Source organism: Macaca mulatta, chromosome 3, assembly GCF_049350105.2.
Source record: "Macaca mulatta isolate MMU2019108-1 chromosome 3, T2T-MMU8v2.0, whole genome shotgun sequence".
Classification (NCBI taxonomy): Eukaryota; Metazoa; Chordata; class Mammalia; order Primates; family Cercopithecidae; genus Macaca; species Macaca mulatta.
Window position 1 is genome coordinate 116,271,982 of NC_133408.1, and position 72,089 is coordinate 116,344,070.

The 72,089-nt window shown below is 37.0% G+C and overlaps 1 long non-coding RNA gene across 1 annotated transcript; it reads left to right on the top strand.

The window, feature by feature from the left end:
- The first annotated feature begins 12,726 nt into the window (after window positions 1-12,726).
- LOC144339887 (uncharacterized) lies at window positions 12,727-40,502 on the top strand. Its single transcript, XR_013415439.1, has 2 exons — window positions 12,727-13,101; window positions 36,154-40,502. It is a non-coding gene; the product is annotated as an uncharacterized LOC144339887 (long non-coding RNA).
- Window positions 40,503-72,089: the final 31,587 nt, after the last annotated feature.

Consider the following 72,089-nt stretch of genomic DNA (forward strand, 5'->3'; position numbering starts at 1 on the left):
AAAAAGAATATGATCTGATGTTAACAGATGGAATGGGGAAACACAGCAAGGCCTGTTTGTCTAAATTCTTCTTTTCCTCTCTTGTGTCTGTATTTTTTCCTTCTGAGTATGGGTCAGGACCCTCTCTGGAATGGGGGTTTTATGACCTATATGCAAACAAAGTTGGTCAGATAATTTCTTTATGGCCAGCTTTTATACAGAAAGGGGGGTAGGGAGTTAGAGCAATATTTTTAGTATTTATGGCTGACTTTGGCGAAAAGGGATTCTAGTTTCTATTTTGACTTATCCTGGGGAAGAGGTATTTTAATTTTTATGGCTAATCTTGGGGGAGAATGGGACTGAGAGATAGGAGGGCAGGTAAAGGTCAGAAAAAACTTACTTTTCAGGCTGTTTCTGAGGCTCTTATTTTGGAATATTTTCTGAGTCTCAACAGATTCATGTGAAATGCTCTTAGATAGTCTATGTCTTAATACCCAAGCCTTGGTGTCAGAATCAACTGGAGTGTTTATGTAAAAAGCAGATGCATTTGCTTAACCATACACCTGATTCTGAATCACTAGGTGACTCTGATATAATACACACTTTAGAAATCAGCTAGTTGTGGATCCAGGACTCTCAAGCTAACTTAACTCCCTGAATCACCTGCCCCTTGGACTAGTCATCACCCCTAGGATCTTCTGCACCTTATGCCTGTAACAGTTCATTTGATATTTGGCAAACACGTGTTGATTGCTTCGTGTGCACTGGGGATTCTCCTAGGTACCAGTGATTTAAAATTAACAATACATAAATCTTCCCTAGGCAATACCATTCAGGATATAGGCATAGGCAAAGACTTCATGACTAAAATAACAAAAAGCAATGACAACAAAAGCCAAAATTGACAAATGGAGTCTAATTAAACTAAAGAACTTCTGCACAGCAAAAGAAACTACCATCAGAGTGAACAGGCAACCTACATAATGGTAGAAAAGTTTTGCAATCTATCCATCTGAAAGAGGGCTAATATCCAGAATCTACAAGGAACTTAAACAAATTTACAAGAAGAAAACAACCCCTTCAAAAAGTGGGCGAAGGATATGAACAGACATTTCTCAAAAGAAGATATTTATGTGGCCAACAGACATGAAAAAAAAAAAAAACTCATCATCACTAGTCATTAGAGAAATGTAAATCAAAACCAAAATGAGATACCATCTCATGCCAGTTAGAATGGCAATCATTAAAAAGCCGGGAAAAAACAGATGCTGGAGAGGATGTGGAGAAATAGGAATACTTTTACACTGTTGGTGGGACTGTAAACTAGTTCAACCATTATGGAAGATAGTGTGGCGATTTCTCAAGGATCTAGAACCAGAAATACCATTTGACCCAACAATCCCATTACTGGGTATATACCCAAAGGATTATAAATCATTCTACTATAAAGATACATCCACATGTGTGTTTATTGCAGCACTATTCACAATAGCAAAGACTTGGAACCAACCCAAAAGTCCATCAATGATATACTGGATAGAGAAAATGTGGCACATATACACCATCGAATACCATGCAGTCATAAAAACAGATGACTTTATGTCCTTTGCAGGGACATGGATGAAGCTGGAAACCATCATTCTCAGCAAACTAACACAGGAACAGATAACCAAACACTGCATGTTCTCACTCATAAGTGGAAGGTGAACAACGAGAACACATGGACACAGGGAGGGGATCATCACACACCAGGGCCTGTCAGGGTGGGTGGCTGGGGTGGGGGTCTAGGGGAGGGATAGCATTAGGAGAAATACCTAATGTAGATGTTGGGTTGATGGGTGCAGCAAATCACCATGGCACGTGTATACCCTGTGTAACAAACCTGCATTTTCTGTACATGTGCTTAAAGTATAATAAAAAATAAAAAAAATTTAATAAAAGACATAAATCTGACTTCAAGAAGTATATCATACATGGAAGATAGAGTTCTAAAACACATCACAGTGTGCTTAATGATCGATGTTATATTAGATAAATGCAAAGTGCTATAGGAGCAGAGATAAAATTGGTCGCCTTCCTTAGGAGAGAAGAAGAGGGCATACTATTTCACAGAAGATGTTACATGTGAGCTGGGCTAAGGCAGGTTTTCAGAAAAGGAGAAAGATGCCCTAGAGAGACAAAAATAAATGCAATGTAGTGCTGTATGTTCAGAGATAATGAGAAATTCTGGTGGCAGGAGCCTAGTTTGCATATATGCAGAAATCTAGCGACTTAACTGAGAGAGTCCCTATGATTTACAGTGAGGAGACCCTACTAGTCTGTAGGTGATAAGAAACATTGAAAAATTTCAAAGAAAATAGTGATATGACTAGATGGAGGACTGTATCTGCTAATCATTAAAAGGAAAATGGTTTCTTTAAAGGAAGATTGTGCCCTAAGATCGATCTCTGCTGCAACAGAACAGCAAAATAATATTGGTTGTTTTGAATTAATATACAACATAAAATAATCCATTTGATTTTTAAAAACAAATCAGTTGGATTACTGTCATCCAAAATATAGAATCAGAGATTCCAGTTATCTCATGATGGGCAGTGTTTCCAATGACATAAATTCTGTATTTTTCACAAAAAGAAAAATGCAGTTATCAAGTTTATAAACATCTGAATTGATAAAATATTGTTTTAAAATTCCTTTTTCTCAGTGAAACATTGTTTGTATGTATAATTCTTAAATGCAATTTAGCTATGACAACCATGTGTGCTGTGGAATTTCCCATGCACACATCACTAAAGCGGTCTATCTCCAGGTATGTCCTTCATCAGCTCAGAGAGTTTGTATTCAATCTTCAGGGACAGAGGAGAGAGAACAAATGCCTAAGGACAGGCCAAGGAGATTCACTGACTATTTATAGAATAACCTTGTTGGAGAAAATCAGCTCTTCAGAGAGAGGGAACTAAAGCTTTTTGTGTATGTTTAATGGAAACAGCAGCAATGCGAAATATAAAGCAACAACTCCTAATCAAAGGAATACTTTGTAACTCTAAAAGAATGTCAGGAATAAACGTAAAACGAACAATTAACTGGAATGATTCGTTAGTGTCATCTTTTCTTTTCTTCCATTGTTCTATTGGGATATTAAATCTTGAAATCATTTTCTGAGATAAGTTACCTGCCTCCCTACTACCCTTCAAAATAGTAAAATATTACACATTTAAAATCACTTCTGTACCTTGAATATAAGTTATATATAACTGTTGAATTTTTCTAAGTATAAAAATTGATAAATATTATTTAACAGTGACTTTAAAATTATATTATTTAAATAACATTTTGAATAATTTAAAAAATATTCTACTCTTGTGGATCATAAGTACTGCCTGATTTATGCATTTGAAGTGTGAGAGATACTTTGTTCCTTTTTGTTTGGAAGCAATTTGATGTAGCTGTAGTTTTTTGCAACACTTTTATTATATAATCCCGCCAACAGATCCCCATCCCCCATCTGTTCACTATGATGTTTCCTTCCCATTTTATTCCAGAAGATGCCAAGACAGCCTCCTGGTGGGTTACCTTGGCAACCTCTGTGTCATGTTTTAGAATGTCCCAGGGCTGCCGTTTTATTTCGATTTGCATGCACTTCAGTCAGCTCACTGTAAATTTAAAAGGTTATAGAATCAACCTTTCTTTTCTTGCAGAATAAAAAAAACAGATAATTAGGATTACTGTGTAGTAAATAGTAAAATCTACTTATATTTAGTACTCTATATAGGAAAAACTTTGGTTACTCTTACCTAAAGTCATGGTATTCTTCACATGGCACTTCATAAAATGACACTGCAATGCTGCTGTAATATAAGACTCAATGGGACTGCTTGATCTCATCTTTGAAAAGCATATCACTTTACAGTCTTTTGATGACCGTCATACAAGGCTTTTCTCAATGGAACTTTTGACATGTCTGTCAGTGTAAGATGGCAGTGACTCAAGGTTATTTGGTTATATCAAGCTGCAAATTTCACATAGTCTCCAATCTAATGTTGAAAACATTTCTTTTTAGTATTTTACATCTAGAGTCACATTCTTTATTTATATTTTTTAAAGTTAGTGACATAATTTCTTTTTGTCTAAGCTTAAAACATTTAATACATATTTTTGACAAAAATAACTTACAATTTGTGTTAATCTTCAAAGATAGACTTTTGCAGTTTTATTAAAAGCAAGAATTATAGAAGGCTTGATATTTGAGCAAAGTTGTATGTAAAGTTAGTAGCAAAGCTAAGATCAAAAGTAATTATCTCTGAGACTCCCGTGTTTCTTAGGTATCAGAGTGAGAGTGATGGATCGCTGTTTTCTCCTTAGGAAGAAAATTACCTTCATGCTTACTCCAGTTTGTGAGATGTTTTCTGCTTCTCTGTAAAGAGCTTAGATGTTTCTCTGACGGCCAGTGATGATGAGCATTTTTTCATGTGTCAGAGAAATGCAAATCAAAACCACAATGAGATACCATCTCACACCAGTTAGAATGGCGAGCATTAAAAAGTCAGGAAACAACAGGTGCTGGAGAGGATGTGGAGAAATAGGAACACTTTTACACTGTTGGTGGGATTGTAAACTAGTTCAACCGTTATGGAAAACAGTATGGCGATTCCTCAAGGATCTAGAACTAGAAGTACCATATGAGCCAGCCATCCCATTACTGGGTATATACCCAAAGGATTATAAATCATGCTGCTATAAAGACACATGCACACGTATGTTTATTGTGGCACTATTCACAATAGCAAAGACTTGGAATCAACCCAAATGTCCATCAGTGACAGATTGGATTAAGAAAATGTGGCACATATACACCATGGAATACTATGCAGCCATAAAAAAGGATGAGTGTGTCCTTTGTAGGGACATGGATGCAGCTGGAAACCATCATGCTCAGCAAACTATCGCAAGAACAGAAAACCAAACACCGCATGTTCTCACTCATAGGTGGGAACTGAACAATGAGATCACTTGGACTAGGGAAGGGGAACATCATACACCGAGGCCTATCATGGGGAGGGGGGAGGGGGGAGGGATTGCATTGGGAGTTATACCTGATGTAAATGACGAGTTGATGGGTGCTGATGAGTTGATGGGTGCAGCACGCCAACATGGCACAAGTATACATATGTAACAAACCCACACATTAACCACATGTACTCTAGACTTAAAGTATAATAAAAAAAAGAAAAAAAAAAGAGCTTAGGTGTTCTATAATAGCAACATTCTGAGGAAGATATTCTGCTATGTATTAGTGACTTTCTTCTGTTTGACCCAGAGTTAATATTACCTTGAAATTAATAACTTTGTCTTTCTAAGGAAGGGTCTCTGAAGAGCTTTTTCTAAGTGGTTTTGAGTACTATCATAAACTGGCTCTATTGCTCCCTTTCATTCCTTAGGGGCACTAGCTAAACACACTTTAACCATGGGGTAACTCAGTTACTACTTTCTTTTACTGTGTTTCTTTCTAGGCTTGATTATGCTTTGTCATATTTCAGCTTTGAGTTTGAGAAAAATGATCATGAATTTTCTATTTTCCAAAGTCTTCTCCATCCTAAGAGTAGTAGATGAGTCTTCTGAGACAGTACATTCACTAAGAATGTTTGCATCTGAATATCATTCTTTTTTCAAAATTCTCAGCGTCATAAGTTTTCTTTAGATACGAGTTTGTAATGAAAAATTTAATGTATAATAAGAGCCTGTAGTAAAAGATGATTATTTTTTAATTCCAAAGGGGAGTAAAGCTAGCTTGATATCTTACTTACTGGTGTAAAAATCATTTGAAGCAGATCACAAGGAAAGAGAAGAACTGGTGCCCAGACTGATTCACTTTGACAGACTTGTTCAGATTGTTCATGGTAGATAAAGTATCAAATGCAAGTATGCCTAATAAGTCTTATTCTGAAAACACTATTAACTCTAGCTTTTCATGACACTGGTGGTTGCCTTTACTTTTTTTTTTTTTTTTTTTTTAGTTTAGTAGTTTTAATGTTTGCTTAACAAAGGCAGCTAGTTTCTTCTATTACCATAGTAAGTTTAACTAACCCTGAATTACAGATGCAATAGACTAGCTCTGGTTATAAAGAGTTATAATTGAGTGCATTTAGTACATCTAGTCAAGCATGATTTTTCTTTTGAAATATTTGGATAACCTTAGGCACAGATGGGTAGGTGAGTTAAAATTATCTTTCCCTTGTTTACATTCTTTCTTGTTTCAGTCTTTTTAAATTTTCATACAACTTTTTTGCAGCACAATTTACATCCTATAAACTTTACATCTTCAAAGTGTATGACTTGATGAGTTTTGACATTTGAATATATCAATAAAATCATCACCACACTCAAGATAAGGAGCATATCCATTAGCCACAAAGGTTTTCTTGTGCCTCTTTGTAATCGCACGCTCCCACCACTTTCCCAACCAAAAATTTGTTTTCTGTCACTATAGATTAGTTTGCTATTTCTAGAGCTTTCTATAAATGTCATTATATAGTATGCACTAATTTTTGTCTGGCTTCTTTTACACAGAGTGTTTTGAGATTCATCTACATTGTACCGTATATCAGTAATTCTTCCTCTTTATTGCCTAGTAGTATTCCATTGTATGAAATATTTTAATCCATTCACTTGTTAATGGACATTTGGTCATTTCCAGACTTTGGCTATTACATATATAGCTGTTATGAACAATCATGTATGTTTTTGTGTGGGCATATGTTTCATTTATCTTAGATATATACCTAAGTGTAGGTATATATCTCTTTATCTAAGTGTCGGTATATATCTGTATACCTAAGTGTAGGTATATATGAATTTTAAAATATTCCCCTCTTGTGGATCATAAGTACTGCCTAATTTAAGCATTTGAAGTGTGAGAGATACTTTATTCCTTTTTGTTTGGAAGCAATTTGATGGTGCTGTAGTTTTTTGCAACACTTTTATTACATAATCCCTCCAACAGACTCTGGGTCACAGAACAGGTGAATGTTTACCTTTTTAAGAGACTGTTGAAATGCTTCACAAAGCCAGTGTGCCATTTTATATTTTCACCGGTTTTATGTGAGTGTTCCAGCTTCACCACATCATCACCAACACTTGGCCCTGTCAATGTTTTTATTCTCATCATTCTAATACATGGTTTGTTGTTTCATAGTATTCAACAGTCAGCATGTATCATATTTTGCTCATACATTCCTAGAAGAAAGGGTAACTAATATTCATATGCCTTCAACTTTCTGGTGCTGTACACTGACCAATTGCTTCCCAGTACAACCGCAACAATTTACACTTCTACCACCTGTACGTGAGGATTTCTATTTCTTTATATAGTTGACAATGCATGGTATTGTACCACACCCAAATTGGTCCTGTTCAGTAGGGACATAATTATAACTTAAACTTGTGTTTCTTGCATTATAAGTAAATTTAAGCAATTCTTGTATATGTAAACTACATGGCTTTCTCTGTCTTTCATTTGTCTTTTATGTCCTTAATTTTTTTTTTTTTTTTTGCCAATTTTTAAATTGTTTTTCCAGTTTATTTTTAGAAGCTCCTCCTACATTCTAGGCCAATGTTGTTCAATACATTGAACTTTCTGCAGCGAGGGAAATGTTCTATATCTGTGCCGTCTAATATAATACCGATAGCCGTACATGACTATGGAGCATTTGAAAAATGGCTAGTGATCACTTGAGGTCAGGAGTTTGAGACCAGCCTGGCCAACATGGTGAAGCTCCGTCTCTACTAAAAATACAAAAAATTAGCCGGGCATGGTGGTAGAAGCCTGTAATCACAGCTACTCGGGAGGCTGAGGTGGGAGAATCGCTGGAACCCCGGAAATGGAGGTTGCAGTGAGGTGAGATTACGCCACTGCACTCCAGCCTGGGTGACAGAGTGAGAATCCATCTCAAAAAAAAAAAAAGAAAAATGGCTAATGGCATTGAGGAAGTGAACTTTTTATTTTACTTAATTTTAACTAATTTTCATTTCATTTAAATATTTGCATGTGGCTAGAGACTACTGTACAGAAAAATTCTAGATATGAGTTCCTTATCAGTATTATATACTGCAATTACCTTCTTTGTGGCTATTTGTCTACTATTTTTTTCTGTGGTTTTCTTTACTGAATAGAAAGATTACATGTAAAGAGTATATCTCTGTAATTCTTCCCATTGATGGGTCAAGAAGAAAAATCTTTGCTTTTGATGTATTCAATTGTATCAATTTTTATTTTTGGTTTTTAGTGTCAGGGTTTTCTTTAATAAGTATTTTCTCATGTTGAAGTCACAAAGATAGTCCCCTTTTTTTGTTCTTTTGGTATCAGTTAATCATTTAGTCTTGTTTTCTCCTATGTAGCCATACAGTTTTCACTCTGTAATATATTAATCTCTTTGTAACTAACTGTTTTGTGGAGCCTTACTTATCATCTTTCCAAATTACATTTGTATCTTTCTGAGCTCTGTGTTCTTTCATTGGGTTGTTTCTCCGTTCTTGTGCTTATCTGATAGTGCTCCTACTATCAATCATAGTTATGACAAGTGTTTAATATCCAACTAGACAATAACCTGATGTTTTGGTCATTTTATTTTTCAAAATTGCTTTAGCTTTTTGTAGATCATATTCTTTAATATGAGCATTATAAAAGCATGATCTTTATTATTGTATAACTTACATATAGTATACGGCTCAATGAATATTTATATGTGTATATAACAGGTAATTACCACCTAAAAACTGTAGCATATTTCTACCACTCTCAAAATCTCTCCATTCCTCTTATAGTCAATGCTCCTTCACCCCCAGAGGTAATCAGCATTCTGAATGCTGTAATTATAGGTTAGTTATATACTTCTTTGGTCTGACTCCTTTCAGTCAACTTAATGTTTCTCATGTCATTCACATTATTGTATCAGTAATTTATTTTGCAATTTATATTGCTATACAGCACTTCATCTTATGAATATACCACCTTTATTTATCCACTTTCCTAATGAACATTTGGATAGTTTCTAACTTGAACTTATTTAATGGTGTGCTAGTAAACAATTTCTGGGAAGACAAAAAGTAGCATTTGCCAATTCCCCTGGCATAAATACTTCTACCATGGCCAAGTCCAAGCTGCATGGTTTTAAAACAAGCTTTCCACTTTTTTTGTGAGCATCTACACACTAACTCAAATGTACACCTGGAGCTATTATAAATAAAGCTGCTCTGAAAATTCTTATATAAGTGGGACATTTTTTGTACATTTGAACTAATTTCATTTGGGTATGTGTGCTAATTATGGGATTTCTGGATAATAGGATAGACATATGTAGAAACATATTAATTAGTAGAAACTGGCAAATTTCTTAATTACTGGTCATTTTTACAACAAGCAAAATTATACTTTATCAAATTCTTTTCTCCCTTTATTGACATAATCTTGTGATTTTTCTTCTTGACCCATCAGTGGGAAGAATTATAGAGATATACACTTTACATGTAATGAAAATATTACTATTTGATCAAATTATACTCTTTTTTGAACACACTTTTGGATTTGTTTAGTGTTTTGTTTAGGCTTTTTACATAGATATCATACGTTTGTGCTGAAATGAAAGCAAAAATATTATTTTAATTTCAAAACTTAGATTAAAATTTAAAGTATATAAATTAGAACATAGAGAAGCTCTCATAAAGTTTCTATTATTGCTTATTTTTAGCTCAGCTTTGTTCTTTAAGGCCATAGTCCTAAAATTATTGTTTTTAACCCTGGAAGTACACTAAAATCACCTGAGGAGCTTTTATAAAAATTCTGGATCCTCACACTTCGAATCAGAATTGTAATTCTAGTGTCAGGAAATAGCTGTGAGAATCATACGGGGTATCACCCTTAGCTCAGATAGAATCTACTGTGCTAGAGATGCCTTGGTGATTATGAAATATATGTGTACATCATACACACAAACACACACCTTAAGACTATGATTAAGGAGAGGGTTAAATAGCCTTTAGTTCTGCATCTAGCTCTGAAGTTCCATGATTCTTAGAAAATGTTAATTTGCTTATTTAGCTTTCTTCATTAGTTCTGCAGCTCACCAACCAGCCATCCAGTGATTTCAAAGTGCAACATTTTCCCCTGAAGTGAAATTCACAAAGTTACAAGTGAGGGACTCTCACATGTCTCTAGTCTCAATACATCCCTTTGATTTTCCTAATAGGAGAAGCCAAGATTTTTGCCTTCCTTCTCTCCTGCTTCTTGCTGCAAATAGGTTTTTCTTCTTTTTATTCATTCATCTGTCCACTCTCCCAACAAGCTGCTTCTGTAAAAGGTATTTCATAAAGCTGTTTTCAAATCTTACAGATTCCTAATCAACAAAGTGAAATTTTCTACATTCTTAAGATGATGTGGGGTACATTGGATGAAGTAGCTTTTAAGTCCATCAACAGAAGAGCCTCTCTATGTATCTTTTCTTTTGATCCTCAAAGTCCAAGTTCTTGTGAGGCAACTGAGATTTCAGTTACAGAATGAACTGGCTGAAGTCTAAAGTTTGAATTGAGGTTTATCCACTTTGGGAAATTCAAGCCTCAGCATGAAATAGGCACACTCTTTATTAAGTGTGTTGAGTTTAAATGTATTTTGTAACATTCAGAAAAAAATGTCTGGCATGGTCCTAGTCAGTAGAGAAATGCACACAAATTATAAGAGTCAATATGGGAGAGTAGAAAGGATACAGGACCAAGATCAGGTGTGAATCAATTTGGAAGAGTGAAAAGAATATAGGAACAAGAACAGTAAGTCTTTGCTCTATTGTTCACTGACTGTTGTGGAAGAAGGGTTCACAATTTCAGAGCTTAAGTTCCTCCTCCTTAAGATAGGAGATGAATTATTCCCCTTATTTCAGATTCCTACGAGTAACAAATGAGGAAATAGATATGATTTCTTTAAATTTGAAAAGTGCAATCCACATGAAGAATGTATGAATGGTAAAGTGAAGCCACTGAAAAGGAAGTGAACTTTTTGCAGGATATTCATAGAAATGAGTTGAAATCAGAGCTCCGAGCGCAGTCCAGTTAATGGCAACAATCATCTATTGTCACTCAACAATGGTGGTAACCTCTATTGAGTCCTTTTTATTTTAGCTACTTAATAACTTTTCTCCACATGAACACTTTCCATCGCTATAGAGAATCTCTAAGAAATCATGTGAGCACATTTAACACAATTATCTTAGTGCAATTTTTCCTCCAGGATCAGAAAACTAGGGACTAGCATTAGATCTTTATCAGAAAATAAATTATCATGCCTTTTAATTCAGTAAGAAACTTTTTTTTTCATTAGATTGATTTTGTTGATGAAGTACGGTCTGAAACCTTGTCTAACATATTATGTTGTATTTTGTTTTCGTTTTTTTTTCAGATATAATTTGTTAGTTTTTCACGCAGTTTTTTATTTTGGGTGATCTACAGTTCTCTTTATTAGTATATCTGTCAATTTCTTCATATACAGGGCAATTAATCTCACCTTTTCCCTGAAGTGTATTTTTTAATATATTAGTTAGGCTAAGGAAATAGAACATAAAATATCAGTAAAGAAATTACCATGCAGTTCATTTGCTTTCAGTTTGAATAATGAAATGAATATAGGTAGATAACGTATACAGGATAGCCCCCAGGAAAAACCTGAATGTTGTCTCGTTTCCACTTAAAACATACTAGGCATAATTTACAATGGAGAGAAGTAGATTTTTCCAAGTAGCTTGTGGAACTTAGTACTGGGATGGCTTAGATCAATGGTTTTGAAAGAGGAAGGCGGAATGATTTTGCCTCCAGGGAACTTTTGGCACCATCTTGAGTATTTTTGGTTGTAACAACTGAAGGGGTGCTATAGGCATCTCGCAGAGGCCAAGGTAGGACAAGGCTAAACATGCTACATTACACAAGACAGCCCCACAACAAATAATTATTCCACTTGAATTATCAATAGTAAGAGATTAAGAACCCGCCTTTGTTTCAATGGGTGATAAGGTTCCATAACTTGAAAGGAGCCTCTACATTGGGCCTTGGGGAGGGAAAAGAAAAAAATTCATAACAGCGAGTTGAAATAGTGTAAGTGAAAGCCACAATTTCAGCTGGTAGCCTTAAGTGCTGTGGTGTTCACATTAGCTCCACCTTTGATGCTTTTCAAATTTACAGAAATGACCCTAGTAGACTTAGAATAAATTGTATCTAAAGCCATTCTATCAATGGATTTGGGGGATTGCATTGGTGAGAGCTTTGATCTTTGTAGGTCACTGAAATGGCCAAAAAGAAAAAAAAAAATACAGAGGAAATTGAATAAGAACAAAATCCAGAAAGATAAGCATGAGTAGGGAATGGTAATACAATGGTGTATCTTGTTCTTCGTAGCTGTTTGAGAGGGGGAGGAAGCAGATTTGAAAGGGCTTGGGAAAGATGTGGAGCCTACTGACTCAGGATCAAATCCCAGCGGGGCGGTATCTGCGAGTCGCCGCAACCCACAGCCTCAGACAATATAGCTGACCTTGGTCCTAGGACCTGCTAGGGCGCCGGGACACAGGGTATGGATTCCGAGGGCAGCTACTGCCCGCTGTGGGACCCTCGCAATGGGACATGGGACTCTGGGCTCTGGAGAGCGTGCAATACAGCACAGGGGTGCGGACATGCGGGGGACGGCTGTGCGCAGAGCTGAGGCTGGGGCACCGCGGGTCCTCCCTCTTGGGCAGGGAAGGACAGGTCGCACGCGCCACCAGAGGCGCACAGGACCGGTGACAGCTGCATTCGGGCTGGAACTGGCGGCAGGGCAGTCAGGGCGGTATCCGGCGATCGCAGGGTGGGCGGCTTGCAGGGATCAGGAGCCAGAGGCAGGAGGCCCCTCTTTACCCTTAATCCCCGCCTCCCTCTGCCCTGACGCCCAGCGCGCACTCCATCGCAGGCCGCGAAGTGGGCCTTGTGAGCAGTCTCCCTCCTCCTTTCCCCACGGGCGCCCTGGATTTCGTGCGCGGAGGGCACCCCAGGCCCCGCAGACCCTCCCACGCTCTGCCCAAATCCCTGGGCCAGAGTCCACCGTCAGCATCTTTGCTTGTAAGTCTTGTCTGCTTAGTTAGACAGAACTTCCAAGAACTGAAAGTTCTAAAATCCTTTCCCGCACTCTTGGTGGGGGTTGGAGTAAGTTGTGGAGCGAGCAGGGAGATTTGACCCGGATTAATACAGTAAATCTTTAAAATAGGCATATCAATGATATAGTTTCATCTTTACAAACTGCTATTAAATACGACCTGAAGTGAAAAATGACGTCCATGTTGAGTGCAAAATTTAGAGGGCTGTCATTGGACAAGCAGACCTAGTGAATGCGATCATTCTATTCAGCTGGAACTAGGCTTCTGAACAAGAGTGGCAGAAGTCGTTTCAAAAACTTAAAAATAAGTTCCCATCATCTATTTCTTGCATACATCTAGTGATAACATTGATTTTATATGAAAAGAAATTTAGGGTTAATGCCAGTTTTGTTGAAACTTTGACCCTGTGCATATTTTACAAACTTTTTTTTTTTTTTTTTTTTTTTTTTTTTTTTTTTTTGTGGAACAGTTTTGCAAATGTGACCTATATAGAAGGAGATAATTTGGGAGTAGGGGGATGAAGAAACTTTTCTAGAGTATAAAACACATTTAATAGGAAACCTGTTACCTAAGCTACTTTCATACAGCTTCAGCATGCTGGAGTAGGAGTATGAAGAATTTTTTGTTGTTGGGCTCTGCTTAGTAATTGTGTGGTCCTAGACAAATCACTTAAGAGTCTAAGGCCGTTTTCCTCACCCTTAATTTTATAAGAGAAGGTCAGTGATTTGATTAGTGGGAATACGATACGTTGTATTTTTCAAACTGTTCATTGGTAATTTGCTTGTCCACCCGACGGCTTTAGGTAGATAAGAGGAGGTGGGCTGGGTGAGGAAAGACAGTGTCTTTTCCAGGTAATTCTGATCATGACCTTTTCCTCATTCCCTTCCCTTTAGGAATTTTTTGAACTCTCTAGTGGACGGAGTCTGGTTAACATTTAACTTTATAAACTACCATATTTGATTTTTATGCCAAAGGTTTTCCTTTAGTCATTTTTTTTTTTTTTTCTGAAGCAGAAAAGTAGTGACATATAGATTTAAAATAGGATGGGGTGGTGAATGTTTTACCTTTGAGTTGCATTTGGTATGTTATTTAGTTGAAATATTTTATTTGTAAAAATGAGTTTGGGATACCACACGTTAAATTTTCAGGAGCAGGCTCAGAATATTTAAGAATGAGTGATTTCAAAGTCTATTGGGATATGAGGAAATATCTTTATAAGCTAATTAAGATTTTAATTCTTAATTTGATTCAGTTGTCTCATATTGCCTGGGTAAGTTCAACCATTTAAATTGGGCAAACTCAGCTAAGCCCCTTCTCAGCCTGCAGGCATGCCCAGTCTTTGTCAGGAACTGCAGTACACCAAGGACCAAATCTGATTTTACTGGAATTTACCTTGAGAGTAATGTCCATAATGACTCTTTACCATTTTTTGAGTACTTAAAATATTTATTATTTAGTAGGTCATGGTTAGAAATTATCTCACATTTTATTTATATAGATTGCTGTAATATATACATGTAAATATATGTGAAAGTGACTAAAATATTTGCTGTTTAATTACATCATAAACATATATCCATAGGATTTCAAAGAAAAAAGCATTACTACTCATTTTTTTTTGTTTTATACTAATAATTTGATATGGAATTTAAATCCGTTCTCAGCCTTCGATGGAATCCTACTCGGGATTGCTTAGGCTGAGCAAATAGTCTGTGCAGGCTGGATTCTATAATGTGTTCCTCAGCTATTTTGAAGGTTACAGTTGGAAAATTCTCCCTTTTCTCTGAATCTCTAAGATATAACAGGATGTTAAAATGGGAGATTCTTGTCAGGGATACAAGAAAACAATTTATGCTCAGCGAATTCCACCCTCAGATCTATGCCACCCATACAGGACTTGGAAAGGAGATGGTGAAGCCTAGCTTTCAACTCTTGACTTATCAGTCACCAGGATGATATATTAGTGGTAGCGATGGGTTAACAGGGATGTTGAGAAGACCTGCAGAGATGGTTTGTTTGGACAAATTATGAAGGCTTCCACTCTTTCCTCATAGAAGAGGGAAAGGGGCTGCTTTATGAAGGAAGGAAGTGTTTCTACCTTTCTCAAATCCAGTCGGAGAAGTTTCAAAGTATCAATTTATAGGACCTTATAACATTCCTTGGAGTTTTGGAGATGAATGCTTACATGTACCTGAAAACATGCCCTTGGCTGATCACAGCTGGAAACCTGCATTGTGAGTGAGCTATAATGACATATATGGTGGGGGAAGGATGTATAAGTTTTGTCAGTTGATACTTGGAAAAGCTTCTCAGCATAAGATGGATCCAGGATGGGAAAAGATAAAGTTTTATTTTTGTATGAAGTTTGAAGTTTGGATTATTACATTAAATGTGTACTTTAAGAAATGGGACTATTTTTTGACTAAAAAGAACCAGAAACCTACTTCATGAGGTTTTATCCAGGAACAAGAAAAGAACCTGCCCACAGAAGAGGGTTGAAAGACTAGGAAGTGATTCCTTATGCACACAAAGCAGTCTAATTTCTTTCATGATATGCTTATGCCGTAATAGTTCTTTTGACCCTGGCTCAGCTATAAAACCTTTGTCAATGTACTTAATCTTTCCAAAGTTTTAGTTTCTATGTCAGTAAATGAGCATGATATTGGAACCTATTTCAAATATTATTTGTGATAATTAGACTGTAATTAGCACAGTGCCTGACACAATGTAAGCAACTATAGCTATTATTAGTATGATTGATTTTTACACAAATGTCATAACTCCTAGTTCAGTATTGGGCTCTCTTAGGTACTAGTAGAAGTCTGTTACATTGAATTATCAGGATAAGTTGGTTGATGCAATAAAAACTAACAATTTTTTTTTTTTTTGTATTTGGGGCTAGAAGAAAGTGGTGACCAAAAACTTAACTTGTCTGACTCCTTGATTCTTTGTATTACTTTCAAATGTGAGGAAAAAAAAGCTGCAGTTTCCCTGACTAGTCTTTTCCCCAACTCCTTCAGTAGTAAACACAATAAAATAACATCTTAGAGATACAACTAAAAATGTAGTTATTAAAGTCCAGGTACAAACTGGAACTCTATTGGCCATCTTTATAAAAAAGTTTTAGAAAGACAAAACTTCTGATGATGAACTTTTGATGAACTTCTTATGAAGTTCAAAATGGAGACCAATTGTTGAAAAAAAGGCAAAGCTAGTACTTCTAGATCAGATGTGATCGAAGTCCAAGTCCTACTGCCAGTGAATTGTTTTCAAATTACTCAAACATCAAAGGCACATGTGGCTGTGGATAAATGTAAACATTTGAAATCTCAGAAGCACTACTTTGGATTTAAACACTAAGAAGGTTCATGCACACATCGTGACCATGTAAGAAGTAATACCACTGTTCCTTTCTTTGACTTTCCTAATGAGGAAAACAAACTGATGTGTTACGAAACGTAAGACAAATGCTAAATTCCAGAGGAGGGATTTGAGTTTAGGAAGGCACTAAAAATGTCAAAATGGGTTTTTATGGTCCCATAAACACAAAGGCTTGGCTCTGGACTTTTTGTTAACTTTTAGTAAAATTACACAAGCAAGCCTTTGCATACCAGGATAATTTCCTCAGTTCATAAAACACCCAGAGAAGAAAGCATCAAGCTCACTAAAAACTAGCTCACCATGACTTGCTCAACAATACAAATTAAGTATTAATATATAAAAAAAGTTGGATATCCATGGTTTACTTTTTTGCTATGAGGGGAAATAAACTTAGCACTTTCATCTTGTCTGTAGTCTCTTGTTTTCTAAACATGGTATCAAGGTCATTTATTTCTTTGTACATATGTAATCGCTAGGATCTGAGAAAAGTAACTTTGCGCAACTCCCGTTCATCTTCTTTCCACAGCTTCTAAGCTCTCAAACTGCAGAGATAAAACATTTCCAAATGTGGGAGGCACAGTATCAGTACAAATTCATCCAAACTTGGAAGAGTCTTTTTATATTTTTAAGTTTCCTTGTTGGGATATATATCCTTTGATAGTATAAACTGTATCCTTTCAAGAAAATTATCTAAATTTTCAAGGCAGTAAATAATATCGTTTTAGTGAAAATGATGGTATAAATAGTTGTATCTTTTTTTAAAACTTATTTTCTTTTCTGTACCCATCTTGTCTTCGGAAAAAGTATTCTAAGCAAGCTTGAAATATAATTCTGAGTTGGAAGTATTCTCATAAGTTACTCAGTCCTACACCTTCATTTTATAGCTGAGTTTTAGAGAGGTCAACATTCCAGATCAACTAGTAAGGCCAGGGCTAGAAGCTAAAACCTTAAGTTTATGACTTTTTCATTCTCTATAATAAAAAGCAGCCCAGGAAAGTTAATCTGTCAAGATGTCTTGTTTTATCTTGTTTTGCTTTTTATTATTTAAAACAATTGGTTTCAGCCAAATTTACATAAGTTATTTTGTAGAATAGCTTAATAATTTGATATTTTTTTTAAGATTTGAAAATAATATTGTTTAAAACTCAGTTGTATAAATTATCTTAGTTCATTTCAAGATATGAAACTCTAGTTTAAAATTATGAGAGAACATTTAGAACTTATCTGAAAAAAGCCATAGGATTTGTTAATAGGCTGTCTCTTCTTTGGTAAAATGTTGCAATTTTTCCCAACATTTTTTAGACTCTAACTTTTGTGATAGAAAAAAACAAATGTTTAAGGAATTTGAAACAGCATATTTTTTTTTCAAATATTTTTAGTAGTGCTTTGAGTAGTTTTTTTTCAAATATTTTTAGTAGTGCTTATTTTGCGACTTTTTAAATTTTAAGGTTTGGTATATTAAATATTCTATTATGCGCTGGTGTGTATACTTTGCTTGAAAGTTTAAATTATGGTAAATTTCATAGTTCTGAATTACACACCTTGTCAAACTTAACCACTTGATATATCTTTTTTGGAAGGAAAAGAGTTTAATAGGAGTTTACTGGGTTATATACTAAACAATAGTTTGGTTTATTAATTTTTAATTTGTATGATACAATAAATGCACAGAAATTCATTTGCCAATAAAAATGTTTAAGAATTTTTATAGATGCAAAAGGAATTATTTATTAAATAATGGCAAAATTGGCAATCCATTTGAAAGGAATCAAACAAATTGTGGATCAATTAATATATGTTTAACAAGTAAAATCAGCTATTATTTTAACTATAATTAGGTTATATTGAAACTGTAATAATTTTAATTAGAGATTAAACAAAAACTTGCAAATTGACAAAATGAACTTTATAATTTTAAGACAAATGATTGTGTTAACATTTATGTTTCTGAAATCAATACGTTTTTAAATAAAACAGTGCACGAAATAACCATTCTATTTTTCCATTAAAGTTTTTGAACATTTCTATATGAATAAGATATTTCACAAGTATTCATCTGCCCTTCAAACTCCTTTAATGAAATCACCCTTTCTTCAGTCACCATAACTTAAAGCATTCTTTTTTTTTTTTGTATTGGGTTAAAGAAAAATGGTGCCTTCTAATTTAACCAACCATGTGAAAGACTTGACTTGAAACTAGATAAGTAACAATGAAAGCTGCTGTTAGCAGAAAATCTAAAACACATTTGATACTTTCACAGGGATTTTCTTCTATTTAATATATAGTGATGTTAAAATCTTTGGGAGTAGTTGAAGACAGACTTGGACCATTAAGTAAAAGATAGATGATGGTTCATCCATGTCAGTTCTTGAAATTGGTTGTAAAATGCACCATGAAATAAATGTCTCTCATTTGCTATTATATCCCTAGATATCTTTGATATTACACATTAGCGTACTGACTGAAATTGTAGGACTTAAACACTTAATTAGGTGACCCATTATCAGATAGATTTTTAAGAATAGGAGTCTGGGATATGTGCAAATATAAACATTTAAAACATTGTGGTGTATATGACATAATGTATCTAAAAACATCATTGAAACTTAATTATATCCTGGTAGCAGTTCAAGAATACAGAGTTACATTTGGTTCTTTAAAAAGTAAACATTAATGTTTAATCATTATTGTTGGTTTATACGAAACAAGGATAATATTCTTCCTAGCATAAGCCAATTAAGTTATCAACAAGATTTTGCTTTTCATCACACACTAGACATTTTATATTGTCATATATTGGATCTTGCATTCCTTATTTTTAAAACAAAAAGCAAACAAACAGCAACAAAAAAAACTATCTCATTAATGGTAAAGAATGTAGACTTTGGATCCAGACTGACTGCATGCAAACCTTGGCTCCACAATTTCATAGACATGTGATTTTGGATATTAGTTATACTCCCTGAGGCTCAGCTTTTAAGTAAAGTAACGTAAGGTTTGTACCTTTCTTCAAAGGGTTGCTGAGATAATTGAATTATTTAAATCATGTAAAGCACTTAGAATTTTGGCCAGTATGTAGAAATCATCAACAAATGTTAACTACCAGCTAGTTTTCCTTCCTTTCTGTCCTACTTTTCAAATTATTATCTTATGTTGCATTCTCTTCTTTCTTTAAATTTTCCCCCTAGGTCCTATAGATATGAATCTGACTTCTCTAAAACTAAATTGTGTGTGTATGTGTTTGTGTGTGTATGTGTGCATGACAGAGAGAGAGAGAGAAATAGTAATATTTTGATACAAGACATAGCAGAAGCACTTACAGGATTTCTCTTTACACTAAAGAGCCATCTTATAATTAGAGGCAATTTCATAGCTTGTTCTACCTACATACTTAAACACAATGCTTGCAAGTCTTAATCAGTGACCAAAATAGATCGGCTATCACTATATACATTAAAACCATTTGTTTTCACACTTTTTGATAATTCCTTTAATGATGATAAATCTCTGAACCAGCAAAGGATAGTCAAATATTTTTTTAACCAATGTGGAAGCTTTTAGTGTAGTAGTTGAGATTATTGACAGAATTAGATAGTAGCAAAATTACTGCTACTTAATAGCTGTGTAACATGGCATAAATTACTCAACTAGACTCCCTCTTTAAAATGGCTTGAAGATTATACATTTCTGATGATTTGCATAAGTACAATTCACATAATGTTTCTCATAGTTCAAATAATGCTTCAAACAGGAGCTGGCAAGGAGTAAACAGAAATATGATTGCAGTAGTTGTTATTTACTTTTCAATTGTACTGTAGAAGGATCTTATTGTTTAATTAGCTCAAATGTCATAAAAAACTGCCTTAGTCTTCAGTTTTGCTTTGGTTGTAGAAACTCAGCCTCGGAATGTATCACTTCCGGATATACCTAACCACATCTTGTCCTGGCAAGATCCAAACAGAAAGGTCAGTCATTTCTTATTAGAGGATAAATCAATTGGTGAGTTTCCCAGTGGCAATTTTCACAAATGTCGAGACTTTCCAGGATCTCTTAATGTGGGGAAAATAAAAGTGAGCATGGTGATTTCAAAGACATTTGCCCTTAAAGTAAATTTCAGCAAACCAATTCCCAAATCAAACTGTGACCCACAGCCTTTTATGTCTCTTAATAAGAGTGACAAAATAGTTTATTTTTCAAATATAAGTCCACATTTTATTACAGTTTTTTAGAACATTAGAGACAAGTTCCACATAAAATGAAAGGGAATTTGTTTGTGGGCTACAAATCAATTCTGAATAAGCAATTATTAAGGCTTTCATCCTCGTGACTGGGGACAACTGCAGGGTTAGAAGCTCATGCTAAGTCGCTCAACATTTGTGGGATATCCAGTGTGTGAGAACTCAGTTCTGAATAATGCAGCAGCATCTATGGAATATATTAAATATTCACAAATAAATCTTATTTTAAGGCATAAATTATTTTAAGTTGCCTATGGATATTTTTGAATGAGGTAGAATATTTTATAAAATCAAGCATTTATTGGAATGTACGTTACTGTTTGAAAAGGAAAAATATGTACGGGCCCCACTTACAGCTGTGCCAAATATTAATAATGATCATGAAACCCCTTTAAATTTAAACTAAAAATCATTATAATGCTATGTTTAAGATTTTAGAAAATATTACAGTTTTCATGGGAATAAAATATTCTTTTGAAATATTTTTGGAGTTATCATCTTGCTAAACTAGCAATATTTAGGGATATTTTTATCCTTAAGCAATATTTAAGCAATACCCTTTGAATCAATATTTAAGATAACTGCAGATATCTGGGGAGTTGTAAAGACAGTTGTGTTATTATATGTGCATTTTAAACCCACTTTCTGCCAAGAAAGTAAAAAAAACTCAGGCATTAGAGGGATTATTTTTTAGTCTCTAAAAGTGTAAGCTGATAAGAACGGATAAAACCAGTAAGAAAAATTCATACTCTCATCACAGATATGCCCAGAGTTGCCTTTTAATTTTTCTTATTTTCTGCTTTTGCAGTATACTGTGGAAAAACAGGGAGCAGGAAACAGAAAGGAGTAATATCTCTTCTGGCAGAGCGGTGTCTTCAAGCTGCAAACTGTGTAGAATAGAGAATGGGGAGTTAAAGGTTTCTATCATTCAGGACGGGGAGTAAAATACAAAATCAAAATTCTTAGATTAAATACAGGTGAGAATGGTGTACAAGGCATTCATCTCTTAAATAAAAAAGAACCTCTGTAGATTTTACAAGGTGAGGTTCAATAAGATTCTGTGCTAGGCAATATGACAGACACAGAAATAAGTTAATTCAGGGGCAGATGAATATCATTAATTGTATTTCTTCAAGCAGTTCCTTACACGTTGCTAATTGGAAATACACTTGTTACTTGTTATGTGACATCATCATTTTAAACTAGGGATTTAGCAAATAAATAATATAGTAAAAATTCTCAACTTACTTATTTCCCTCTCTTTGTATACCTTGTTGCTTAATACAATTCTATTCCTGTTAGGCCTTTATCCCATTGCTCTTAGAAACTGCCAGTATTCATTTTGCCTTTTTACTTCTTATGTTATTAATTCTCTTTGGAAGATTATCTACTCCCTTATCTGGCTATTTTAAACATCTCTAAAGGGTCAGAATAAATTTTGCCTCTTTGATGATGTCTTTAAATTTTCTTTTCTCTTTTTCTTTCCTTTTCTTTTCTTTGCTTTTCTTGTTTCTTCTTTTTTTCTTTTTGAGACAAAGTCTTGTTCTGTCACCCAGGCTGGAGTGCAGTGGTGTGATCATGGCTCATTGCAGCCTTAACCTCTCACGCTCAAGTAATCCTCCCACTTCAGTCCCCTGAGGCTGGGAAAACAGGCACAAGCCGCTATGCCTGGGTAACTTTCTATTTTGTGTAGAGTCAGAGTCTGGCTATGTTACTAGGCTAGTTTTAATCTAGTTTTAATTGTTTTCTGCCATAGTTTTTTTGTTTTGTTTTTTTGTTGTTGTTTTGTTTTGTTTTTTTTTTAGCTGGGACTATAGGTGCTCACCACCATGCCTGACTAATTTTTATATTATTCCATAGAGATCAGGTTTCATTTTATTGCCCAGGCTGGTCTCAAACTCTTGGGCTCATGTAATCTCCTGCCTGGGCCTCTTGAAGTGTTAGGATTGAGGTGTGAGTTACTGCTCCCAGCATCTGCCATAGTTCTTAACCCCTTTTACTATTGTAATTGTGAGTAATTAATACAAAGTAAAATGATTTAATTATAATTATTAATTATGATTTATTAAAATTGTAAACTATGAAAATATAGCTCCAAATGATCACAAAAACTTTCAGGCATGGATCCCATAATCTAATTCTCCTATGTTCTCTTCAGTGCCAGCAATAGTGACGGTCACAGCCTTGGAAATAGAGATGAGGGTCCATCAGTGGGAAAATTTTATGATAAAATACAATATTTACAGAAATACTAATTATCTATTTTATATTAATTAAATATAATGATACTGTACTGCCATTTATAGGATACTGCATTTTCAAACCTTTCATAGATGTGTCTCAAGTTTTGATCAATTTATACAAATTTTTAAAAATGTTTTAGAAATGTTGCAGGGCATCGGTTAGGATGCTGCATTTCAGTGACCATATGTGGACTGAGACTAGCCAAACTCGGACTTGAAACTGTTTGAGAGTGACTAACGTGAGAGCCAGAGACTTAATGGAGGGGGCAGAATCAATGCAAGATGCTTGGTGTATCCTCTTCTCTGTCATACTTTTGAGAAATTTGTGAATGAGGACAAATGGTCACAAGTATTGAGTATTGGGATGATGGTGGTAGCAATCCTCTAATTGAAATCTAATTGTATCAGGAAAAGCCTCCTATAACAGAATAACTTTAAAATTAGGATAAAAATGTCATAAGTAGTGAGAGGAAAAAACATTGGTAGCATGCCATCTTAAAAAGTGATATAACTACAACAAACAAACAAAACAAACAAACAAACCAAAAATAGATGCAGAAAAGGTTTTCGATAAAATTCAACAACCTTTCAGGTTAAAAGCCCTCAACAAACTAGGCGTCAAAGGTACACACCTCAAAATAATAAGAGCCATCCACAACAAACCCACAGCCAAAATCATACTGAACAGGCAAAAGCTGGCAGCATTCCCCTTGAGAAACGGGAACAAGGCAATGATGACAATTTTCACCACTCCTATTCAACATGATACTGAAAGTCCTAGCCAGAGCAATAAGGCAAGATAAAGTAATAAAAGCCATCCAAATAGGAAGAGAGGAAGTCAAACCTTAACTCTTCACAGATATTATGATACTAGACTTAGAAAACCCCATAGTCTCTGCCCACAGGCTCCTAGATCTGATAGACAACTTCAGCAAAGTTTCAGGACACAAAACCAATGTATAGAAATCAATAGCATTTCTATATACCAATAACATCCAAGCTGAGAGCCAAGCCAAGAACACAATTTCATTCACGGTAGCCACAAAAAGAATAAAATAGGAATACACCTTGGAATACAGTTCACTAGGGAGGTGAAAGATCTCTATAATGAGAATTACAAAACCTTGTTGAAAGAAATCAGAGATGACATAGACAAATGGAAAAACATTCCATGATCATGGATAGGAAGAATCAATATTGTTAGAATGACCATACTGCCTAAAGCAATCCACAGAGTGAAGGCTGTTCGTATCAAACTACCAATGACATTTTTTCACAGTATTAGAAAAAAAAATTATAAAATCCATTTGTAACCAAAAAAAAAAAAAAAAAAAAATCCCAAATAACCAAAGTGATCCTATGTAAAAAGAACAAAACTGGAGTCATTATACTACCCAACTTCAAACTATACTATAAGATAACAGCAACTAAAATAACATGGCACTGATACAAAAACATACAAATGGAACAGATTAGAAAACCCAGAAATAAAGCCACACATCTACAACCATCTGATATTCAACAAAGCCAACAAAAACAAGAAATAGAGAAAGGACTCCCTATTCAGTAAACAGTGTTGGGATAATTGACTAGTCATATGCAGAAAATTGAAACTGGACCCCTACTTTTCACTGTACACAAAATTCAACTCAAGATGGATTAAAGATTTAACTGTAAAACCTATAATTATGAATACCCTAGAAGAAAATCTAGGAAATACCATTCTGGACATCGACCCAGGCAAAGACTTCATGATGAAGACTCCAAAAGCAATTGTAACAAAAATGAAAATTAACAGATGAGACCTAATTAAACTAAAGAACTTCTATACAAGGGGGCGGAGCAAGATGGCCGAATAGGAACAGCTCCAGTCTCCAACTCCCAGCGCGAGCGACACAGAAGACCGGTGATTTCTGCATTTTCAACTGAGGTACTGGGTTCATCTCACTGGGGAGTGCCGGATGATCGGTGCTGGTCAGCTGCTGCAGCCTGAACAACGAGAGCTGAAGCAGGGCGAGGCATCGCCTCACCTGGGAAGCGCAAGGGGGAAGGGAATCCCTTTTCCTAGCCAGGGGAACTGAGACACACAACACCTGGAAAATCGGGTAACTCCCACCCCAATACTGCGCTTTAAGCAAACAGGCACACCAGGAGATCATATCCCACACCTGGTTCGGAGGGTCCCATGCCCGCGGAGTCTCCCTCATTGCTAGCACAGCAGTCTGTGATCTACCGGCAAGGCAGCAGCGAGGCTGGGGGAGGGGCGCCCGCCATTGCTGAGGCTTAAGTAGGTAAACAAAGCTGCTGGGAAGCTCGAACTGGGTGGAGCTCACAGCAGCTCAAGGAAACCTGCCTGTCTCTGTAGACTCCACCTCTGGGGACAGGGCAATAACAAACGCAGCCGAAACCTCTGCAGACGCAAACGACTCTGTCTGACAGCTTTGAAGAGAGCAGTGGATCTCCCAACACGGAGGTTGAGATCTGAGAAGGGACAGACTCCCTGCTCAAGTGGGTCCCTGAGCCCTGAGTAGCCTAACTGGGAGACATCCCCCACTAGGGGCAGTCTGACACCCCACACCTCACAGGGTGGAGTACACCCCTGAGAGGAAGCTTCCAAAGCAAGAATCAGACAGGTACACTCGCTGTTCAGAAATATTCTATCTTCTGCAGCCTCTGCTGCTGATACCCAGGCAAACAGGGTCTGGAGTGGACCTCAAGCAATCTCCAACAGACCTACAGCTGAGGGTCCTGACTGTTAGAAGGAAAACTATCAAACAGGAAGGACACCTACACCAAAACCCCATCAGTACATCACCATCATCAAAGACCAGAGGCAGAAAAAAACCACAAAGATGGGGAAAAAGCAGGGCAGAAAAGCTGGAAATTCAAAAAATAAGAGTGCATCTCCCCCGGCAAAGGAGCGCAGCTCATCGCCAGCAACGGATCAAAGCTAGACGGAGAATGACTTTGACGAGATGAGAGAAGAAGGCTTCAGTCCATCAAATTTCTCAGAGCTAAAGGAGGAATTACGTACCCAGCGCAAAGAAACTAAAAATCTTGAAAAAAAAGTGGAAGAATTGATGGCTAGAGTAATTAATGCAGAGAAGGTCATAAACGAAATGAAAGAGATGAAAACCATGACAGGAGAAATACGTGACAAATGCACAAGCTTCAGTAACCGACTCGATCAACTGGAAGAAAGAGTATCTGCGATTGAGGATCAAATGAATGAAGTGAAGCGAGAAGAGAAACCAAAAGAAAAAAGAAGAAAAAGAAATGAACAAAGCCTGCAAGAAGTATGGGATTATGTAAAAAGACCAAATCTACGTCTGATTGGGGTGCCTGAAAGTGAGGGGGAAAATGGAACCAAGTTGGAAAACACTCTTCAGGATATCATCCAGGAGAACTTCCCCAGCCTAGTAGGGCAGGCCAACATTCAAATCCAGGAAATACAGAGAACGCCACAAAGATACTCCTCGAGAAGAGCAACTCCAAGACACATAATTGCCAGATTCACCAAAGTTGAAATGAAGGAAAAAATCTTAAGGGCAGCCAGAGAGAAAGGTCGGGTTACCCACAAAGGGAAGCCCATCAGACTAACAGCAGATCTCTAGGCAGAAACTCTCCAAGCCAGAAGAGAGTGGGGGCCAATATTCAACATTCTTAAAGAAAAGAATTTTAAACCCAGAATTTCATATCCAGCCAAACTAAGTTTCATAAGTGAAGGAGAAATAAAATCCTTTACAGATAAGCAAATGCTTAGAGATTTTGTCACCACTAGGCCTGCCTTACAAGAGACCCTGAAGGAAGCACTAAACATGGAAAGGAACAACCGGTACCAGCCATTGCAAAAACATGCCAAAATGTAAAGACCATCGAGGCTAGGAAGAAACTGCATCAGCTAACGAGCAAAATAACCAGTCAATATCATAATGGCAGGATCAAGTTCACACATACCAATCTTAACCTTAAATGTAAATGGACTAAATGCTCCAATTAAAAGACACAGACTGGCAAACTGGATCAAGAGTCAAGACCCATCAGTCTGCTGTATTCAGGAGACCCATCTCACATGCAGAGACATACATAGGCTCAAAATAAAGGGATGGAGGAAGATTTACCAAGCAAATGGAGAACAAAAAAAAGCAGGGGTTGCAATACTAGTCTCTGATAAAACAGACTTTAAACCATCAAAGATCAAAAGAGACAAAGAAGGCCATTACATAATGGTAAAGGGATCAATTCAACAGGAAGAGCTAACTATCCTAAATATATATGCACCCAATACAGGAGCACCCAGATTCATCAAGCAAGTCCTTAGAGACTTACAAAGAGACTTAGACTCCCATACAATAATAATGGGAGACTTCAACACTCCACTGTCAACATTAGACAGATCAACGAGACAGAAAGTTAACAAGGATATCCAGGAATTGAACTCATCTCTGCAGCAAGCAGACCTAATAGACATCTATAGAACTCTCCACCCCAAATCAACAGAATATACATTCTTCTCAGCACCACATCGTACTTACTCCAAAATCGACCACGTAATTGGAAATAAAGCACTCCTCAGCAAATGTACAAGAACAGAAATTATAACAAACTGTCTCTCAGACCACAGTGCAATCAAACTAGAACTCAGGACTAAGAAACTCAATCAAAACCGCTCAACTACATGGAAACTGAACAACCTGCTCCTGAATGACTACTGGGTACATAACGAAATGAAGGCAGAAATAAAGATGTTCTTTGAAACCAATGAGAACAAAGATACAACATACCAGAATCTCTGGGACACATTTAAAGCAGTGTGTAGAGGGAAATTTATAGCACTAAATGCCCACAAGAGAAAGCAGGAAAGATCTAAAATTGACACTCTAACATCGCAATTAAAAGAACTAGAGAAGCAAGAGCAAACACATTCAAAAGTTAGCAGAAGGCAAGAAATAACTAAGATCAGAGCAGAACTGAAGGAGATAGAGACACAAAAAACTCTCCAAAAAATCAATGAATCCAGGAGTTGGTTTTTTGAAAAGATCAACAAAATTGACAGACCACTAGCAAGACTAATAAAGAAGAAAAGAGAGAAGAATCAAATCGACGCAATTAAAAATGATAAAGGGGATATCACCACCGACCCCACAGAAATACAAACTACCATCAGAGAATACTACAAACACCTCTACGCAAATAAACTGGAAAATCTAGAAGAAATGGATAATTTCCTGGACACTTACACTCTTCCAAGACTAAACCAGGAAGAAATTGAATCCCTGAATAGACCAATAGCAGGCTCTGAAATTGAGGAAATAATTAATAGCCTACCAACCAAAAAAAGTCCAGGACCAGATGGATTCACAGCTGAATTCTACCAGAGATACAAGGAGGAGTTGGTACCATTCCTTCTGAAACTATTCCAATCAATAGAAAAAGAGGGAATCCTCCCTAACTCATTTTATGAGGCCAACATCATCCTGATACCAAAGCCTGGCAGAGACACAACAAAAAAAGAGAATTGTAGACCAATATCCCTGATGAACATCGATGCAAAAATCCTCAATAAAATACTGGCAAACCGGATTCAGCAACACATCAAAAAGCTTATCCACCGTGATCAAGTGGGCTTCATCCCTGGGATGCAAGGCTGGTTCAACATTCGCAAATCCATAAACATAATCCACCATATAAACAGAACCAAAGACAACAACCACATGATTATCTCAATAGATGCAGAAAAGGCTTTTGACAAAATTCAACAGCCCTTCATGCTAAAAACGCTCAATAAATTCGGTATTGATGGAACGTACCTCAAAATAATAAGAGCTATTTATGACAAACCCACAGCCAATATCATACTGAATGGGCAAAAACTGGAAAAATTCCCTTTGAAAACTGGCACAAGACAGGGATGCCCTCTCTCACCACTCCTATTCAACATAGTGTTGGAAATTCTGGCTAGGGCAATTAGGCAAGAGAAAGAAATCAAGGGTATTCAGTTAGGAAAAGAAGAAGTCAAATTGTCCCTGTTTGCAGATGACATGATTGTATATTTAGAAAACCCCATTGTCTCAGCCCAAAATCTCCTTAAGCTGATAAGCAACTTCAGCAAAGTCTCAGGATACAAAATTAATGTGCAAAAATCACAAGCATTCTTATACACCAGTAACAGACAGAGAGCCAAATCATGAATGAACTGCCATTCACAATTGCTTCAAAGAGAATCAAATACCTAGGAATCCAACTGACAAGGGATGTAAAGGACCTCTTCAAGGAGAACTACAAACCACTGCTCAGTGAAATCAAAGAGGACACAAACAAATGGAAGAACATACCATGCTCATGGATAGGAAGAATCAATATCGTGAAAATGGCCATACTGCCCAAGGTTATTTATAGATTCAATGCCATCCCCATCAAGCTACCAATGAGTTTCTTCACAGAATTGGAAAAAACTGCTTTAAAGTTCATATGGAACCAAAAAAGAGCCTGCATCTCCAAGACAATCCTAAGTCAAAAGAACAAAGCTGGAGGCATCACGCTACCTGACTTCAAACTCTACTACAAGGCTACAGTAACCAAAACAGCATGGTACTGGTACCAAAACAGAGATATAGACCAATGGAACAGAACAGAGGCCTCAGAAATAATACCACACATCTACAGCCATCTGATCTTTGACAAACCTGAGAGAAACAAGAAATGGGGAAAGGATTCCCTATTTAATAAATGGTGCTGGGAAAATTGGCTAGCCATAAGTAGAAAGCTGAAACTGGATCCTTTCCTTACTCCTTCTACGAAAATTAATTCAAGATGGATTAGAGACTTAAATGTTAGACCTAATACCATCAAAATCCTAGAGGAAAACCTAGGTAGTACCATTCAGGACATAGGCATGGGCAAAGACTTCATGTCTAAAACACCAAAAGCAACGGCAGCAAAAGCCAAAATTGACAAATGGGATCTCATTAAACTAAAGAGCTTCTGCACAGCAAAAGAAAGTACCATCAGAGTGAACAGGCAACCTACAGAATGGGAGAAAATTTTTGCAATCTACTCATCTGACAAAGGGCTAATATCCAGAACCTACAAAGAACTCAAACAAATTTACAAGAAAAAAACAAACAACCCCATCAAAAAGTGGGCAAAGGATATGAACAGACATTTCTCAAAAGAAGACATTCATACAGCCAACAGACACATGAAAAAATGCTCATCATCACTGGCCATCACAGAAATGCAAATCCAAACCACAATGAGATACCATCTCACACCAGTTAGAATGGCGATCATTCAAAAGTCAGGAAACAACAGGTGCTGGAGAGGATGTGGAGAAATAGGAACACTTTTACACTGTTGGTGGGATTGTAAACTAGTTCAACCATTATGGAAAACAGTATGGCGATTCCTCAAGGATCTAGAACTAGATGTACCATATGACCCAGCCATCCCATTACTGGGTATATACCCAAAGGATTATAAATTATGCTGCTATAAAGACACATGCACACGTATGTTTATTGCAGCACTATTCACAATAGCAAAGACTTGGAATCAACCCAAATGTCCATCAGTGACAGATTGGATTAAGAAAATGTGGCACATATACACCATGGAATACTATGCAGCCATAAAAAAGGATGAGTTTGTGTCCTTTGTAGGGACATGGATGCAGCTGGAAACCATCATTCTTAGCAAACTATCACAAGAACAGAAAACCAAACACCGCATGTTCTCACTCATAGGTGGGAACTGAACAATGAGATCACTTGGACTCAGGAAGGGGAACATCACACACAGGGGCCTATCATGGGGAGGGGGGAGGGGGGAGGGATTGCATTGGGAGTTATACCTGATGTAAATGACGAGTTGATGGGTGCAGCACGCCAACATGGCACAAGTATACATATGTAACAAACCTGCACGTTATGCACATGTACCCTACAACTTAAAGTATAATAATAATAAATAAATAAATAAAAAAGAACTTCTATACAGAAAAAGAAACTAATAACAGAGTAAACCGGCACCCTGTAGCATGGAAGACAATATTTGCCAACTGTGCATTCAACAAAATTTAATATCCAGAATCTACAAGGAGTTCAAACAAATCAACAAGCAAAAAACAATCCCATTAAAAATGGGTAGATGGCATGAACACACAATTCTGTAAAGAAATCATACATGCAACAAATATGCATGTGAAAAATGTTCACTATCACTCATCATTCCAAAGTCCCTTCCACATTTTCAGGTACCTTTATAGTAATACCCCACTTCTGATATGATTTTCTATATTAGTCCGTTTTTGCATTGCTATAAAGAACTACCTAAGACTGGGTAATTTATGAAGAAAGGAGATTTAATTGACTCACAGTTCCACAGGATGTACAAGAAGCATGGTTGGTGAGGCCTCAGGAAACTTCTAATCACCGCAGAAAGATGAAGGGGAAATAAATATCTTCTTCACATGGCAGAGCGGGAGGAACAGAGCAAAGGGGGAAATGCTACACACTTTTAAACAACCAGATCTTGTGAGAACTCAACTGTCATGAGAACAGCAAGGGGGAAAACCTCTCCCATAATTCAATCACCTCCTACCAGGTCCATCCCCCAACACTGGGGATTACAATTCAACATGAGATTTGAGTGAGAACACAAGAGTCAAACTGTAGCACTGAGTATATACCCAAAGTAATACAATTTGTTCTGCCATAAAGACAAATGCACAGGTATGTGCATTGCAGCACTATTCTCAATAGCAAAGACATGGAGTCAACCGAGGTGCCCATCAACAGTGGACTGAATAAAATAAATGTGGTACATATACAACATGGACTACTACTTAACTATCAACAAAAACGTGTTCATGGCCTTTGCAGAAACATGGATGAAACTGGAGGACATAATACTATAAAAATTAATGCAGGAACAGAAAACAAAATACAACATATTTTACTTATAAGTGGGAGCTAAACACTGAGTACACATGGATGCAAAGAAAAGAACGATGGACATTGGGGCCCACTTAAAGGTGGAGTGTGGAAGGAAGGTGAGGATTGGAAAACTACCTATTGGGTGTTATGCTGATTACCTGGGTGACAAAATTGTCTGTACACTGAACCTTCACAACATGCAATTTATCCATGTAACAGAGCTGCACGTGTACCTCTTGAAACTAAAGTAAGAGTTGTAAGGAAAGAAAAATAAAATTTATGGAGTTATTTATTTTTTATTATTTACAGTTTAGGTTATTTTCTATAATTTCCCCAAACAAAATGATAGGACAGTATGATCTGCTCCTTTCACTTTATGTTTAAGTCCTGTAGCATAGTCTCTAAGATAATTCCTTTAAAAACATCTGACATGAGGTACTACCCATTTTTATCAGAGATCTTTATTAATGCTTTAATATTTAAATTGATCTTTTCTGAAGCTTAGCTAGGTATATTATTCTTTTCTTTAGTTTTTAATTTATTTGACTCTGATGCATTTCCATTTGTCTATGAGTTTCTAATTCTATCTTCCAATATTATTTTTAGTAGTTTACTACATTTTCTATTTCACTCTGTACTTGATTTGAATTTCATTCACATGATATCTTCAGTGCTCCAGTTGGCAATCATGAGGGATTTAACAGTAAAGAAATTGAGCAGTGAAGGTGGGTAGCTTATATTAATGGGAAAAACCTAGTAACAGGTTTTATAAGTGGTCAATTCACTTCTGAATATTTTTGGGCAGTGATGAGTTTTGTTTTTTTCTGTCCTATCTTATAAATTTAGGGGTTTAGAAAATAAATACTCAAATATTAGGGAATTTCTATAATTTTTTTTAGCTAGACATAAAGAGAAAGTATCCTTAAAGACTGATTGTGACTTGACTAAGAGCCCAAACTATCCCTCATGGAAGCTTCTTCACCATGAGTCTTGGAACTCTCTCTGTAGTGGCACAGTGTACCACCACGTCTCCAGAAACATCCATCTGTGGGTGCATATGACCACGTTGTAAATATTTCCACTCATTCTCATCATCCTTTCTAAAATACCATTAATTTCCTCTTTTTCTCTCTCCCCCCACCACCTTCTTTCATTATTAGTACTATCTTCTTAAACAAATTTTAGCTGTATGCTTTTCAAGAGATTGAAGAAAAATAATAGACTGTATTTCTGGAGCAATTTAGGTTTACAGAATACGGAGAGAATTCCTTATATCCCCCTTTCCCTTGCACAGTTTCCCCTGTTATAAACATCTTGCATTAGTGTGGTACATTTTTAATAATTGATAAATGAATACTGACACATTTTTATTAACTAAATCCCATAGTTTACATTAGCTTTCACTCTGTTTTACATTCTATGGGTTTGGACAAATGTATGATGGCATATATTGACAATTACAGTATAATACAGAATGGTTTCACTGCCTTAAAAATCCCACATGCTCTACCTATTAATTCCTTCCTCCCTTCCTTTTCCTGAGATCCTGGTGGCCTCTGTTCTTTGTACTGTCTCTATGGTTGTGCCTTTTCCACAATCTCATAGAGTTGAAATTATATACTATGTGGCTTTTTCATATTGGCGTCTTTCACTTAAAATGTGCTTTGAAAGTTTCTCCATGTCTTTTTATGGCTTGACAGTTCATTTCTTTTTCTTGCTAAATGATATTTTATTGCATGAAAGTACCACAGTTTGTTTGTTCGTTCATTTATTAAATAACACCTTGGTTGCTTCCAAGTTTCGGTAATAACAAATCTTACTATGTGGACATAAGTTTTAACTCCTTTGGGCAAATACCAACAAGCATTATTGACCATATGATCCCACAGAATATGTTTGGTTTTATAAGACACTGCCAAACTCTCTTCGACAGTGACTGTAACATTTTGCATCACCATCAGCAATGAGTGGGAGCTCCTGTTGTACCATATCCTCGCCAGCATTTGGTGTTGTAACTGTTTTGTATTTTGGTCATTCTAATAGGTGTGTAGTAGCATCTCATTGTTTTATTTACACCTCCTTAATGACATATGATGTTGAGCATCTTTCTAAATGCTTATTTTCCATCTGTATATCTTCTTTGTTTAAGTGTCTGTTCAGATTTCCTGCCTACTGTTTATATGGGTTTTTTTCTTATTGTTGAATTTTAAGAGTTCTTTGATATTTTGGATATCTGTTCTTTTTTCAGATATGTGTTTGGCAAATATTTTTTCCCAATCTGTGGTTTGTCTTTTCATTTTCTTAACTTTCAGGAGATTTTTATTGCTAATTCTTCCTTTTTATGATAAATGAGTCCATCATTTTCATACCTGATTCAAAAGACATTCATTACAATCTTTCTGAATCTTGACATCTTCAGTCTAAATTAGCACATACTACTTTGAATCTGACTTAAATAATTTGCTAGTTTATTATAAAGTTTAATATAATGTATGTATCATCTAAATCAGTCTTTTATTTCCTGCTTATTCTTATTATTAGACTTTTTTCTTTAGAAGAATAGTTTTGAATTGTTTTCTGACAATTAGCCATGGTTTCTATTTTGAGCTTTTTAATGTGGTGCTATTGAAATAAAAACTATTTTTAGTCTATCATTTTCTTAGTACAGTTTTTATGAAGTAATCTTTAATGCATGTTGCCAAGTGAAGGAAGCCTGTCTGAAAAGGCTGCGTATTGTACGTAGCCATACATATACAACAATATGACATTGTGCAAATGGCAAAACTTATAGTAAAAAGAGCCGTGGTTGCTAGGAAGTTGAAAGGGGCAGGATGAATGGAAAAGCACAGGTGATATTTTACGACAGTGAAACTATTCTGTATGATACTTTCATGGTGGATACATGACATTCTGGATTTGTACAAACCCATAGAACTGTAAAACAAAATGAGTGAACTTCAGTTAATAACATGGTCTCAGTATTGGCTCATTAGTTGTAATAAATGCACCAGTAATGCAAGATGTACCATGCTAATACATAGGAGACTATGATAGAGAAGTAGAGGGAGTGAAGTTGAGGGAGTAATGGGAACTCTGAACTTTCCACTCAATTTTTCCATCAACCTAGAACAGCTTATTAGATTAAAAAAAAAATCTTTGGACTGGAATCTATTTATTACTCTGGAAAAGAATGAAGTCTTGGACTCAGTCTATCAGTCTATCTTAATGTTTACTTTGAATAAAGAGCATACTCCTCTTTCATATGGATAGAAATGAGATCAGACCGTTATTAAGATCTTATGCGGAGAATTGAAAAGGCTGTTGTATGGATAACCGGTATGAGTTATGTCAGAAACCTAAGTTCGGGGAAGAATATACACACCTATAATACCAAAAAGGAAATTATTCAAATGTTTATTAGAATAGTAGATGCAGGTAAGTACATACTGAGTGAAGTGCAGCTAAAATCCAGTTATGTCATTATTCTCAATAAAATGTTTTAAAAGAAACTGACAAATTCTAGGCACATACGGTGATTTGTAAAGAGGGACAGGTGATCTGGAATTATTTGAGATGGATTTGGTTGGTGACTGGAGTAGGGTTGTAAAGGAATCTGGCTAGTCCTGATGCTGTGTTTCACCTGAAAACCAGGATCACAAAGCTATAATATCCTAGTAATATCTATTCAGAAGCCAAAATCTATTGTCTTAAAATTTCTACTCACCTTCTTTAGTTTTATCTGTTGAAACGTAAGTTTTAAATGTAAGAACAAGTGTGATCTAGGATATACTAATAATAGTATTATAACTTATTTTTGTTTTCCCTGTTGTATACATTTAATCAATATCCTAGTTCTTCTCCTGATCTTAAACTAAAGCAAGCCTCTTAATCCTTTGGCCAAACAAGTTTTATTTTAATGATTATATTTTCAAATTTCACATAACAATAAAAACTCTGAGCCCAATTTGAAGTTGAGGGCTCTCTGCTTCATGAGTTTGGGCCTGCTGAATAGACGGAATGCCTACGGTTGGAGAAACGAAAGTGATTCATTTCTTTTCTCCTTCCCTATCTCACTCCTCTGTTCTTGCCAGCACAGGGGTTAGAGCAGAAGAGAGGGAGAAGAGGAATGCTTTTGCTGAAAGGATAGCTGGTACTGCCCCTGGGTTTGCTGTATCTGGCAGGAGTTAAAGCTGTCTATCCTCATATGTATTTCTTGTAGAGTGTTCTCCCTGGTTATTCCAGAAACACCAATCGCTGAGGATCTCTCACCTGCAGTTCCCTGCTGGATCTTCATTCTGACTGGTAAGTTATTGCTTCTTTTGCTGAGGTCTTCACACCTCCTCCCGTGGTTTTCATGGAAAGGAACTTATGTAACCCCATACTTGCTCCTTCATGTGACTTGCACCTGGTCGTGAAAAATTCTGGTGCATTCTTGTTCCTTAAAACTCTGAGTACCTGCAGATCCCCATGTGGGGATAGTCTCTCCTGTGCTTTTCATGAGAAAGATAGCCACGTGCCTAGTTTCTGTGTATTCTCCAGGTTAAATTCTAACACCCGCCCAGGAGATTCCCCTCACTCCTCACAGCTCTTCTTCATTGATTTGGTGTTGAAAGATAATGCTTCCCCATCCCTTCATTCTTTGAAAAACTCTGCTTTAAACCTTTATTCATAGTGACTGAGAGGTATAGAGGTCATCTCATGATTCCTGCCTTCCATAATAAATCCTTGTTCAGAACTTCACTTTCCCATTTTAATCTCTTATAGCAGAAGCAACCCAGAACATACTTTTTCTTCAAATATTGAGATTTGTAAAGAATCCCTCTGTCATCTCATTTTTATGCCAAATTCATTTACTGAAGGAGTGACATCCCCAGACTCCTCAATGTCATTTTTCCTGTTTTGAGCTTAACGTGATCTAATTGAAGAGGGCCTTTTAAATATGTGGCAGGTAATAAGACAAACCTACCAGACCAACAGTGATAATTCAACAAAAGACACATATTTGTGATATATAAATCAAATGCTAATAAGATATGCTCAACATTTAAGTATTTTACTCATGAGAGGAGTGGGTGATGGGTTTTTAAAAAATACATATATATATAAAAGAAAAAGGGTTAGCCTGAAAAGTGAAAGCTCCCTCCTATGAAATGGCAGAAGAAATTATTTAATAGATTATCAGATGCATACTTTGTAGATTTCTATATATACTTTCCTTAGATTGCTAAGCTAAGTATGAAAGCATGACCTACTTTTCCTCAACTTATGCCTCATAGTGGGTATTTGCTCTATTCTCTGTACTGCTATTTTCTCCCTGAGTCACTCTTCTACAGAAAACACTTCCAAAATTGACTCATGAAAGACAGACAGTTCTGAGTATCTTAATCATAGATTCATAGTTTGTATTCATCTGGTTCACAATTCTGTGAATTTCCAATTTTTGTTCAATTATTTATATAAAAATGAACACATTTTAACTCTTATTTAATTGGCAGTATCTAATAATATCTCCCATTTGCTACTTGCCTTGTGGACATTGAGAGAAAGGTTCAGAAAATTCAACTGGCATTTGGGAAGGCTGGCCTAGATAATCCTATTTCTGGAAAATTATTGATTTGTACTACATTATACATTAAAAACCTCTTCTTAAAATTATGTCACTCTTTTCCTTTCTCCTCAGTTAAATCTATGGGATCTCCCTTTTATTTGTTTTTCAATTGTATCAGGTTCCAGCCCCAGCTGAGGTCCAAGGGGAGTGGGTGGATGAATGGCAGATAGCTGAAAGAACACTTGGGGGCCATAGGCAGGTGAAATGTAGTTTTATTCAGCAGCTCTCTCATCAACAGCCTACTCACATTAACTCTCTCACATTGTTCACCTTTATCTCCGCTGTCTGCTCCAGCTCTGTGGCTCCTGCTGCCCCCATGCCTGCAACAGCATGGCCGGCTCTCCCTTGCCTTCAGGGTCAGCAGCTTAACTCTTTCTCTCTCTGGGCACCAGCACGAGCCCTGCCATGGCTCCCCTCTGTCTTGCAGATGCACAGCTCTGGTTCTCTCTCTTTCTCTGGGTGCCATCACCATGTCAAGTCATGCCCAGGAGCCCATACAGTGTTAGCAGGGCAGTTATACCTTCTACAGACAATAGTGGCTCAGAGCCAAGAATGCGCTTACACAAACAGATTATATAACAAGTGGAGTATGTGCCTGCACCCTAAACTTGCTGAGTCATGCAAGCCTGGATCTCTGCCTTGGCCTAATTCTTGACCAAAGCACATCCATGTGCCTTACACTCTACCCACTAGGCCGAGGGAGACATAGGTTTTGGACACACAGGTTTGATACATAGCTTTGGGCATGCAGACCCGGTACACAGCTTTGGCACATAGGCCTCAGACACATAAACCTGACACATACACTCTGGGCATGCAGGCCCGATGGACAGGTTTGGGCATGCAGGCTTTATACATACACATGGGCTTTGATAAACTGCTCAGCTATAGGTGCAGATTACCATAGGCATTGCCTCCTTGGTGGTTACCATTCACACTGCCCTGAATTCGGTTCATTAGCTACTTTGCCTATACCTGGTTTCAAACCACATAGTGTCCGTACTAGACTGGACTGTGACACCAGTCCAGGCAGCAGTAGTACCTTGGCTAGACCCATCTGTATACCATGCCCTATTAGGAATGGGGGGATGCACTTCTTAATGGTGAAAGCTCAGCATCTAGGGGTGCCTCAGTCTCCATGGCCTTACCTTGCATTAGGATCCTAAGGCTTCTTGTACCTCTGTTGCTAAGGGAGTTGTACTCAGCGTACTCCTCTGTTCCAAGTAGGCACCCCACTTCACTAAAGTGGATCTGTGTTGTTTCAGTCCAGGGGTTATTACCCACGAAGGCACCCATCCTGCTATTGGGTAAGTCGTCCGCACGGTGATGACTGTAACCCATCCTGACATGTTCTTATAAGGCTGAAGGGCGGTGTATGCAGTTACTAACTGCTTCTTTATTAATGAACACCAGAACTCAGCTCTCTTCCACAGCTGGGACTAAAAGCCTACTGGTTCTTCCAAGCACTCCATGCGCTGCCATAGGCTCTAGCCAGCACTATCTGTAGTTGCATGTACATCAAGTTTAAATGAGAGCCCCTGGTTAACTACCCGCAGGGCTTGTGCCTGCTGAATAGCCTGCTTGGCTATTGGAAAAGGCTGCCTCAACCTTATCATCCTAATCCCAGGCAAAAGGGGCGTTGCCAATTTTAAATCTGCAAGAGAATCAAAGGTTAACATAACATCATCAACAAGATTATGAGATAGAGTGGGGCTATGCATATTGCCCTGTAGAAACACTGTGAAAGTCCACTGTCACCCTCCCATGAAGGCAAACTATTCCTGGTTCTCTGGACAAGAAATCCCAGTTCCATTGTTAAGCAGTCCAGCAAGTCTGTGACAGACGGTATGGCTGTGAAGCCATGCAAAACATCCCCAGCCAGAATGTCCTCAGGCATGGGAGAGACATACACGGTTCATGAGCGGAGAACCAAGCAGCCGATGCCAAGATGCAAAGATACAGGTTTCACTTTCACTGACCAGTCTTCATGACCATCAGTAACTGCAGCTCTGCCCAGAAACTTATCCGGGTTCAGAGTCCAGTAGATTGCCAAGTCCACATATGGCCTTTGGTCATCCAGTGCCCTCCAAGCCAGGCATCTTGGTCAGTCTCTTACCAAACAGAAAAGGCTTTACACTTCCGCCTAACTGCAGCAGGCAATCTGTGAACTGGAACACTCGGGTGAGACTGGGTTGCCCCGCAATGTCCTTTTCCCACATGACTTACACTAAGTCTGTACATGACGGCCGACATTACTTGCTTAACTCCTGCAACTCAGTGGGGGTATAAGCACTGTAAGAGCTGTGTTCCACCACTGTGAGGGGACCCTGTGCTCTCCCCTGGGGTCCCATTGGCTGCTCATGTTCTGCCTTTTGATGGATCACAGGGCGAGCTCGCAGCAGAGGAGCCTCCTCCCTGCCCTGCATCCTGCAGGGACTGGGCATGCACCTCCCGCAGCACAGTTACAAATGCCTGTCTGACTCTGCTGGCAAAGGTGTGTTCCTCCTTGGTGCTGTGCCTTTCCAGGTACTTCAGTGCCCTCTTCATACTCACAGGAGACCCATCCACTGCCCCCCATGTTTCCATCAGATCCCATCCTTGCAGCATGGCTGCCACTGGGTACCACAGTCCATGCTGCGGCCACAAAGCCGACCGAGGAGCCCTCAGGGGCTGAAGACCCACTCACCTCATCCTGCTGACAATGCCAATTGTCAGGTTCCAGCCCCAGCTGAGGTCCAAGGGGAATGGTGGATAGCTGAAAGAACACTCCGGGGGACCATAGGCAGGTGAAATGTAGTTTTACTCAGCAGCTCTCTCAGCAGCAGCTTACTCACATTCACTCTCTAACACTGTCCACCTTTATCTCAGCTGTCTGCTCTGGGTCTGCGGCTCCTGCCCTTCCAACAGCTGCATAGCAGGCTCTCCCTTGCCTTCAGGGTCAGCAGCTTAACTCTTTCTCTCTCTGGGCACCAGCACGAGCCATGCAATAGCTCTCCTCTGTCTATCTGCAAGACAGACAGCTCTGATTCTCTCTCTCTTTCTCTGTGTGCCAGCGCCATGTCAAGCCATGCCCAAGATCCTGTACAGTGTCAGCAGGGCCGTTATGCCTTCTACAGACAATAGTGGCTCAGAGCCAAGTATAAGCTTATACAAACAGGTTATATAACAAATGGAGTATATGCCTGCACCCTAAACTCGCTGAGTAATGCAGGTCTGGATGTCTGCCTTGGCCTAATTCTTGACCAAAGCACATCCATGTACCTCACAAATTGTTTGTCTTCTAGCAACTGATAACCTAGAAAAACTTAGGCGAGCACCAAACAACAGAATAGTAACTCAATAAAGGAGGTGTGGCATGCAGCCACAAACATAGAACCAGAAGGCCAGGCTGAGTGGATGTGAATTCCTTTTTGTCATTTGTTAGCTACTTTATATTGGGTAGGTTTCTTAAACTCTGCGACTTAGTTTTTTAATCCATAAAAATAGTAATAGGGCTGGTTGTGGTGGCTCATGCCTGTAATCCCAGCACTTTGGGAAGCTGAGGTGGGCAGATCGCAAGGTCAGGAGTTTGAGACCAGCCTGGTTAACATGGTGAAACCTCGTCTCTACTAAAAATGCAAAAAAATAGCCTGGTGTGCTGGTGGGCACCTGGTACTCAAGAGGCTGAGGCAGGAGAATCGCTTGAACCCAGGAGGCGGAGGTTGCAGTGAGCCGAGATCGCGCCACTGCACTCCAACCCAGGTGACAGAGCAAGACTCCATCTCAAAAAATAAATAAATTAAATAAATAATAATAGTATCACATACATCACAGAGTAGAAAATAGGATTCAGTGAGTTAATATATCCATAAAGTGCTTCTCATAGTGCCTGGAATATGGAATGCACTCAATGAATGTACGTATTTTAGTATTTCTACAATAATAATAGCTCACTAAACAGATGCCAAATCCTACTCTGTGTCTAAGAATTACAGAAATTGTACCAGTCTCAATCATTTTTCACATAAAGCAGAAATGAAAGTTAATACACTTTCCTTCCCATGATTATCCTTTGTGTGACCCTTAGCACACTGGCTTGAAAATTCTAAAAAAACACAAACACAGGACACTGGAATCTAAACGGACAAACTATTTTCAGAAGTATTTTCAGAAGATAGGAAAGGGGATCAGGAATACCTTTTGCTGATCAGAATGTCTAATCCTACACATTGGAAGAAAATAAGAGCCGTCAGCAAGCACACACCCCATTCCAGAAAGAAACCATCTCCGACAGACTTAATGGCTCATATGTCCTGGTCAGGTCCTAGGGTTTGTGGTTACCTCACTTGTCCCTCACAGAAGGGGCCTAAATGGGAACCCTTAATGCTTGGGGGTTCTGTGCAATTCCTGAACCTATGGTTGGAGGTGCTCCTGATGTTTTGCTGGTTTAAATTACCTCCTTTGAGTTTGGAACAAATTATTCTGAAGAGTTACATTCCAGTACCCTGTCTACTTTTCTATTTCTGTGTTTCCTGTTTTCTCCTCTTACCACTCTGGAGATACAGGCCACAGTGAGAATGTGTTCACAGTGAGTGTCATGGTAAAGAAAAGGATGGAATATGGTTCCCTAGTCCTCTCCCCACCCTGCCCCTGTCGACCTCCTGCCAACACCCACACTGTGCAGAAAGCTCTGAGGATACAAGTTCATGGTAAAATCTAGAGATTCTTTTAAAAATGTCTCTGAAATGACTAAGTTGAGAGTTATTTTTTCCTATATTAATGTAACTTTAAAATGGCAAATGATTTCTATTGAAACGTATGTTTTTCTACTATATTGTGTTTTGTAAGTTATAACCTCTACGCAGTCAATAATGTTATACATTTTAAAAATAACTGACCCTCAAATTCCTGTATTGATCATAGTTCTGCATCAATCAATACTAATCTCTCAGACAAATTAGTCTTTACATTGACCAGAAAAAGTCATTATATGCATATTAGCTAGGTACTACAACATAAATTGAATTAATTTAAGGAGTGAAAAATATACAGCTTTTTGTATTACTTCATATTTGATACTTCCAGCCTTAATTCTTTACCACATTTTTAATGTTAAAAAATTATCCCAATAACTTAACCAGCAGCTATCTACTCATTAAGTGAAATAAATAAAATTTCAGAACAATGTCTGGCTCATAAAGGTACTCATATTATATTCTGACCTCTTTCAATTTTTATCTTTCAAGATTAAGAAATTAAGAATTTCATCATCTCCATTATATATGTATATATAGATAGAAATACTAGAAAATGTGGCATTGACATTAAAGACCAAATGCTGCCTCATTGATGTGGCTGATTTATTCTCAGAGTGGTAAGTGTGGATGGAGATTACAAACTGGGGAGTACTGAAATGTTTCACAAGAACACTTGATAATAATGTCACTCTTTCTCTGCCCCACTCCAAACACTGTCCATATAACAGGATTTTTATGTTCAAGACCAGGAGTTTGCCTATTTCTTTTTTTGTTCTTATTTCTTTTTAATGTCTCTGTTCCCACCATCTCTACCAATCCCTGTACACATGCATGTGTGCTGACACATACACAGTCCAATATAGTATGCCCATGTCTATTCAGTACCCAATCTTTATTATCGTATGAATAAATGCTGCAAAATCAACTGTACGTGTTAAGTTTTAAGATTATTACTTCACATTAATCCATGTTTAATAGAAAAGGTTCTATGAAATTGCTGACATGTAGCCATCTTACACCTTCAGTAATGATCAGACTGATATCTTGGTCTTATCTAAGGTACCTGGTCATTGCTCTGCCAGTCAGCAGTACTCCATGTGTGAATATATCACATAATATAATGAAAGGCCATTGTAATTCTTGGCTAGTCAGGATGTTGCTTCTTAGTTCATTTGACTGTGTGCCCGGTTCTGTTCCACTAGCCCACATTTCTTGGTGGGGTTCCCTTTCACTGCTCTTAAAAACACTCCTCCTTTTTTTTACTGTGACTAAAGACACCTAGACTTATGTTTTTCTTGATTTTAAACTAAAAAAAACAAAACAAAACAAACAAACAAAAAAGCAAAACAAAAAAAAACCCAGAAGGAAACTTGACTTAAAATAACTTTTGTTTTATACCCAGCAAAAAGTATCTGAGATAGGGAATGTTAAAGGGGTCTATACATGCTTAGAGTGGGAGAGGAGAGGAAATGCTTAGAGGGTACATGCTTACAGAAGGCTTTTTTTATTCTGACCCGTCATCCTCAACCAGCCCCCATGCAGCTCTCCTCCTTTGTAGCAGGGCCAGAGAAGAGCTCCAGTCCCAGTGCTGATACTGCGATTAACCCCCAAGCCAAACCCAGCTTTTATATTTGCTTCCAACTCATAGCTTTTGACCCATTTCAGGATTTTGTTTGCCTGTTTTTGTAGAGAGTCTTTTTTTTTTCCCTCAATTTCTGATAATCAAGCAAAAATATAAAAAGAACATTATATATTGGATTCAGTTATTTTGTCTTTTTTTTCTTTTTTATGGTCTATAATAAAGTGTACAACATGATTTTTTGAATACACATATACATAGTAAAATGATTACTTCACAGTACCTAAATCCATGATAAAAACATGATAGCATACAGGCCGGGCGCCGTGGCTCACACCTGTAATCCCAGCACTTTGGGAGGCCGAGGCGGGTAGATCACGAGGTCAGGAGATCAAAACCATCCTGGCTAACACAGTGAAACCCCGTCTCCACTAAAAATACAAAAAATTAGCCAGGCGTGGTGGCGGGCACCTGTAGTCTCAGCTACTCGGGAGGCTGAGGCAGGATAATGGCGTGAACCAGGGAGGCAGAGGTCGCAGTGAGCCGAGATTGTGCCACTGCACTCCAGCCTGGGCGACAGAGTGAGACTCCATCTAAAAAAAAATTAAAAAAAGATAGTATATAAATGAATAATTGCCTCACGTATTGAATAAAATCTACACTCTCCTTGGATAATCTTTAATGTAATCTCTGCTATTACATCTGTCTTAATATTTTCAGTGGTGAATGAATTATTTTTGTATCTTTGGTGTTCACATTTGTACAAACACCAAAGATACAAAAGCAGAGTATTTATATATGTGTACATATGTCTGAAAACATATATAAATACCATATATATAGACAAACTATATATATATGTTTTCAGACTTGTTATGTGAAAAGTGGTGAAATAATTTTATGTTTTTAAGACATTTTCTTTACTTGCTATATAATTTTTTGAAGTTTCAGATAAATTCAGACAAGTAAAGTAACTACCGTTTAACTTTTACTCCTTCAATGCTGTAACAAGGCTGAAAGATATAAATGAAAAAGAAAAACAAGCTGCCCATAGTTTAAATAATATCTTTAGGTCATTTCAGTATTTTAGCATTCTCTTTGCTAACCTTTTGACTGTAATATAATTATTAACAGTAATCATTTCTATCACAATTGGAAAATCGAAATTTTCAAGTGGTCTAACACATATATTAAAAATAACACTTTTATAGATAGAGAATGAAAACCAGAGCCTGTATTTGAGCATAATTATGAGATTCATATATTAATGGAGTAATTTTTAGAAATAAATGGCCAGACATTTTAAAATTATAAATTTTTAGGAAAAATAATGGTATTATCTAATTTGAATAGAATTTACTGTGACTCTCACTATAGACTGTATACCTAGAGTTGCACAGTATGTTACTTAGAATTACCATGTGATTAATTTTTAATTTTCAGCTTTTTATTGAAGTTCTCCACCTTGTTATCTAACCATGTGACTATGTTCATCACGTTTATTTTAATATCCTTGTCTGATAACTCCAATATCTATATCTACTGTGGGTTTGTTTCTAGTATCTTTTTTGTTTTCTGGCTTTGATACACTTGGTCTCTTTCCTTGGTATGTCTGACAATTGTCTAATGGGATGCTGTCTGCCTATTGTGTATAAAAAATTATGGAGGTAGTCTCTAGATACTGTTTTCTTTGTCATAAGAGAATTTCCCAGTTGCTTCCTTCAAGCAGACAGAAGGGATAGAATATATTAATGCAATTCAGTGAGAGATGGAGCTTGTTTAGAATTGCAGTTTCATCTTAGTAAAAGCTGGTTTAATTTTGGTTCACCTCTGAAATAAATATGTGTGTATGTGTATGTATACACACATACCACAAATACAAATCTAAACATATGTGACATGGGATCTTCTTTGGCTGAGTAGAATTGGTATCAACATTCACAGTTCTTGCCTGGGGTGTTTACCAGGACCCCTTCTCCTTGATGTCCCCATACCACATTTCAGTCCCTTCAACCCCCTAGGAAGCCCTGTTCCGTTCCTTAGCCCTTTACCTTTTGCTTGTGAATTAGCAAATGCTTTAACGGGAAAAAGCAATAATGAATATTGGGCAGAGTCCTTTGTAATTCTTTTTCCTCTGAGATCATAGCCTCTCAAATCCACAGCTTTTATTGGTCTCCAGTGTCTTTAAATTGATGTAATTTGGATTTTGGACAACCTTACCACTTCTCTTCACCAGGGACTTAGGTCTGCAAAAGATTTTTCTGCAGAAAGCACAGTGTATTACTAAAGATGCAAAATGTAAAGTACATTTAAGTATGTTATTATCTGTAGAATTTGTGATAACTAATTTCAGGATACTTGAATACTATACTCAAAAATACTCTTACTCCTGCTCCAATTTTAACCTGGGAGTGAATAATTTAATGTGCATAAAAGATTCAACCTATAATGGATAACCTAACATATAATGGGCAATTTAGTTCAATAACTGGTTAGATCTGAATTTTCCAGACCAGAGCACAGTCTAGATTTTACATTTTATAACGTCATGCCATTCAATATCTAAGTAATTGCATAACCTCTATATCAAGCTCCAAGCTTTAGCTACAACTATGTTTCAACAGGATTCCTATTGTAGCTCTTATTTGAACTTAACCTATTTCATTTTTTTTTTTACAGTCACAATCATTTTGTTTTTGTCTTGTAATAAATGGTAACAGGTAAAGGGCTTGAGTATGAGTGATAGTGAAAGTAATGATGACAAATATACATAACCTAAGAATGTGTATTATTTGCTCTTGACTATTTATCTCAATGTAAGTTTACTTCTTATAAAAATGTCATTTCTTTTCATTCCTGATGTGAAACCTGCCCTTTAATAAATGAGAAAGAATGCTATTTTATGACTTCACATAACTCAACACTATGAATTACTACAAATATACATTAATATACCATTTCCGCAGAAGCCTATTTCATGTACCTTTGCAAACAAATGAGAAAGGCACACTAGAGGAATTAGATACTTAACCGTTTAGTAGCAGTTCTGACTTACAGCTTTGACATAACACTTTAACAAAACAATGAAGTGATTGATTCAAGAAAAGTAGTTATACTACAAATTACACTCTCTCAAATATTTGGTTCAAAATTTCAGATGTGAGTTATTATTACCACAGCCTGTAGGCACTCATTTAAGCATTATTGCCTTTTATAAATGGTTTGTGTGAATCAGTTCTATAAGAAAAACATTCTTCCTCATTAACCACCTCCAAACTACAACCATCAATTAATGTTAAGGGGCCATATATAGGAAGGATGGTATGGGGGAAGTTTGACTCTGAATTCATTCATATATATACATACTGTAAAAGTTTGACTTCTAATTTTAGAGCTTTTCCAACAACTGAAAAGTCAAGTAGCGTGACTTTCACTGTTGAGATGTATAATTTAAAAATCCTGTATTAATAATTGTTTGAGGCTACTTGTCTCTGATGTATGGTTTCATTTTTTTGTGAATGGATTAATACCACCATTCTTTATTTCTGTTTCACCGTAGTTATCATCATTCCCCAAGCTCAATGATAAAAACGTGAAGTTCCATATAAATCTTGAATTATTATTTGCTTTTCTATTTATTCATATGCCAAATACATTTGAAGAATTTAATACATTCTTGCTAAAATAAATTTTTTGCTTTTTATCTCTATTTGATATATCTATCAGCTTTAGTATATGGAATTTATCATAGGCGTATGAGAATGCATTTGGTTCACTAGAGCATTGATATTTAACCGTGCTTTGCATTCTGCTCTTCACACATGTTCTTACTTACATAGGTACAAAAACATGCATGAATTGTGGGACTAAGAAATACAGAAATAGATGCTAGCCACCAAGAATCTCCATATGCAGAAAAGAAAAAAATAATATGATTTGGACAAAGTAATAACAGTCATCATTATCATAATTATGTTCACTAAGATATGTTGAATGGTTATGAAATGCCAGTCTCTGTTCTAAGTGCTTAGAGTTCCTGACATCTTAGCTTCACACAACCAAGAGCATATAGCAGAAGTGAGAGTAAACAGGGTATTTTTCACAGATAAAAGGACACATGCTAAAGATCAAGACTGAAAAAAAAAAAAAATACGTGCAGTCTTGGTCCAAATGTGTCTTAGAATGTGTGACTCCAAGTCTTGATCTTTCACCATTTAAGCAACTACTATCACACATTTGAATAACAATTTTATTTATATGATGCATTACCCATTTAAATATATAATTTGACATTACCTATGTCAAAATGCATTGATTTTCCATAATAAACGTGTTTCTTATTTGCATGTGCCAAATCTGGGAGGTGACACCTGCTGCCAGAGGAGTTTCCATTCACCTCTTCAACTTGGAAATGCCCTGAAAATTTTAAAATAAATTTTCAGACACTTTATTATATTTATAGCTCTTAGCAAATAATGAATAGAAACAAATATATTGAGTGTTCAGCACCATGAGGAATATAAAATCAATAGGATGCAATTTTTGTCTTCTGGAACCTTACAAGATAAATCAATTAAATACTACAGGTAAATAAAAGTGAAACTGGCTAAATTTTAGGTAAGGAAAATGGAAAGAATGGAAGCTTGGGGAAGGAAAAAATGCCCTCATATAGAACCTATGTTCTCAGAACAGAGAAAAATATGAATTTCCAAGACCTCTAATAATTAACCACTATTCTCAAGGAGTCATGTAAAAGAATGAACTCTTTCTTCACATCTCAATTAACCAACCAGTGGTTCCTTAGCTTCTTTTACCCTGGACTGGGCACATTACCAGTCCTAATCTTTAATACTGAATCCTTCTTACACTGCCAAATATGCTATCTGCTTCTTTCTCTTCCCTGTTTTTGCAGTATCGTCCTCCTCAAGCTGTACATTTAAAGCGTGAAAGTAACTCATTTCCAGAGTAAACATTTGTCTTTTCCAGACTAATGATATACTGCAAAAATGAAACTCTTTCTTGTCCCTAAGTTTCCCAGCTTCACCTGGCACAAAGGAGTGGGGTTGGAGGGAGGTTTGCGTAAATCTACTGAAATTTGGAGAACGGTTTTGGTTCTTACATGGAAATTGATTTGTATGCTGATATATGCTAATCAACACAGCACAATTCTCTAATAATGTGATAATTATTATGCTGACTTAGGCTAAAATGTTAGCCCATGTGGCATGTTTATCTTGTCCTCTGGCACCAGTGGTGTAAAAGAATCGATTTCACCATAACTCTAGTGAATATGATGAATTTTAAAAAGCACTGTTTTGTTTTGATGTAAAGACAAATATATCCTAATGAAAAAGAAAACTAAATGCTAGGTAGTGGATTTGGGGTTGACTTCAATAACGATAATTTAAATAATGTGAATAAAACAGTAATTAAAATATAGGCAGGTAAACTCCCTCCAGCACTATTTTAATGATGGACACATTCCAAGAGGGTTCTTATCTCCTCAGGGCAAAGGCTGGAAGCACCTTTGCTGACTCAGACGGAGGATGATGGCATCTTATTTTGGTTGTCAGGTGCACAGTTTAGGAGAAAAACACATCTGGAAATATACAAAACATTCTGTTTGTCAGAATGGAAAAATACTGCATGTTTAAGGATCAACTAAGATTTTTCTCTGAATATTTGGGATAAAAGCACATTTTAGAAATTAAGACCTTTTGATGAACTTTAGACAAAAGGAAACATGAATATTTTTCTATCTATTAGTTAAAGTGAAGCTGAAATTAAGTCGTACCATCTCTCATTGTTTGCTTTTAATGAGCACTTATGCATGGTATTAAGTCATAACCATTTTGTGGTTATCTATTTTGAGTTATGTGTTCTTACAGACACAGAGCAAGTTATATACAAGTTTATGTACTCTTTTCTGCTATAGCATGCTTGAGCATGTCATCTGAACTAGCTTAGTGCCTCAGCAGCTCCTGCCCCACATGGCTGCTGATCATACAAGCACTATAATCTTGTCAATTCCAGTGCACAGTACCCTGGAAAGATTTGAATGCAGGGGATTTGTTAAAGGAACCCACATTTCACCTTCCGTGTTTCCTCCAGTGGGGAAGCTCCTTCCATTCAATCATTTAATAGGCCGTTCTCAATGCCGGCTATGCACTTGAATCCCCAGAGGTTCGGATTAAATTGGTCTTGGGTGAAACTAAGGTGTTAGTATTTTTTTAAAGCTCCTCAGGTGAATAAATATACAGCTCAGTCAGACTACCCCACATTAGGTGAGTTAGGGAAACCCCATGCCCATTCACTCGTGGCAGGAGAAGAGAGCATGATGACTCTTAGGGGCCTTTATATCTTCTCTGTACACTTTGCTATTCTACTTACTATACCTCTGTGAAGGGGAATTGCCAAATCTCATCTTCTAGGTCTTGCTTAATTTTGGGTACTGGTTCTTGCTTTGTGTTGTTTTCACTGCCTTGTACCTAATAGTTCAAATTTCCTCTGCTTTCCTACTTGTGACTGTACAATACTCAATCAATAATTCACCTTGGCATTACATCTTGCAATTCTAGGTCAACCTCTTCTCTAAGCCAAGAGAGGAGACTGGATTATAATCCATACTACACTACACACACAGGCACAGAAATATTGTTTGCATTTTACCAATCATAATGTACATCCCCAGTTCAAAATACTGGAAACACTGTTATGAGCACCCTCTCCAATGATCCAGTAATGCAATAACAAGGCATCAGCATTTCAGCATATAAATCTTCATAGTACATCTTTGACTGTATCATGGGTCATCTCTGTTCTTTCTTCCCCATATTTGTGATTCTAATTAGGTTGGCTATAAATACCTTTTATCAAAAAAATTGTTTTTAAGGTTGTATAATTCTGTTATGAAAAATTCTAAATTTTCATGGATAAATTACTATTAATGAATATGGTTATATACATTAGGAAGCTAATTTGGTAACAATTATTTCCATATGATAGCAGAAAGTGTTGGAAACAAAGGTAATGTGTCAATCAAAATATATGAATAGGTTGAAATTTTGGAAGCAAAAACTCTGTATGCTCTATCACTTGCATTTCTATTGTTCTCTATGGTGAATGAGACTCCCCTGCCCTCCACCTTTGGAAGAGCTTTATTTAAAACAAGTACGTAGTCACTAAAAATACAACTAAAAATTTATGTCGGGACAGTAATATTCCTTTTTTCCAGATATTCTTGTCAAAGCAACCCTAAATCCCCCAAATATGGAAGATTTAAAATATGGGATTTAAAAATGTAAACAGGGGCTGGGCGCCATGGCTCACGCCTGTATTCCCAGCACTTTGGGAGGCGGAGGCGGGTGGATCACGAGGTCAGGAGATCGAGACCATCCTGGCTAACACGGTGAAACCCCGTCTCTACTAAAAATACAAAGAAATTAGCCAGGCGTAGTGGCGGGCGCCTGTAGTCCCAGCTACTTAGGATGCTAAGGCAGGAGAATGGCATGAACCCGGGAGGCGGAGCTTGCAGTGAGCCGAGAACGTGCCACTGCACTCCAGCCTGGGTGACAGAGCAAGACTCTGTCTCAAAAAAAAAAAAAAAAAAAAAAAAAAAAAAAAAAAAAATTTAAACAGTAAGTTGCTTACTTCTCGAATAGTTTTTAAATAACACAGCAACAACAAAAGAACATAAATATTACTACTACTACTACTAATTAACTTAGAACATTCTGATAATCTGAATTTTCACACTACATGGTTTGAATAGTAATGATATTAAAATTCCTTGGTGTATTTTAGTGGGTTTGTAGTTGGCTCAGGTTTATTATAGTCTGCTAGAGTGTTATACTGTCATCTCTATAAAGTGGCATCGACACACATGAAAACCTTTAATGACTTCACAGGATTAGGCTGTTGCAGTTATGATGATAGTTTCTGCCCATTACTTTCACTATTTAAGAGGAAGTTCCAATAATATTTTCAAATTGAGCTAGAAGGTACTCACTGAGGTAAAAACCCCAGGCTAAGTTGAAGAGGTTATATAGTTTTACTGTTAGAATTCTTTGATTTGAAGTAATAGAAAGTAACTTATACTTCTTAAATCATGAAGCAAATTAATAATAAGGGTGCAAATGCATAGCCTTGAATCCAGAGGCTGAAATTCATGTAGGCCTCAGTTAGTTAACATAAGCAGGAAAAATCACTGGAACTTTTCATCCTTCATGTTTATTCCTCCCTGGGTTGTCTGTTTTAATGTCTATTTTTGCAAACAAGCTTTCTCTTCTACTCTGCCTACTTGGTGAGCTGTGACTTCCACTTCTTTATGTTTTGCATATGGCAGCCTAGTCATGCCACGAGATTAAGAGGCTCTGGGAATGAGCATCTGTCTGCTACAGCTTTGTTCAAGGACATACTCATCACTAGGGATGGCCTGGTGTTACTGTCACTGAACATTGACTTCTGGGACTTAGGCCTGTGCATGAGGAAAGGGAATAAGTTGAACAGTGTAAACTCTTATTGGGAATGTGCAAAAAGACTAAATTTAAATTTGTGCATGAGGCTTAGGGTAGTGCTTACTGCTAAATATTCTTCAGCCTAGAGGCATGGACTTCTTCCAGCCCACCTGTTATTCCCATGGACACCTATCATCTCCTTCCCTGTATTTGCACAGCTAACAACTATCTTGCTACTTCCTACTGTTTATTATGAAACCCTGATTTGACATCTTCCATATAACTCCAGGGTTGCAACAACATATTATCAACATTGGTTATAAAGAAAAGTTAGTGGGAAGGGGAGAAAAAGTAGGCTGTTCCTTTTTCTCCTTTCAACTCTAACCAACATTGCCACATCAGCAGACCTCATACAATAATCATCATGGGTAATTATGATGATAGTAGTTACTGAGCATTCCCTATGTGTACTGGACTAGGCTAGTCCTTATCTTGTCTCATTTAATACAGATAACAACCTTATAGATAGATACTCATCTCCGTTTTATATGTAGGTAACTAAAGCTAGGAGAAATTGACTTTTCAGAGGGTTCATAAGTAATAAGCAATGGAGCTGAAATTCAACCTCAGCCAATCTGATTCCAGTCCAGTCTCTTAAGTAATTTTTCACAGAAGAGTTGGAAAGTGCTGCAAGGCTGCAGGCCAGCATGCCTTGCATCCATCTCTTCCCCATTCCACCCATCCCTCACTTCAGAAACTTGTCTCAAAACTCTCTAGGCCTGCATAGTAATTCTTTAGGGTCATTTGGTCAAATGGTCCCACCATCACATCATCCCTTTCATGCAACACTAACTTTCTCTAGGGTGGGTATAAAATGGATAAATATTTATCCTCCCTCTGTTCTCATACTGTCAACATCATTTAGGAAACCAAGAAAGAAGAAGAATGAAAGGATCTTGTTTTGGATTAGGTCAGGGAAATAGGTAGTGTGAGTCAGATTCTAGTGGAAAGGTGGCACCCCTCATGCAAACCTCAGAGTTCACAAAAACAAGTTAGGAAAGTCAGTTGGACCTTTGTCCTGTCCCAGGTCATGGGGATCTCATGAATGATTAATGGAGAAGCCCACATATCTTTTGCAGGCAAATGGAGGGAATAAGGACAAAGCATAGCAGGGTTAGACAGATGCTTGGCATCCATAAAACTTTGTGACCCATGTTGATTGGGTAATATGCTTAAAGTACATTATTAAGTGATTAGAATTCGGGGGGGGGGGCTGTGGATTTAGAGTAAATCTAACCAATTTCAATGGGACAATGGAGATTAAATGGAATCTATTTACATATGCATTTTGGGAATGCAACTCATTTAAAATTGAGCATTCCTTATGTGACTGTGAAATTTAAATGATTGTGTCAGAATTTTGCTAAAAAGTAAAAAATCCTTTTAATTGGCACAATTATAGAGAAATTGAAGTGCCAGAATATTAAGGCCTGTTGGAAGTAAATGCTCTGTGCCTCAAAGTGAAAATAGCACTCAGGCAAAAGTTTTCTCAGCAAGGCAATTTACTTCTATAGAAGCGTGCATCCTGAGGATGGAGCAATGGCGAGAGCACACTGGACAAGGGAGGGGAAGGGGGTCTTATCTGTAATGCAGCTAGTCCCTACTACTGTGTCTTTCCCCTGTTGGCTAGGGTTGGACTGCATAGTCTAAGCTAATTCCAACTGGCTATTTTAAAGAAAGCAGGGGTAAGAGCCAGAGTGGCGGGGTGAGTAGTTTTGACAGAAAGAATGGTTACAGAGCAGATGACTAAGGATGACTAATGACAGAGCTTGTGACTAAGGACAGAGCAGGTGACTAAGGACAGAGCAGGTGACTAAGGGAGACTAAGGACAGAGCAGGTGACTAAGGACAGAGCAGGTGATAGAGGCTAGGAGGGGGTTGTTTACTGAGACTAGAGGCAAGGAGACATAAAAAACAAGGAAGTTAAACTTTAAAATGGAGAACAAAGAACATGGAAGCTGAATATACTGACATATTGGTTCTTTGAAGAGGAATTTATGGAATCCTTCAATTCCCCCTTTCAATTTTTATAGTCCTTCCTCTTCAAACCTTTTTAACATGGCCTGGCTTTGTTTTTAGAGTTGATCCTCTAAAAGGAAAAGCTTATCTGAATAAAGTGGAGGAGAGCTAAGGGAGGGTTTAATAAGTGCTGTTTCTATAAGCCTTTGCACTAGCCCATGGATGCGTGGTATGACATGACATCTAACAAGAACGAGTACACCTGTTACGGCTGTAAGAGTAGTAAGAGTTGAGGCTATGGTTCCTTTCCATTTACTGAACCACCTCTCTAGCCATCTAGAGAAAGAGTTATTGACTCCAGAATTTTTAATTAATGGGATAAAGCAGTAAGTCCTTGTAGGGCCCTTGTTACATTCCTATCAAGGGCAGTGTTTTTTGGGATGAAGGTACAACACTGAGTTTTAATCATAACACAAACAGAATCTTTTTTGACTAATATCATTTCTATGGTCATTCTGTTTTCCCAGGCCATCTAGCTAGTAGGCCCAATTGTTCTGACATTCCTTTACCAACATCCCTAATGTAATTGATAAATCACTGTTGATTATAATAGATGCAATTTATCTAATCTACATTTTTATTAATTGTCGCCCACCAAAATATTGACTCAAATCCTGCAGCTATTTGATCCCAGGCTTTAAATTTATGTGGTACTCCTAGTGGGACTCTAATTGTATCTAAGTAAACATGGGAGTCAAAAGACCAATAAGGGGCTTCCCTTGCTTTACGATGTTGTGTTTTTCCTTTTTCTGGTTGATGAAATGCCAAGGCAAAAGGGATAGTCAATTGGACTTGAGCACCAGTGCCACTCTAGTTACTTGGCAGAGTGTCCAGTAAAGGTCCACCATAATACTACCATACATATGCTCGGGGGTGAATAAGGGCTGGCTGATTGGTAAGCTCTTGGAAACTCTTAAGCTCACTGTATCCTTTTAGGTCTCCAAGGAATGCTAACTTACCTACTTGTTGTGAGAGACACGAAGTGAACCTAGTGTCGGGAGATGGAAGCTGGATGGCCCTCAGTGGTTGACCCGCAGAATGTTGAACTTCGGGATATAGCAGAGAGAGAGAGCTTGACACGACTTGTTACCCCAGACTGTGGAATCTTGGAAAAGAGCTATTACACAGCCCATGTCTGGTTGACTAAAGGACCATCCTAGTGGAAAGAGGATAATCTGCGCTTCTGGTCTGCCATGCACACAAGCATAACAATTGCTTTTGTTTAAAGTGCGGTCGGAATATTTGATCCATTCCAACCAAGCATTCATTCACATCTTGATACACTGTCTCAATTGACAAAGTTTGTTTTAGATCATTAACTTCTATAATAGCTACCTTGGTCTTGTTGTTAGATGGAGAAGAAACAACAGTTTCATTGTGAGAGGTTTTGGAAGAAGGCTTAGGGGAAGGTATAGGCAGTGGGGGAGCAATGAAGTGTATTTCAGAGGATCCGATAGGATCTGTTCCTGAATCCTCAGCCTCCATACCATAAAACCAGCTTAAAGAAGGGAACCAACTTAGAGAAGGAGAAAAACTTTGAGGGTTTGAGATAATAACCTGTATTGGATTGCACTGGTTTAGTTGACAATTAGGGGAAGCTGTTTCTTTAGTAAAATGAATGTATGGTTTTAGGAAATTACAACTGCTGGTTAGGGCAGTCCATCCTTGCCCTTTAGTGGTCCACAGAACATTGGACCAACTACAGCATAAAAGCTCTGTATCAGGGGACAAGACTCCTAGTTGACACTGGGGTCTTCACTGAAACCTTCCCAGACTAAATGATCCTGATTCACTACTCTCCAGCCTGAGGAGAGCCAGGAAGGACACAGGTATTTTTCTGAAGTGGAAAGCTGTCTTTGACTTGATAAGTCTCCCCAGGGACAAGGTAAGAATCAAATGTAATAGTTTGAGGTGAAATTGACTTGGTTACATTAATAATGAGGTGGTCAGCAATACAGTGAGGAAAGGAGCAGTAATAGAATAGATGAAAGAGAGTTAATTTTTCCTTAGCTTTAGTTTGGTAGGGTTTTCACCTGGGACTATGGCACATGACTCTGGAGGTGGACGTGCTTTCTTGACTCGGGTGTAATCCATCCATCCTTTTTCTGCTGTCCAGACTGAGGTTTCAGTAGTTAGGAGCACTAGGTAAGGTCCGCCCCAGGCCAGTTCGAGCTTTTCCTCCTTCCAGCTTTTGATGAGGATGTGATCCCCAGGCTGATTTTGATGTACTGGGAACTCTAGGGGCAGTGCCTATGCTAGGAGACCTTTGGTTTTAAGAGAAGAGAAAGTAGAAGATAAACCAAGTATATAATTTTTGAAGAATTGGTCTTTTGTTTCAAAGGTAGTGGAGTGTAAATAAGGCAATCCATTGAGCATCTCATAAGGGGAAAGACCAATTTCCTTCCAAGGAGCAATTTGGATTCTTAACAGGGCAGGAAAGCATTTGGTCCACGGTAACCAAGTCTCCAGAACCAACTTGGTTAAGCAGTTCTTCAGCGTTTGATTCATTCTATTCTCCCTGATGAATGTGGGTGTGAAGGAGTATGATATTCCCATCTAATGTCTAGTGTTTGGGATAACTTTTTAGTGATATGCACAGTGAAATTGGTTCCATTATCTGAGTCAATATTTTCTATTAGCCCAAACCTGGACACGATATTTTCAATTAATACCTTAACTACATTACCAGCCATTGCATTTGAAAAGGGGATAGGTTCGACCCAGTGAATGAGGTGATCTACTATCACTAGTAAGTATTTTAGATGACCTATTGGAGGTATCTCTGTGTAATCAATCTGGATACTTTGGGATGGCCTTAAGCCTGGGCTCCTTCCCCAAAGGGGTATTCTTTTTATAGTTCGTTTATTAGATTTTTTTACATACTAAACAACTGTCTGTAACCTATTTGGCCAGGGTATAAATTCCTATGCACCCATAAACTTTGAGGACTGCGTCACACATGCCTTGGGGCCCCCAATGGATCCCTTGATGCAGCTGGGACAAGACTTCCCTTATAAGGGGTTTAGATAACATTTCTCTCTGGTCTGGCAATATCCATTTTTCTTCTGAATTCTCTTTAGCACCGCACCTATTTTTATTAGTTTTTCTTTTTTAGTGGAAGAGAAAATGGGGATCATGGTAGGAGGAGGAAGATAAGGAGTTAAGTCAAAAATTGTTGTTTTAGAAGACATGGCAGCCTGTTTGGCTATCTGCTATGCTAGGTTATTTCCTTGACTTTCATAAGAAAGGCTTTTCTGGTATCCAGGGACATGGACAATAGCTATTTCTTCTGGCAACTGAAGGTTATTCAGTATTTGGGTGATTAGTTCCTTATGAACAAGGTCTTGACCTTTAGTATTAATGAGACCTCACTCAGTCCAAATTTTTCCGAATGTATGAGCCACTCAACAGGTGTACTTAGAATTGGTATAAATGGTTCATTCCTGGTTCTGTAAGTACTTTAAGGCTTGGCTGAGTGCAAACAGCTTGCAAGTTTGGCCAGACCAATTGTTAGGCAATTTTCCTGACTCTATTTCTTCAAGAGTTTCTCCATCAAGTACTGAGTACCCATTGTGTCTTTTTTCTTCAATCACCTAGAAGGAACCATGTATAAATAACTGTCATCCCATCCTGAAGGGAGTGTCTCTTAGGTCTGGTTGGATTTTTGTATGATAATCAATTAAATCTAAATGTATGTTCTCTCTTTAGATTTGGATCCCCTGTTAGGAAACCTGCTGGGATAAGCGAATTATCAGTGGCTAATATTAACAGAATAGCCTCATACTTTAAGATTCTTGAGTCAGTGAGCCACTGCCAAGCTTTCTGGTTGAAGATAGTTCTAACTTGGTGGGGCATGCTTACTGTCAATTTTCCTCCAAAGGTTAAGTTTCTACTGTCTTTGACCAATACTGCTGTAGTTGCAATGGACTGGATGTATTGAGGTCATCTACAAGTAACTGGATCTAAGACTTTTGACAGGAAGGCCATGGGCTGCCGACAGCCTCTGTGTTCTTGAGTAAGCACTTCTAAAGTTACTCCATCATCCATGTTGACAAAAATGTGGAATGGCTTTTTAGGGAGGGTAAGGCTAAGATAGGGATGGTTATCAGCCTTTCTTTCAGCTCTTTGACGTGATCACCTTTCTCAGAAGTCTACAGGAGATGGTCAGGCCTCTCCTAAGCAAGTGTTTGATATAAAAGTTTATTGTTTAGTCATATGAGTCAATTCATAAGTGACAGTATCCAACTAACCCTAAAGATTTCCTGAATTTTTGTTTAGTTTGAGGCAAGGGTAGGGATACAATTCCCTCAACTTATTTAGGCCCTATTTTTTCACTTGTCTGCGCTGTGGCCTAAATATTTAACTTTAGCTCCTCATACTGAAGTTTTCCCTTTGAGACTTGTAACCCCTCGAACTGCAGATGGTTAAGAATATGTGTAGAGAAGCTAGCTACTTTGTCTATATCTTCACCAGATAAAAGAATATCATCAACATATTGGAGGAGGCATATTTGTTTTGGGATGATGACTTTTTCTAATACTTGTTCTAAAATTTGACCAAAAAGGTTAGGGGAGTCTGAATCCTTGGGGTAAGACTATCCATCGATATTGTTGTTTTCGCCCTGGGTAGAGATCTTTCCACTCAAAAGCAAATATATCTTGACAATCTTTAGCCAGGGGACATGTCCAGAAAACATCCTTCAAATCTATAACAGTAAACCATTGATGATTACATGGAATCTTGCTGAGAATGGTGTATAGATTGGGGACAACGGGTTGGGTAGTTTGGACTATTTGGTTAATGGCTCTAAGGCTTTTACCAGCGGGTATGACCCATCTGATTTCTTGACTGGCAGTATTGGGATGTTATAAGAGGACATACAGGGCTCAAGAAGCCTGTCTTTAATAAGACCTTCAATTATAGGTTTTAACTGTATCCTGCCCTCTAGGAGAACGGGGTATTATTTTCTCCTTACTACTTCCCTGGGGGTTTTTAACTTGATGTGGATTGGAGGGACTCAGAGTTTTCTTAATTCCCTTCTTTGGACCAGACATTGGGATTAATGTATTTTTTATCTGTAGTGGTGAGTAGGTTTAAAGAAGTGAGGAATTCTCTTGGTCTGACTTGTAGGCCTATGACTAACTTCAACATTAAATCCCTCCCTAATAAATTAGTCTCTGCCTCAGGGATTAACAAAAACTGAATATGAGCTGATTGATCTTGATATTTGACTTTTGTGTTTTTTTAAATTTTTGTTTTAAATCCTTCACCTTTCACTCCAGAGAGCAAAAGAGCTTCCAAAGAGTAAGCAGTATTAGATGAAGGGAAACAAACAGGAACAAGTCATTCCTGAATCGAGCAAAAAGGTGAAAAGTTCACGTTTAGGTCCCACTTCTAAATTTCTTAAGGGCTCCTGGTGGCACTCAACATAAAAGAGACAGAGCCCCTGACTCCCTTATTCTTCCTTGAAAGTAATGAATGGATGGACTTTTTTCTCTTTTTTTAATTTGGGACATTTCCTCTTGAAGTGGTCTGTTCTTTCATATTTGTAGCACCTATCTTGTCCTTTGTACCTCTCAGTTCTGGGATTTTTTGACTTTGTTTCACCACACTCTTTAGAGGGCCTGGTAAATGAGGGCCTTGGTCCTCCAGATGGAGGTTTGGGTCTTTTCAAGAAGGGTTCAGACCCTTTATAGTTTCTGGCTCTCTGGAAGCTCTGTTTAGAAGTACATGGGTTCGGCCGGGCGCGGTGGCTCAAGCCTGTAATCCCAGCACTTTGGGAGGCCGAGACGGGCGGATCACGAGGTCAGGAGATCGAGACCATCATGGCTAACACGGTGAAACCCCGTCTCTACTAAAAAATACAAAAAAAAACTAGCCGGGCGAGGTGGCGGGCACCTGTAGCCCCAGCTACTCGGGAGGCTGAGGCAGGAGAATGGTCTAAACCCGGGAGGCGGAGCTTGCAGTGAGCTGAGATCCGGCCACTGCACCCCAGCCTGGGCGACAGAGCAAGACTCTGTCTCAAAAAAAAAAAAAAAAAAAAAAAAAAAAGAAGTACATGGGTTTGAGGTCATCTATTGGAAGGTGAATAATGTAAGTTTTGTCTTTTGTTTATGATTTTCTTTGTCTCTCCCCACACATAACTTTTGAGTTTCCCTGAGAAGTTCACTTAGGGGATGGTCTGGTGTTTCCAATTTTCTATTTTTTTGTAATTTTTTTGAAATGTCTGGTCAACTTTTTGTGAAAAATTGGAGTTTTAACATTCCTTGTCTGAGGGGATCTTCTAAATTGAAGCTTGTATATTGTCTCATTTGTTCCTTCAGTCTGTCTAGGAATCTCATAGGCCCTTTATCCTTTTCTATTGTATATTAAATGTTTAGAAAGATTTTAGATTTGGGGTACTGATTCCTGAGTTCTTTTTATTATCACCTCCCTTAGGTCCTATATGTTTTCCCAGTGAGCTGTGTTGTTATTGTCCCCATCGGGGTCTCGGGCAGGGAATTTCTGGTCCATGTTAGGAATGTTTGACTGGGAGTATGCTCATGTTCTCAAACTACCATAGCAGTCCTATGAATCATACTCATTTCTTCTCCTGAAAAGAGGATGTCCAAAATGGACATTAACTCGACCCAAGTGTATAACTAATGTCCTAAAAATTGATCAATTTGATCTGCGACTCCATAAGGGTCATCTAGTAGTGACTTAAGCTCCTTTTTTAAACTCTGGACTTCTGAACTGGTTAAGGGAGTATTCATGAAGTCAATAGCTCCCGCTCCTTGTGGCACCTTTCTTAAGGGAAAGAGATCGGGGCTGACTCTTTAGTTGTAGAGGGAAAAGGGAAGTTTTGGATATCCTTTTTATATTGTTCTATTTCACATTGGAGTCCCTTTAGGGAGGGGTCCTTAGGCTGTTAATGGACAGACTCTTGGGATGATAATTTCAGGATTGTAAGGAGGAGGAATAACATGAGTAGGTGAAGAATCTGGACCAGGATCTTGGGCAGCAGCAGCTGTCTGAGGAGAGGGGTTGGAGTCACTGAGCAGGGGAAGATGGTCTAGGGATCCCATGTGCTGGAGTCTTTGAGCATGGGAACTAATTTATATAATTTTTCCTTTTGTTATGTTACATTGGGTTCTTCCCTAGTTGTCTTTAAGGGAGAAAGGAATTCAGGTCTCTGCCTCCAACAAAGAGCATAGTCTAGTTCCTCTTGAGAAACCAGGCTTTTATCATTTATATATTGAATAAAAAGCTGACACATCACATCTTCATTCGACCCAAACTTTGGTCAGAAGATTGAGGGTTTGAAGATGAGTCTCTGAGTCCAAATAAAATAGCAATATTTTATCATTTGTTGCTTTTTCTCATGTTTAGTGCTCTCATTATTTTTCCAGGATTTTAACATGAGACCTAGGGGACGATCGGGGGAATATCTTTATTGGTATTTATATCCTTTTTACTCACTGTTTTGCTTGGGGTATTTCCCATGTTGCGTCCTAGTTAGGCTCAATCCCTTGCCTAGTTTTATTGAGAGGGTTGTTAAGGCTCAATCCCGTGTACTAGAGATTTCTTGCCTATCTTTTAGCCCCCACCTGCTGGAGGATACTTGCACCCTTCTTTTGCTTCCTCCACTCTGGCTGCCTCCTTTATGGGAGTTTAGGCCCCTCTTGGTTTTGGCGTGCCAGTTTGAACCCTGTAGCAGGATCTATCCTAAGGCGTATGAGGTGACCGTGGAACTACAGATAGGATCCACTCACTCTGCACAGCAGTAGTGCTTAGTATCGTTCACACAAGCAGCACTGCAAGCAGTAGTGTTTGTGATCATTTACACACACTTTTAACCTCCAGAATATCTTGACCACCAAGGAAATACTTTGTCGCCCCTGCGACACTGCTTAAGTTGGTCTGTGTACAGAGTTACCTGATTGCTGTGCTATGTGAGAATCCTTTCCTCAGGCTGTCAGCCTGTTTCTTTCTGGGTTGCTGAGAGTCTGGGTTTATTTATCACACTGGGTGGTTCCCGATATCTCACCCTGAGGCCACCGCAATGAGGCAGTGGCACACGTCTCCCCACGAGAAGTGAATGGAGACCCATTCCCTGGAGGAGAATGGGAATCCCAGGCAAGCCCCCAAAATTGTTGGAAGTAAATGCTCAGTGCCACAAAGTGAAAATAGCACTCAGACAAAAGTGTTCTCAACAAGACAATTTACTTCTATAGAAGGGTGAGTCTCGTGGATAGAGCAATGGAGAGAGCACACCAGACAGGGGAGGGGAAGAGTGTCTTATCCTTAATGCAGCTAGTCCGTACTGCTGTGTCTTTCCCCTATTGACCAGGGTTAGACCACACAGTCTAAGGTAATTCCGATTGGCTATTTTAAAGTGAGACAGCGTACGAGCTGTAGTGGTGGGGTGAGTAGTTTTGGTGGGAAGGATGGTTACAAAACAGGTGACTAAGGATGACTAAGGATGGAGCAGGTGACTAAGGACAGAACAGGTGACTGTAAGGATGACTAAAGACAGAGCAGGTGACTTAAGGACAGAGCAGGTGATAGTGGTTAGGAGGGGATTGTTTACTGAAATGAGGGACAAAGAGATGTAAAGAACAAGGAAGTTAAACTTTAAAATGAGGAACAAAGAACAGGGAAGCTGAACATACTTACGTATTGGTTCTTTAAAGAGAAATTTACTGTATCCTACAAGGCCTTAGTGCAGACCAAGTTGCATTACTTCTGTAGTATGGCAAACAGTCCTAAAATAAGCAGATATAAAACAAACAAAATCATACAGCATGTTTTCTGTTAGGAACACAAAGGAAAAGCAAACGTAGTATTTCTAGTCCTTAGTAAAACCTGGGTGACAAAAAAGAAGAGTGAAAAAGGGCAGCACATCATTGTAGTATATGTTTTTTATATTTAGGTAGAGCTTTACGCACACCTTTATTTTTTGTTTTCATTAATTGTCACTAATTCCCATTATACAATGATGGTAAAACATTTACATAAGTGCTGGACTGCAGTTCAATGTATTTTTAAATGAAGAAACAAAGTTGCCCGCTAAACTAAATTTTGTTCCATTTGACGTAAAAAGAGAAATATCTATTTAAAGCACTCTTTAATTTTATAGGTGAATGAAATGCTAATCACAAATAATTCTCATATAATCGATTAAAAAATCACTTGTAAAGCCCTATAAGCTGATATTTTGTCCAGCTCAAGCTCCTGTTTGTACTTAAAATATTAAAATTATAAATCTTGAAAATAATTCTAACTGGAGGATCCTGCTTGTTTACAGTCTCTGCAAAACTGTTTCAGTATAGTATATTTCAACTTCCTTTCAAGACGTAGACTATATTTCTGTTGTTGAAGCAATTAGGTGCATATTTTACCTACAACAATCAATAAGTACACAGTCTGTTTCTTATACTCTTCTTCCACCACAACTAGGTGTTAGACAAGCACAAGTCATTCAGGCATTTTTAAAAGACCCTTCTTTCTGTTGCTATGTCCTCTAATTTCTGATTTCTGCCTAGGGGAGCTTACAGCAAGTATAACTCTCTTTTGTGGTGGCTAGGGAAGCTAAAAAAAAAAACATTTTGTGAAACATTAAAAAAAAAAAAAGCCCTCTTTATAAAAGCAAGGTGTAAAGTTCAAACATCCAGCTTCATTGGCAAATTGTGATTTGGCTCCATGAAAGTGAGTTTACTCCTTGATTCAGTGAGAAGATACATACTGATCCTTAGTAACTGCTTTGCCTGTGGCATGTGTGATAATCTCATTATGTAGACCATTAATCTGCTTCTGGGGTCTGTTTGATGTCAATGACTCTGTTATGTTTATGGGTGGGGGCAGATCTCAGTTTTACCTTTTAAAGTTACTGAAACAGAATAAGCATAACAATATTTGTTAGTTTTCTATTGTTGCCATAACAAACTAGCACAATGTTATTGGCTTAAAACAACACTAAATTATGTTATACTTCTATGTCCTACATAGTCTTGCTAGTCTCAAATCAAGGTATCAGCAGGGTTGCATTCCTTTCTGGAGGCTTTTAGGAGGATTGGTTTCATTGACTTTCCAATTTCTAGAGGCTGCCCACATTTCCTGTCCATGACCCCCTTTCTGCATCTTCAAAACCAGCAAAATTCATCCTCTGACCATTCTTTTGTTGTTATATATCTCTCTGATTGCAGCTGGGAAAAAGTTTCCATTTTTAAGAATTCATATATTTAGACTGGGCCCACGTGAATAATCCAGGATAATCTCCCCATTTAAAGATCCTTTACCTATGGCCAGGTGCGGTGGCTCTGCCTCTAATCCCAGAAGTTTGAGAGGTCAAGGTGGGAGGCTTGCTTGAGGCCAGGAGTTTGAGACCAGCCTGGGCAACATAGTGAGACCTCATCTCTACAACAAATTTAAAAAATTATTCAGTATCTGGGCATAGTGGCATATACTTCTAGTCCAAGCTACTTGAGCACTGAGATGGGAAAATCACTTGAGCCCAGGAGGTCGAGGCTACAGTGAGCCAAGATCATACGACTGCACTCTAGCCTGGGTGACAGAGTGAGATCTTGTATCAAAAAGAAAAAAATATTCACCTGAATAATATCAACCAAGTCCCTTTGGCCATGAAAGGTAACATTAGGATATGAACAACTTTTCTTGAGGGGAGGAAGGAGTGGCATAATTCTGTCTACCATAGAATAGTTTAGGACAGCAATATACAGAGCAAGTTAAATGTGCAAATTTATTTTTGGTAGAATTTTTTTCTCCAAATAAATGAGTTTCTTTCAGTTCTTTCCCTGTAAGGTATTTTGATTTTCATTATATTTCATTCTTTTGATTATTTTCACTTAATAAATGTGAAAATTGAAGTTCATAAAATTATCAGAAGTCATGTTTCAAGTTGCAGGAGGAGCCAAAGGCTGCATCAGGTGCTGGGTTCGAAGAGTGTTTTCCTCCAGTGACCATTGTTCCCCAAATTATTCACAAGAGAACAGACAGAAAAGGGATGTCCTAGAAAATCATAGGCCAGTCTCTGAACTAGAAAACTTCTGGGAATGCTATTTTTAAAGTCCTTAACAGATTTTTCTTACTGAAAGTCATAACAAATGTTTCCTCTAGAAAAAAATGTTTTTATCGAAGCATATTTGACAATTGAAAATTGTATATATTTAAGAAGCACAATTTGATGATTTGATATACATATTCATTGTGACATAATTGCAACAGTCAAGATAATTAACATATCCATTTCTTGAGTTATCATTTTTGTTTCCTTTTGTTGTGAGAGCACTTAAGAGCTAACCTCTTAGCAAATTTCAATTATACAATAAGTTGTTAATTATAGTCACATTGATATACATTAAATTTCCAAAACTTATTCTTGTTACACTGAAACTTTATGCTCCTTAATAGCATCTTGCTGTTTCCCCATCTATCCAGCTCCTAGCAACCACTCTCCTTTCTGCTTCTATGAGTTTGACTCTTTTAGATTCCTCATAGGAGATCATGAAGTATTTGTTTTTCTGTGCCTGGATTATTTATATATAGTTTATCCATGGTGTTACAAATAACCAGTTTTTATATTTTTTTTACAATGTGGAATAATATTCAGAAAAAATATTCATAAAAGCTGAGTAACATTCCATTATGTATTTACACTATATTTTCTTCATTCAGTCATCTGTTGATGGACGCTTAGGTTGTTTGCATATAATGGCTATTGTGAATAGAGCTGCAGTGAACATGGGAGTGCAGATCTCTTGAAAATCTTGATTTAATTTCGTTTTCATATATACCTAGAAGTGAGACTTCTGGGTCATAGGGTAGTTCTATTTTTAATTTTCTTAGAAACCCACATACTGTTTTCCATAATGTTTGTACATTCCCAACAACATTACACAAGGGTTCCCTTTCCCCCAGATCTCTCTGATTATAGGCACTCTAACAGATGTGACGTGATATCTCACTGATATTTTGATTGGGTAGCCCTGATAATTAGTGATACCTTCTCATATACTTGTAGGTACCTGCCATTTGTGTGCTTCTTTTGAGAAATCTCTATTTAGATCTCTTGCCCATTTTTTGACAGGGTTGTTCTTTTGCTATTGATTTGTATGGGTTTGGTTTTGTTTTGTTTACTCCCCCCCACCCCGAGATTTACTGAAGTGTACTTGATAAATATAAATGATGTATTTTTACAGTGTACAAAATGATATTTTGATCCTCATATACATTTGAAATGATTGCCACAGTCAAGTTAGTTAACATTTCCATCATCTCATAGTTAACTATTTTTGTGTATTTGGTTAGGACATCTCAGTTCTACTCTCCTAGCAAATTTCATTTATAAAATATATTTTTATTAACTATAGTTATCATGCTGTACAATAAATCTTCAGATCTTATTCCTCCCGTGTAACTGGAACTATGCCTTTTCACCAACATCTCCCCATTCTTCCCCCAGTCCTCAGCTCTTAGCAACTTCAAATCTACTCTGTCTCTATTTGTTTAGCTGCTTTGGACCATGCAGTATCTGTCCTTTAGTGCCTGAATTATTTCACTTGGCACAATGTCCTTCAGGTTCATTCATGTTGTTGCAAATTACAGGATTTCCTTCTTTTTATAAGGCTGAAAAATATTCTAATATTCAATATTCTATTATATATGCATATATATACATAATATATGTTTTACTCATTTATCTGAGGATATAGATTGATTTCATGTCTTGGCTGTCATGAATAATGTTTCAGTAAACACAGGAGTGAGATATGTCTTCAACATACTACTTTCATTTCCTTTGGATATATTTTGGGTATTAACCCCTTTCCAATATATGTACAGTTTGCAAATATTTTCTCCATTCCATAGATTGTCTTTACATGCTTTTGATTGTTTCTTTTGCTGTGTAGAAGCCTTTTCATTTGAAGGAATTCAATTTGTCTAGTTTTGCTTTTGTTTCCTGTATTTTTGGTGTCATTTCAAAATAATATCATTGCCTAGATTATGATTTGCCCAAACAAAAAAGCTTTTTCCTAAGTTTTCTTCTAATAGTTTATATTTTCAGGTCTTACTTTTTAAGTCTTTACCATTTTGAGTTGATTTTTGTATGTGGTGTGAAATAATGGTCCATTTTTATTGGTTGTATTTGCATATTCAGATTTTCCAACATCATTTATTGAAGAAATAATCCTTTCTTTTTTAAAGAAAATTATCATTTTCTTTTCTTGGTACTCCTGTTGAAAATTGGTTGACCATAAGTGTGTTGATTTCTTTCTGGTCTGTATTCTATTCCACTGGTCTTAATGTGTGTTTTATGCCAATACCATACTATATTGATTACTATAACTTTGCAGTACAGTTTGAAATCAGAAAATGTGATGCCTCTAGCATTGTTCTTACTGTTCTATTGTTTTGACTACATGGTATCTTTTGTGGTTCTACATGAATTTTAAGACTGTTTTTCTCTATTTCTATACATAAAGAATGTCATTGGGATTTTGACAGGGATTGTAATGAATATGTCCATAACTTCGCATAGTACAGCCATATTGATAATATTTTTTTTTTTTTTTTTTTTTTTTTTTGAGACGGAGTCTCGCTGTGTCGCCCAGGCTGGAGTGCAGTGGCCAGATCTCAGCTCACTGCAAGCTCTGCCTAATTCTTCAGATCCCATGGAACAAGGAACTTCTTTCCATTTACATGTGCCTTCTTCAATTTCTTTTATCAATGTTTCATAAATTTCAGTTTAGAAGTTTTCCATCTTGTTGGCTACATTTACATTTGAATATCTTATTATTTTGTTTCTATTGTGAATAGGATTATTTTCTTAATTTTTTTGGATAATTATTAGTGTATAGAAATGAAATTGATCATTATATATTAATCTCATTATACAACAATGAGTTTCATTTCTATATACTAATAATGAATTATCTAAATACATTAAACTTCACTATACACTCTGGATTAAACTTCACTGAATTTGATGATTATTTCTAACAGTTTTATTCTTGAGCCTTTAGAGTTTTCTATATATATATATGATTATGCCATTTGCAAACAGAGATATTTTTACCTATTTGTTTCCAATTTGGATGCCTTCTATTTCTTTTACTTGTCTGATTTCTCTGGCTGAGACTTCCAGAACTATGTTGAAAAGAAGTTGTGAGAGTGGGCATTCTTGCCTTATACCAGATCTTAGAGGGAAAGCATTTAGGTTTTCCCCATTGATTATGATGTTAGCTGCAGGCTTTTTATATATGTTTCTTACATTAAGCTGCATTATCTATATACCTATTTTGTTGAAAGCTTTAATCACAAATGGGTGCTGAACTTTGCCAAATGCATTTTCTCAGTCTGTTAAGATGACCATGAATGCTTTTATTTTTATTTTGGTAAACTGTTGTATAATGCTGATTAATTTGCTTATATTGAATCATCCTTGAATCTCTAGAAAAAATCCCACTTGTCATGGCATACGATCCTTTTAATGTGCTTTTAATTTGGTTTGCTAGTATGTTATTAAAATCCTTAAATCCTTAATATAAATATCAATATAATATAAATATATATTTACATTTATAACTATATAATCCTTAAATCCATAATATAAATATAAAAATCCTTAAAAAGTCTACGTTCATCAGAGATATGGACTTGTACTTTTCTTGTAGGATTTGCATGGTTATGTTATCAGAGTTATCACTGGCCCCATAAAGTGACTTTGGAAGAATTATTTTTGGAAGAGATTAAAAATGATTAATTTCAGTTATTTTTTGACTGTTTGATAGAATTCAAACATGAAGCCATAAGATCCTGCGACTTTCCTTATTGGAAGATTTTTTACTGATTCAATCTCCTTATTTGTTATTGGCCTCTCAGGCTTTGTTTCTTCCTTATTCAATTTTTGTAGGTTGTAAGTTTCTAGAGATTTATCCATTCATTTTAGGTTATTTTAGTTTGTTGGTATATAATTTTTCTTAATAGTTCCTTTTGATCTTTATTTATTCCTGAGGTTTCCATTGTAATGTCTCCTTTTTCATATCCGATTTTATTTATTTGAGTTTTTTCTCTTTTTTTCATAGTCTAGCCTAAGGGTTTATTCATTTTATTTACCTTTGAAAACCCAATCCTTAGTTTTACTATATTTTTCCCATTTTTTGTTCTCTGATTTGCTTCTGCTAATCTTCATTACTTTTTGTAATGTTAATTTAGGGTTCAGTTTGTTCTTTTTCTCCACTGATTCTTTAAAGTATAAAATTAAGTTGTTTATTTGTGGTCTTTTCTATTTTTAATGTAGGTGTTTATCATTATAACATAGTCTCTTATTACTGCTTTTACTGTATCTCACAAGTTTTGGTAAGTTGTGTTTTCATTTTCAGCTTTTGAGATACTTTTAAATTTTCTTCAGGTTCCACTTTGACCCAATGGTGTGTTGTTTAGTTCCTACACTTTTGTGAATTTTTCCAATTTCTTCCTATTTTTAAATTCTAGTTTCATTCTATCATGGTTAGAAAAGATACCTGTAATGATTTTGATCTTCTTAAATTTATTGAGGCATGTTTTGTGACCTAACATATGATCTATCCTGGAGAATGTTCCATGTGCACTTGAGAAGAATGTGTATTTTGCTGCTGGGTGAAAAGTTGTATTATTTGGTATGTATTATTATTCAAGTCATATATTTATTCACTTTCTGTCTGGATGTTGTGTTCATTATCGAAAGTAGGATTTTGAAATCTCAAATAATATTATATTATTGTTTGTTTCTCCTCAGTGTTTGCATTATATATTTAAATGATGATATTGGCTTCATTTGTATTTACTTTTCTTTCTTTTCTTTTTTTTTTTTTTTTTTTTGAGATGGAGTCTCGTTCTGTAGCCCAGGCTGGAGTGTAGCAGTACAATCTTGGCTCACTGCAACCACTGCTTCCCGGGTCCCGGTTCAAGTAATTCTCCTGCCTCAGTTTCCTGAGTAGCTGGGAATACAGGCACACACCACCATGCCCAGCTAATTTTTGTATTTTAGTAGAGGCAGGGTATCACCATGTTGGCCAGGCTGGTCTTGAACTCCCGACCTTGTGATCCACCTGCCTCAGCTTTCCAAAGTACTGGGTATATTTACATTTGTTATATATCTCTGTTGAATTGATCCTTTTGTTATTGTACAATGACCTTCTTTGTCTCTGGAGACAGAATTAGACTTAAAGTCTATCCATGCTTTCTTTCTTTTAGTTACCATTTACAGGAAAAACCTTTTCCATCCTTTCACTTTTAGCCTATGTATGTCTTTGATTCTAAAGTAAGACTCTTACAGAGAGAAAGTCACTTGATCCTCTTTTTTTCAATCCATTCAGCAATTCTGTACTTTTTGATTGGTGAGTTTAATCCATTTATATTTAAGGTAGTTATTTGCCATTTTGTTAATTGTTTTCGGTTTTGTTTTTTGGTGTTTTTTGTTTGTTTGTTTTTGTTTTTTTTTTGCAGTTGCTTCATTCCTCTCTTCAGCTTTTGTCTCCTTCCTTTGTTATTGTGTGTGTGTGCAGCATGTGTGTGTGTGTATGTATGTATGTATGTGTTTTACTATTTTTCTTTTCTCTTTGTACTTTGTATTTTATTACAGGTTTTTGGTTAGCTTGAGGCTTGTATAAAATATCTTGTAGTGGTAATCTTCTATTTTGAGTTGAAAACTGATTAAGTTGCATACAAAAACACTACTCTTATACTCCCCAAACCCCCAACACTTTGTGTTCTTAAAGGCAGGAATTGCTTTCTTTTATATTGTGTATCCATTAACAAATTTTTTCTATGGTTGTACCCCCTTATCTGTGGGGGATATGTTCCATGACCCATGGTAGATGCCTGAAACCATGAATAGTTCTGACCTCTATATATACTATATTTTTCCTATACATATATACCTATAATAAAGCTTATGGATTAGGCACAGTAAATGATTAACAACAATAACTAATAATAAAGTACAGCAGTTATAATGATATGCTACAAAAAAGTTATGTGAATGTGGTCTATTTCTCTCTTTCTCAAAATATTTTATTATACTATACCCACCTTTCTTCTTCTTGTGATTCGTTAATCTGATTATCAAGGCAGCTAATAAATGACCAATGTGCAGGTAGCATATATGGCATGGAGGCACTAGTCAAATGGATGATTTACATTTTGGGCAGTATGGAGTGGGATGGCATGTGATTTCATCGTGCTAAACAGAAGAACATGCAAATTAAAATTTATGAACTGTGTATTTCTGGAATTTCCCTTTTAGTATTTGCAGACTGTAAATGACTGTGGGTAACTGAAACCATGGATAGCAAAACTGCAGATAAAGGGAGACTACTATATTACCTTTTATATAAGGATTAAAAGTAATTTACACACCTTTATAGTGTTACATTAATCTGTATATGTTTATATATTTACCTTTGCTTGTGAGATTTATGCTCTCATATTACTTTTTAGAGCATTTTTGTTTAAATTTGTAGAACTCTTCTAATTATTTATTGTAAGACAGACCTAGTGACAACAGGTTTTGTTTGTCTGGGAAAGAGTTTATCTCTTCTTAATTTTAAAATGATAATATTGCTGAATATAGTGTTCTAGGTTGGCAGTTATTTTTTTTCTTTCAGTGCTTTGAATGTATCATCTTACTCTCTCCTGGCCTATAAAGTTTCAGCT